Source organism: Thalia democratica, chromosome 4 (genome assembly GCF_965202585.1).
Source record: "Thalia democratica chromosome 4, ktThaDemo2.hap1.1, whole genome shotgun sequence".
Classification (NCBI taxonomy): Eukaryota; Metazoa; Chordata; class Thaliacea; order Salpida; family Salpidae; genus Thalia; species Thalia democratica.
In genome coordinates, this window is record NC_139168.1 from 53,050,764 (window position 1) to 53,122,852 (window position 72,089).

The 72,089-nt window shown below is 26.7% G+C and overlaps 1 protein-coding gene across 5 annotated transcripts; it reads right to left on the reverse strand.

Annotated features, from left to right (window-relative positions):
- Positions 1 to 7,167: 7,167 nt before the first annotated feature.
- Positions 7,168 to 41,392, reverse strand: LOC145833742 (uncharacterized). 5 transcript variants are annotated; one of them, XM_082940906.1, is made up of 12 exons: positions 41,011 to 41,392; positions 36,883 to 36,924; positions 35,712 to 36,721; positions 35,121 to 35,250; positions 31,174 to 31,266; positions 29,076 to 29,236; positions 27,611 to 27,679; positions 25,254 to 25,405; positions 12,201 to 12,341; positions 8,448 to 8,535; positions 8,201 to 8,349; positions 7,169 to 8,020 (listed from the first exon to the last, which is right to left on the reverse strand). In XM_082940906.1, the coding sequence occupies exons 3-12, from the start codon at positions 36,678 to 36,680 to the stop codon at positions 7,894 to 7,896; spliced, it is 2,079 nt and encodes a 692-aa protein (XP_082797032.1). In that variant the 5' UTR covers positions 36,681 to 36,721; positions 36,883 to 36,924; positions 41,011 to 41,392; the 3' UTR covers positions 7,169 to 7,893. The 5 variants fall into 5 exon arrangements, with proteins under 5 accessions (XP_082797029.1, XP_082797028.1, XP_082797027.1 ...); XM_082940903.1 differs by lacking the exon at positions 36,883 to 36,924 and having other exon boundaries at positions 7,168 to 8,020; positions 35,712 to 36,706; XM_082940902.1 differs by lacking the exon at positions 36,883 to 36,924 and having other exon boundaries at positions 7,168 to 8,020; positions 31,174 to 31,263.
- Positions 41,393 to 72,089: the final 30,697 nt, after the last annotated feature.

The following is a 72,089-nucleotide window of genomic DNA, read 5'->3' on the forward strand; positions in this document are numbered from 1 at the left end:
GAAAAGCGCTCTTGCTCTATGACGTATTTATAAAATTAATTTATTCAGAAAGTTAGCACCAACTTCTTTATATAACAAAATGTACTTTTTAAACTTTATCAGAGAGTGAAATCTCCTTATTTATCATACAAAAATAAAAAGCTATCTCGCACCCCCTGGAATGCTGCCTCGCACCCCCAAGGGGTGCGAGCACCCCTGGTTGGGAACCCCTGTAATAGATACTTGAAGTAGAATTAGCTCTAGTAGTGCTCTGACAGCCGGTGAAGGGTGGCTTCAAAGTAAAGAAAAAATATGTAGGACTGTTTCTTATACATACAGTTTTTTTACCGACATGTTTAAGTGATTATTTAGTAAAACTGTTAGAGTTAGGGAATATGTTTAAAGTACAAAAGGGTTAAATAATTAAAAATAATTGAAAGTGAATATAAGTATATAAACAAGTTCACTTAAGCGTATTAGTAATAAAATGAACGTATATGAAGCAGTCCTACTGTTTTGTCAAACATTTTAAAGGCGTCTGCTTGGGAATGCCATAGTCTGCAGGTGGCGAGCGCCATAGTGGAAGAAAGAAGAGAAAGTTTAGATAGAGTCTGAGCCGAAGTAGGTGGTGAGTGGCTTTAGAAGCTGAATTAAATAATAGAGGGGAATCAGAAGGGTGTTTTGATTTCCATTGGTTTTGGAAAAGTTGAGTTTTTAGCTCTGACCAAAAATAATAAAAGTGTCAAATATGAAGGAGAAATGTATTAGTTTTTGTTCTCCTAAAAACTTATAAATTTATCTTTCATAATGTTTATTTTTATTTATTTAAAATTTAAATTTAAACACAATTTTTGTAAAGAGAGCATCGAGTTTTTGAAGACAACTTTGTTAGATTTAAAAAAACACAATGTTTTACGCCTATAGTAATCTATAAGAGATCTTCAATTGTTAAAATCTGAAAAAGTGTTTTAACACATAAATGGAAGATATTGTATATCAAAATTTAAAATAAAAGAGTAAATAAAAAAAAAGTATACTAAAATATAATCTATACAAAAAGTCGAAAATCTTATGCGTTGAGATAAATGTATGAATTTTTAAACTATATTTTGGATGCTTATTAAACTTTGAAATAATACTGAAATTAATAACTATTATTGATGTACTAATGTTTACTACAATATATAAATTGTTAAAACTAAACCTTATAAAACTAATTGAGAATCCAAAAAAAAAGCAGTATATTTGTGTCTTAAACTTTAGTTGTTTAACTATTTGAAAAAATTTCATATGTATATGTAACATAATAAACAATGAACTTCACCGCACGATCAACAACAACAGCATCCGAGACAATCCTACGACTGGTTTCGTCCTAATTAGGACTCATTAGGCAGGAATAGTCGTGAGAAACCGCTGATGTGATCAAACCAAACGGGCTTAAGTACGAAGTACTGAAGCGACCGTTTGTGGGTAAAGTCCGAAAAATGACGCAGGCAAATCTTCACAGCCCTTCACTAATCAATCTTAGAAATTGTCAGCTTAATGTGAGATTTTACTCTCTACGCTCGTTTTATCAGTTTTAGCCAGTATTTATTTCGGCCATCATCAACGAAGTTGAGATGTTTTATGCCATCGATAATAAACAATGAACTTCACCGCACGATCAACAACAACAGCATCCGAGACAATCCTACGACTGGTTTCGTCCTAATTAGGACTCATCAGGCAGGAATAGTCGCGAGAAACCGCTTTGTGATCTAACTAATAATATGTGATGTAACATATAAAAAAAAAATAATTAATCTAATTCAGATAAAAAATGTTATATAAAAAGTTTGAAAAAAATTAATACAATCCATGTACTTAATTAAGGTGTTTTTTAATGTATTTTATTTATAAACTATAAAGTTTTTAATCAGCTAGTTAAGACGTAATTATCTTGCAGTCTAAATTAGTACAATCTAATCTCAATTAGGAATGTTTCAAAATAATTTGTCGTTATTATAAATTTATTAGTTTTTGGCTAGTTTCCTATTGGAGAAGGTTCTTCTGTTCAATGTTCATGCTGAAATCATATTTACACTATAAAACGAGTTTCTAGAAGTACAGTTAACACTTTACAATGAAAAATATTCTAATACTATTTACCAACGATAATTTGAGTTTTCAAAAAAAGGTTTTTGAAGTGTGGACAGATAGCAAACAACTTGTGTTTCTTGTTCAAGTTGTATCTCTTGTTAGCTTCGGTTATCTCTATTTTTTTCAAGAACACAAGTCTTGCAGATATTCTGTAGGTTTTAACTTCCCCGATGTGGTTGAGGATACTCTATCTGATGTGGTAATTCATTTTGTTATTTTTCAAATACCAAATGTATTTTAATAACTCAGTTTCGTTTTCTTTATAAGTTTTAATTAAAGATATCATTGTCCTGGGTATGAAATTAAACTGTTCTGGTGTATGACTCGATAACCGAAAGGTATTTTGTACACCAGGTCCTTGGACCAAATCTTTTGATCGTATTTTTTGTCGTTCAATAAACAATATCATTATAACTATGTCATTTATTTTCAAAAGTGCCTCCGGCTTGTCCATTACAACCCTTTGTTTCTTATTTAGATGATACAGTGGCTTTTTAAATTACAGTAATCAATTTTTAAAAAATTAAAAGAAAATTAAGTTATTGAGTGAAATCAGTTTACAATCTACTATAAAAAAGATTACTGAGTCTAAAAAATATCAAAATAATGCACAAAGGAAGATAAATTAATATCCTAATTAATGTTTACCAAACAAAATCAAATATCGAACATTTTAGAAGATTAACAATTGAACTGAAAGAAAACAAGCAGAAGCTGAAAGCATAAATTTGAATATTAGGTACCTGATTAAACAAAACAGAATATTTAAAAACATTGGACAGCCTTTTTGGATAAAAAACAAAAAGATTTCTGCGTCTAGTAAGTCAATTTTCGTAAACTCTAACATTAAGCTTTTTAAAACAAAAAAATAAACAGACAATTACTAAAGTAAAAAAAAAGTCTAGTTTTCATTTTAGTAGTTGTGATACTGAAGCCTCAAGTATAGCTTTATATAATAATTTTAACTCTAATAACCACTTATTTTTAAGTTTTATATACAAATGTAAGATCTATTTTAATTAAGACACATTTTGTTGAAATTATATATTTAAAAAAAGTTTAGGTTTTTTTTTTACTAAAACTTGGTTAAATCCCAATATTATTGATCCAAACTTTTGTCCTTTAGGCCAGGGTATAATATTATCCGTAATGATAGAGTGGGCAAGGTGGGCCATCGCTGTTATTTTTAAAAAATCTTTAAAACTTATTTGAGTTAAAACTTATGTTAATTTGATGGTTTTGAGCATGTATTTCATTCTTAATGAACTGAAAATATTGTTTTTATATCTATACATCACTCCAAACTTTTCTAAATCTTTAATAGATGTTTCAAACATGATTAACTTTATCAGACTTTTTATTCAAAAAAAAAATCCTTTTTTATTTTTCATGACTTCAATGTGCCAAATATAGACTAGGATATTCGAAACACAACCTACAATGAGGTTACAAAAGTTTTATTATTTTTATTAGATAATCTTTTTACAACTTATTGATTCACCTACACTTTAAGACGATAACATTCTTGATTTTTGCTTTTTAATTATATGGGTTTAGATAGAGTTGATTTTCATTCGTTTGATCCACCTTTAACTGATACTAATGACCACAACGATATAAACTTATCTTCAGCTAAAGTGTTTTAAGATCATGGAATTTTCATTGATAAAAAATTAAAATGGAACCACCATATTAGTTATCTTTACCGAATTGCATTAACTAAATCCTTTTAATTTTTAAAGAGTTTTAAGTCTACGGGTATAAACACCCTTAAAATGTTGTATACAGACGTCCTAAGTTGAGATACAACACACCAATCTGGTCTCTTTTTATGTTTATCTATAAATTCGAAATCATACTATTTTTTCTATAAACCGTATATACTTTTTGTTGAACTTTTTATATTATGTTTTTTTCTCATCGTTATAAGCCTTTCAGTTTAAGTGGCCTAGGTTTTGATAACTGGGTCCGTCGTATTAACAATAAACTTGCAATAATAATAAATAAGTATCGATATTGGCACAATTGTATGCAATTTTCTATACATAACTTTAAACTTGACTAATAATGAATGTAAACCGTACCTAACTAAAAAAAGGATGTTAAATGCATAAATAGTAAATCAAACCACCAAAAAATTATCAAAAGAAACCTATGAAGGATGATTTAAAGAAGAAAAAATATATTTTCCAATAATGAAAAAATGTTTAAGGCTATATAGCTTCATATGACAACTAACATTTCAAAACGCTTAAAGTAGTTTTAACTTCAAGCATACGCTAATATACACATAAAATAAAAACAACCAAACCAAAAAGAAAACAAACAGACTATGAAAATTTATATACATTAATCCATCCTTCTTTCATTCCGTGAAAACTAATAAAGGCAACGAACTTTTTGAAATTAGTAATAAATAACGCAAACAAAACGAAACACTAAGCAAAATATTTAACAAAATAATTGTAAACTGTCATTTGTATTAACAAAATCAAAGTCATAGTACAAAAAAATAATAAAACTTTAAACAAAACCAAAAAAACAGAAGAACAAAACGAATTCGCTAATATTTCATCCTATTACTACATTCAAAAAAATACATTCCTGTTGAATAATAAATGTTTAATGAAAAGTGTGATTTAGAGATCCCCGATCTCATCTAAAAAAGAAACAAAGCATTAGATTGGATCAACCGGAGACATTCTTAAAAGTAGATGTTATAATCATTTTAATAGCACTAATTAAAATTTATAAAGAAAACGAAACTCAGTTATCAAAAGACATTTGGTATTTGCAAAATAACAAAATAAATTACCACATCAGATGGAGTATTCTCAACCACATCGGGGAAGTTAAAACCTACAGAATATCTGCAAGACATGCGTTCTTGAAAAAATAGAGATAACTGAAGCTAACAAGAGGTACAACTTGAACAAGAAACACAAGTTGTTTGCTATCTGTCCACACTTCAAAAACCTTTTTTTGAAAACTCAAATTATCGTTGGTAAATAGTATTAGAATATTTTTCATTGTAAAGTGTTAACTGTACTTCTAGAAACTCGTTTTATAGTGTAAATATGATTTCAGCATGAACATTGAACAGAAGAACCTTCTCCAATAGGAAACTAGCCAAAAACTAATAAATTTATAATAACGACAAATTATTTTGAAACATTCCTAATTGAGATTAGATTGTACTAATTTAGACTGCAAGATAATTACGTCCTAACTTGTAAAAGCCGATTAAAAACTTTGTAGTTTCTAATTTTTAATACATAAACAAACACCTTAATTAAGTACAAGAACTTTATAACTTTTTTTATAACTTTTCAAACAACAGTCTTTCATGTAAGTTCGTTATAATATTATTTTATACAAGTTTAATAATTACAATACATATAACTGTTCAAAAATATAGGTTTAATCGTTTGTTAACAAAAGATCCTAATGAAGTAACTTCACTGGAACATAAATAAAAACAAATTATACAGTAATCTTCCTTTATTGTACCAATATATGTTTCTGTGTGTTAACTAATCAACACACTTCAACTGGGTTCTGTAAAAAAATAATTACTGTAATGAGAGAATAGAAGCGTAGAATAAAGTAGGTGTATAGATGTTTTCATTAAAATAAAATATTTTCTATAGATAATAGTTAATAATAGGTAAAATAATTAATATTAAATCCGAATGTTATAAAACTATATAATATTAGTGATTATTAAGTCTAAAATAAGTAAAGTAAGCTAAATTACACAACAAAACAACAAATCATAATATAAACAAACAAATCACGTTAATAGGAAAGATATTTAATTCAAAATTTACTGTTGTTAACTAACGAAAAAAAATACATTCGCTACAACTAATAATTACGTCACAATGTAAATGAGGTTATTTAAACTATTTAATTTGTATTGTAAAGAACATTAATTTTGTTTTTATGTAATCTATTTTGAACAAAAATAAAACATTAACCATTAGTTAGTGAATCAACAACAAAATCCAACAAAACTTAACAACGGTGAAGGCAATAAAAGTCACAGAAACTCGATGTAACATGTTATTATATATTGAATATTTGCAATGATTGAATCAAAGTTATATACAATTAGGAAGCAGATTTAGTTCAAATGTAAAAATCAAAAGTGAAAAAATTAAACTTTAAGAAAACAAAACACAAAAAAAAAAATTGTTATTGAGTTTACAATGTACTGACCGATAATTAATTTACAGCGACATACATGAAATCACAATGACTTAAATTAAATACATATTGTATTTAATATTTATTAAAATAAATTAAATATATATTGTACTTAATAATTATTAAAATAATAAACAGCCGACTGCTACTTTACCAATTAATTATTTTAATAATTTGTTTTTATTTTTACAATACATATACATATAAAAAATTTTAAATTGCTAACCTAAGTACATCTTACAACTGAAGTTCGAAACAGAATTATACTGCTTTATTTTGTTTATTTTTGGATTCTTGTTTAAGCTTTTATTTTTTATATTTTTAGTTCTGATTAAAATTAACTTCAACCTATTTGTTCAATTAATTTTTTTTAGATTTGTTTAACAACTGAGATCTGTAATAGATTACTATAAGATAGAAAAACATCGTATTGTTTTTGCTAATGCTCAAAATAAAAGTTAGTTTATCTCCTTATATCTACATAAGTTAAAAACTTTTTATTTTTCATATTAAAGTAAATTACAATAAGGTAAACTTATTGTTACTAACTGATAATTTAATTAGCAACAAGAATTATTGACACAAAACTTATAACTTGTAAAACAAGCAAAAATAAATTTATTATTCAAAAATTATTAAAGCAGTAAATATTTTTAGCAAAATATAAACATTTTAAACTTAGAGCATTACCTTATTTTATGAAAAACATGTAGTAAATAAAAAAACCAGTAAAATTTTTTTTAAACAGTTTTTATATTTTAAAATTAATTAAATTACATAGTCTAGCTAAATTTGCCTTAAATATAACTATTACAAGTACTTTTAACTTCCAAAAAGTTTTCTTAGTCTTAACTGCTAAGTATAAAAAATAAAGCTTAGAATTACACAAGTTAGTCAAAACATAAAAAACTAAGTTATAAAAGAAAACAAAAAAACATTTTTTAAATTTGAGTTATAAATTAAACATTAAATTTTCACGATTCATTTACAACGTATTTAAATGTTTTACAAATACAATAAAAGATAAACTATATACTAGCCTAATAAAAAAGTACGAAACTGATGAAATGTTACAACAAACAAGGACTTAAAGTACATCTTCACCATAAGTAACACAAACGGATAATAACGTATTTACAAAAATAACTTTAGCAGCAAAACAATAAAAAATAAGTCTAGACCTGCTAGACTAAAATATCAATATACTTTAAGCTTAGATTTTTGTTAAATATTTCTGTACTATTATCTAAATAGAATACAAATAAAGTATAAACAGGAATGCACAGCTACTAAAAAAAAATTTATAACATTTAATTTTAAAACTATTTTCTGTTTATAGCAACTGTGCGCTACTTTTATTTTTTATGCACATAAAGTTTTTTATACTTTTTTTTTCTGTATTTAAATTTAAGTTCTTGTTTTTTTTTGTGAAAGGCAACATGAATTTTTCTTTGTCATAAACTTAGATCCTCGCTTTTCAGCCTAATAAAGCTTCCACTTTATATTTCTGTAAATAGCTTTGTTTCTTTGATAGTAAAAGTTTGAAAAAACTTTATGTTTTGTTTAAACTTGTTGTGATTTTTTTTCTATACCGCTCTTTTTTATTGTCAAGTGGTATACAACTCTTCTTCCATTGTCCCAAGAATATAATTTCTGGTCAGATGGATTATAGTCTATCATAGTATTGTATCTGTTAACAAAAATATTAAATATATGTTTTTTTGTTAATTTCTCATTAATTAACATAACGAAATTTAAACTGTATGCTTATCAAATATGAGTTTTCATATACCTGAATAAAAAGAAACTAATTTTGTAATGCAATAATAGTTATTTATTTTGTAATTTGGTGTATCATTTTAAAACTTACTTGTATAAGTTTTTAAAATTTAAGTATATGTCAACTGGTTCATCAAGAATTAAGTTGTATGCAAATTCGATGCTTGAATTAAGTTGGCTATAGGATGTAATAGTGTACAATATTCCACAAAGTATAAAAGAGTTTGCTACATCCGATTTCTGGTAGTTGTTAACTAATATTAATTTAGTAATTAATATTTTTTATATCATTGTTGTTTTATTAATTTGATGTCATTAATTACTTAAAAAAAACTTGCCTTTTTGTTTGTACGTATTATTTCGACTGTATCAAGATTTTCTGCGTTCAAACGAGCCACTATAATATCACCTTTTTGATCTGTAGAGCTACAATAAAAGATCAGTATATTAGTTTTTGTTACTAATAAACATACACTTTTCTTAATCATGCAAGTTTTTTTAGTATATATGTACTTGTAACATTAGTATTACGGATGCTTAAGAAAAATAATTTCGTTGCGATTAGAGAAGTATAGCAAAAATTTTTTTTTCTGGTTATAAAATTGAACTAAGTAGTGATCTACAAGACCTTGGTTTATAACCGAAATTCGTAACCAGTTGATCACTACGTAAAATACAAAATTAAAAAAAACATTTTTTAATAACTGTAAAACAAAACTTTAGTGTTGTATTTGAAAATAATATTTTGTGTCTCACTTTTACTTTTCATATTTCTTAAAAGCTTGTGTAGCAAATATTAAGATAGAATAGTAAACTTTAAAACTTAGGGTAAAAAATAACTTTATAGAATTAAAAATACTGCATAAAAATTTTTCTATACATGAGAAAAAGTTTTTTTTATTGTTTAATTTTGTTGACATGAAACATAAACTACTTTACTTTAACCTCTTTAAATTTGTAAATTTGATGAGTATCACAAAAATAACTAGGCAAAAAATAAATAAAACATTTTAACCTTAAGATTTTTTTAAAGTTACCGAATAGTATTACAAGTTAATAGTGGCTAAACCAATATTAACTTTTAAATTTGGCATACATGCATAACTAATATTATAGGTGTTTCTATTAAAAATTTTTTAGAAAAGACTATTTTTTAAGGAACTTTACCAACTAGTTTTAAGATTATTATGTCTTAATTCACCAAGCAAAAAAAAACAGTTTATGTAATGTTAGATAATTTTAATTCATATTTGCTAAAACTATAAATATATTTTATCTCAAACTAGAACTAATAAGAAAATGCAGACATTTAGCCAACTTATGCCTAAAATCTATCCTGTTTATCATTTTATGTTCTTTTAATCATAATGCTGTTTCCTATACAAAAAAAATTATTTAAAATTAGATATTTTTAGTTTTTATATGGATATATCTCTAAAATTATATTTTTAATAAATTTTAAATGTTATTTTTTAATAATCAACATTAAATTTAGTAAAAACAATCAAAACTATGAATAAATTATGATCATGATTACATTTTTATAATAGTCATTGTAAAATTTTACTTTGATTATCAACTTTATTAGTAGAAATATTTGTGTTATTTGTAGTGTTTATTATGCAAAAAAAATCCATTATTTTTAACAGTGCGTTTTTTCATAAACTGTATATGTAAAATTTTCTTTGCTTTATTTATAAAACCATACTGAAACCAAGTTTTTTATTTGTCTCGCACCAAATTATAACAATAAAGTTATTGCTACATTTCATATTTAATTTAGTTTTTACTGTTCTGTAAAAACTATTTTCGAACACTTTTTCTATATATTAGTTTATAAAAAACTTTTATTCTATAGTAGCATACTACATTTTACCTGCAAGCTGAGTATATTTTCCATTTTAACTGTATGTATTACAAAATTGACTGAGCTGAATATTAATGAACCAGTAAATACTTATCTTACTTCCTTAACTTTTAGGTACATCATAATAAAAGGTTAGGAACGGGAAACCTACAACCCATGGGCTACACCTAGCCTTTAAGAATAAACCTACGGCGTGAGAAGTAGTTTTTATTTAGAAAATAAACTTGTGCAAAGAATTTTTATACAATTTTTCGTTAAAAGAAATGAAAAAAAAAGATTTATTTTATTTACGCGGTCTGTCAAAATTTATTTCTTTATATGTCTAGTCCGCAAAAGGCTTTTCTGGTAAACATGATCCGTCGACTAAAATGTTTTCTACAGTCTATTATAGGTTATAAATAAAAATAGAAAATCTAAGAATTTTAGTTCAACATTTAAACTTTTCAAATTTTTAAATTAACTGAATCCGGACCCAGCCGGATCTCAATTAGAAAAAAAGATGCGGCCCGATTTCAATCAGAAAATAATCAGGATCATTGTCCGGCCGGACCCGGAACTTGTGAATTCGATAGATCAATAGAATTAAGCGATAAAAATAACATATTAACAGTTATAACAGTGATAACATAAACAAATAATATTAACAATATTTAATTGATTCATTTTGTTAACATTAAAAGACAACATAAGTACTATTCAGTACCTTTTTGTTTTATAATCTCTTTTTATTGTCTTTAGAAACGTTTAAAAAATAAAACAACTAAATTTTTATAGATAAATTCTTATTGCAAAATCTCTAAAGAATAGAAATATTTAAAACCAAATTGTAGTAATCTATTTACTTTTAAAAATTAATTCAAACTATACAAATGAACTAAAATCACTATAAAGATAGTTATTATAATTAAAACTTGATTTACAATGTATACTCAAACAAATTAAAATAGAATTTTAAAATATATTCAAATTTTACCATTGCCTTATTTTGTTTATAAATATTTTTTGTTTATTAAAACTGTAAATATATTTTCTTTGAAAAAATAGTTATATTACTTAATAAAAAAGTTGAAATGTAAACCATGGAAAAAATAGTAATTAAAGTAGATTATATATAAAAAACAAAGTATAAACTAGTTTACGTTAAAAGAGTTAAATAATACTAAACAAAAAAATGAAACGTAACTAGAATAAATATAAGATTAATTTTAAGGTATCTTTAACAAAAAAGTGCAAAAATCTAAATAGCTTAGAAAAATAATGTCATAAACAAAACTAAGATGTCATAAGTTAAAGCATGACAATGAGATTAAATATTAAAATTCCAGCTAAATAAGCTTTTGTTTTTTTTTTGTCATTTAAATTGCTGTGTTTTGTATTAAAACTGTATTTTAAAGAATGGTAACTTAAACTTCTGTAACTTAAGTTCAGAGTTTAAGTAGTCGTAGGTAAGTATCAATTTAAAAATATTTTTATATCATATAAAATTTATGCAAATTTATTAACATATATTAATAACTAAAAAAAACAATTAATCTTCGATTTGTTCATTATATTTTCTACGCTCTAAGCGTGTCATCAGAACAATAATGAAGTTAACAGCAAAAACTTTTTAACAATTATAAAAATACACATTATGACGTGTGAAATAAATTTGAATAGTTTTAGGTAGCTTATCTTAGAAACAACTTCTGTAAAATTTTATGTATGTTTTATTTCATCTTGTTCGTTCTTATTTCAGGTTTAGTTTTGGTGCTAGTTTTGTTTTTGTTTAATGTTTTTTGTTCTTAAAAAAAAAAACATTTTTCTTGTGAAGACAGGGTTGCTGTCTTTTCTTTTGTATCGCATGATTCTTTTTTAGTTTTTACAACTTCGTTCTTTTCTAAGGTACATAAAATACATGTTTTGTTGTTTTTCGGTTTTCATTTAGTTCAGGAGAATAGTTCCTATTTTTAATTAGTCTTTGTTTGTGTCTTTTAAATATACATATAGATGTTTTGTAAATATTATCCATATCTATAGAGTTGTCTTAGCAAGATTTTTGAAGCTGTTATTTTATAGCTTGAATTACAGCACTATAATTAAGTGTTCTTAACGGCTTAAAATTATTCGAGAAAATTACTTCTGCAAACCCGATGATAGAACACTTAAAACTGGAAGTGATTAGTGACTATCTCAAAATTTTTTTTTTTTTTAACTATTTAATATATAAAGGAGAACAACTTACCTATAAGCGACCCACAGACCAAACTCATCCACTGCTAGATCAACATCCGAGTATCCCCCCCATTGATACGCAAACATTCCATGAAAACCAGCGTTTTTTAATGGTTTTTCTGCTTTTATTTGTCTGCTTTCTATATCAAACCTGTTTAAGTGCTTTTTTTTGCAAGAGAAAAAATGTTTATTGCTAAAATATTTTAAAAATTTTTTAAACTCTAATTGCTGAACACTTTTGTTAATAATAGTATGAATAAAACTTAAATAACATACGGTAATTTCAAACTTAATTATACATTTCAAAAAATCGAGATTTATTCAAAAAAACTATCAACATTTGTTTAGATGTATACTGTAGCTAAATATAAATTACAACTGAAAAAGTAACATTTATTTTATATTAGAACTTAATAAAACAAATTTTGTTGGTCATTTTTATTTTCTTTTGAAATTTATTATTCAGTTTTGTTTACTATTGTTTTTAAATGTTTGAATAAAATAATTTTTGGTTTAGTTTTTTAATTTACAACGGTTTTGTATAATTTAAATTACGTCTTACTGGTATTTCTAAAAACTGAACTTAGTATACATCTTTGGAATGTATGCTAACAAAATCTGTGTTATCAAGTTTTACTTTGAGGAGTTTTTTACTTAGTTTACAGTTGTTATTTATAACTACTGTTTTTTCCAGTAAACTAAAATAAATGGTGATAGTTTTTATTTAAATTTTGAGTTTTTCCTTTGTATATTGGTATATCTATAGTTTTATTATAAAGTTTTGTTCATTAGTGCTCGACAAATAAAATTGAAGCTAAATATTTAATTAATTATAAATAAACAACAGTTTTTAACACTTATTTCATATATTAGATACAGTAACCTCTCGCATCTTTACGCACTCGTGACGTTATGCACTCTCGTTTAGTTACGCATTTTAGAATTCTAAAAAATTCAAAAAATGAAAATTTTAATTTCAATTCCTCAAAATTCCTATAGCATGAAATTTCATCCCTACTCAAAATATCCATTAATATAATTTAATACAATGCAAGACAAGTTTATCCTTATGTGGGCAAAGGTCAAATTAGAAAAAGTTGAGTAGTATAAACAATTTTTATACATTTTTCTTATATTTCATATATTTTGGTTAAAAGAAGAAATTCATTATAGCTCCAAATGCATATTTTTGTAAAAGGCTATAGAAACAAATTTTATTATAGACAGCACACCATTTCATAATTGTAAACAAATGCTTAATTATAAATTGAATTTGCTAAGTAGAATAGAATATAAATGTTAAGTACCAAATAAGTCACATATAAATAAAGATAAAATCTACTTATTATTCAAATTAGTAAAATTTTTCTACAAGTATTATTATTTTATCTAAACTTAAATTCTCTTTTTTTTAATAGATGTAGAGTTTTATCTTTTGTTTTCATATTTATAAATAAAGTAAACAAATTGTTAAAAGTGGGAAAGTACTCAGTCTGCTTTTAATTAGAAGCAATATCAAAAAAAACAGCCATTATAATAAGCATACTTGGTACCTCTCGTATCTTTACGATCTCTTGTGTCTTTACGCAATTTTTCTGAGGACACAATAAGCGTAAATAAGCGAGAGGTTACTGTACTTCTACCTCATAAAATAATCAGAAATACCTAATTTTATTTGAAATTTTTTACAGAATTTTAGAGTTTAAAAATGTTATAATTATTGTGACGTAGTAATGATGCTAAAGGTTTTTGTACAGTAAGTTGATTTTAAATTTATATTTATTTTGTTAAATGAAAACTTATGATTCCTATATAATTCTTAGAAAGTGTTTTAAAGAAAAATTAGAATTCATAAGTCTTAATTTAACAAAGTAAATACATACAACAGAACTAGGAAACTATACTTGGGATTTAAAAGACAACAATACAAGTTTTAAGATAAAATAGGAATAACTAAGCAGAAAAAATCAAAATTCAATACTAAATTTTTTTGCAGACTTTATAATTTCAGAAATATCAAAATAGTTAAAGCAGGTAAGACTAAATCTCTAAACAAGAAAAGCGAAAGGCAAAATATGTGCATACAATATACTTTATCTAACCTCTTTTTTTAGAAAAACTAAACGCAACTAAATTAAAATCCTAGTAAAGTTAAGCTGCGCACACAAACAGAGTTTAAAACATTTATCTAATATAACTTTTCTCTTCGGTATTTTACAAATCCTTTTATAATAATTACAAAAACTTCTTAAAGTAATGACAAAACCAAAAGCAGTATACATTCAAACTTGTACAAAAATTTTAGCATCATTACTACGTCACGGTTTTTATCACATATGTAAAATCTAAAATTCTGTAAAAAGTTTCAAATAAAATTAGTTTTTTATGGTTATTATATGAGAAAGGATTATCTCATTTATGAAAAATTGTAAAAAAAAACTGTGGTTTATGGTATAATCAATTAAATATATGTGTATTGTATTTAAATATTGAAAGATTCAAGCTAGTAGTTTATTAATAAAGATCTTAGCGATGCAAGTTTGCTTAAACATATAAGAAAAAAAATTCTTAGTACTTTTTCTTTATTGAAACAATATACATTTTTGTGTGTTAAATAGTAATTATTTTTTACAGAACTCTGTGGAGGTGTCTTAACTCGTTTAAAATTTTGCAAGTTATTTTTATTATGTGCATATGAATATGTATAGAAAATTTAAATTACAGTCTGTTATTAAAATTACTTACATTTTGAAATTACTATTTTATTAAAACTAAATTTTAGTTTTATTCATGAACAGTATATATTAAGTAAGTATGTACTATTCTGCAGAGTTGAAAATGTTTTAACAATAAAATAATCTCTTTCTAAATATTTTTCTATGAGCTGAGACAGGCTTTTTGATGGTTTCAAAGCAAAACTTTTTTATTTAACGTTTAAATGTCAGATCAAATTGACTAAAAAGTTAGATCATAAAACTATTAGAATCTTAATCTCTTTAAAAGTAAAACTATTTTTTAAACTATTTATAAAGTCTTTAAAAGCAAACTTTACAAGCGTGCTGTAGACAGTATGTACCAGTGGCGTAGCGTGGTATTTTGGTCAGGGGTGCGCAAATTTTTTTCTCAAAAAATCCTCTAAATTAAAACTTTTGTAATTAGCTATAAAAAAACTTTTTATAAGTAATATAATTGAAATAAATTTATTAAGTAAAATAATTTCGTTAACTGTTTTAAAAAATATTTATATATTACAAAATTAAACAATTAAATAAAAGTATATACTTCATTAGAATTACTTATACTTGCAAAAATGTAAACTTACTAAATAAAAATTGTTTTTATTACTAATAGTAAACTTAATATCTTTAAAAATTAATATATTCAATAATACAAAAGTATCTGTTTTATTTACGAAAAAAATATCAATCTCTTTAGTTTACAATACAACAGTGATAACAACACCTCATTGCACATAATTTAAATAAAGTTACACAGAAGTTAAAATAGACCAACTTTATAACTGTTATTACAGTTTATTACAACTTTGTAAAATAGTTAAAAGTATAATTTTTAAATTTAATTCATTTGATTGTATTTGTTTAAAATAAAAATCACAAACAAAGTTTATTTCTCATTAGGCCGACACGATAATCTTGTATGTTTACAAAAATAATGTTCAGAAAACTAGCAGTAGTCTTAACAATGCAGCATAAAAAAAAAACTTGTAAAATTGTTTAATTTTTCTTTAAGCGTGACGTATTTTTGTAAACTTTTTGTAGAAAAATAATCTGACATAAGGTTATACTACAGCGGTGCGCTATATTAATTGCGTACTTTTTGAGTCTAAATTCTTATGAAGTTAATGAACTTATAAAATTTTTTCTTATGGAGTTTTTCATCAACATTGGTGTGCATTTGCAATTACGCACCAAATCAGTATATTGAGTAATAACATGTACTTTCCTAACTTGTCACTAATTGGTATTCAAAATTTCGTTTAACTTTTTGAATACTAGATAAACATAGTTGAAAAAAGGCAAATTAAGCAGAAAAAATAAACTATAAAGGATAAAGATATTACATTCTTTTTTTTTTACATTTTTCTTTTTTGGGTGGCACACATGCGCCAGTGTCCCTTCTCACGCTACGCCCTTGGTATGTACCAAATATTTAAAATTAGGAGATAATTCTGTATTATTGTAATTTTTTTTTGGAACAACTTAATAGTTTCTTAATTTAATAAAGAAAAATGAAAAAATATAGTTTAAAGTACAAATACTATTAAATTAAGTATCAGAAGTAGTCTAAACTTAATATGAACTACTTGATTTGTTATATAGTTTAAAGTTCAAATATATTCAGAAACATCAACTATTACAAAAAGACTATTAAAGATAGAGTTTTACAAAAAATCTATCGGTTTTTTTATGAGTTTCTTTTGTTAACATATTAACCTGACAAGTATATAGTATAAAATAGTACTAAAATGATAAAATAAAATCATAAAGTTCTAGAAAAGGGGTTAACAAGGTACAACCCGTGGGCCGAATCCGTCCACCATTTCTACAAAATTTAAGTTTAAATCAGTTCGCAAAAAGAAAAAGCTGCGGCCTGTGAGCATGTAAATTTTGCCTGCTATACAAAAGTTTTGAAACTTACTTTAGATAGCCTGAAGTCAGAAATAAAGAGTAGAAAAGGTTTATATCAACATTTTAAGAAAAGTTTAAAACTTATAAAAGATCCAATGTTTATTTTAACAGTTTGTATTTAACAGTTTGTTATTTAAACAGTTTGTTTAAACTAACAAAACAATGTTTCACTCCTATACTTACATATAGGAGACCCCTAGTTGTTGTAAACAAATCTAAAATTTTTTTGAACAAAATAAATGGAAGTAAAACAAAATTAAAAACTAATGGTTTAACAACAAAAATAAAACTTAAAGATACTAAACTTGAGTAAAAATTTAATGCTTATCTTACGGTTTTAAGAATTTTGTTGGTAATATAGACCAGAAAAAAAAATTATAATGTTATATACTTTAAAATAGTAAAACATGACTCACATTGAAGTTAGTTGCCAAAAAACAGAAATAGAATAATAAACCCAACATTTGCAATTGATAATGTTATAAACAGACTGTTGAAATTTAAAGATCAAAATTCTAACTTAGATTTATGACGTAACTATATTGTTGTTTAAATTAGTGTACAATTTTAATTAATATATTTTAGCTACAAATTAAAAAATTTTTTTGTTAAATTACTTTATTGAATAAAGTTTATGTAATCAAAAGTTTTAATTTGGCATTGTGTTTAAATGAAATAAAAAAAATTCTAGGGGCGATCAAAAACTTTTTACAATTACAAATAATTTAACTTACTAATTAACGGGTGCTAGTTTAAGTTTTAAAGCAGAGCTTTTGGTAATGTGAATAGTTTGCAAATAGTTAGTACTTCTTATTTAATTTGACTTTTTTATTAGCATTGGCTATCTTATTCTATTTGAATAAGGAGATAGTTAAAAAATTAAATAAATTAATTAAAATGGCTGAGAAAGTGAATTGCTCAACATTAAAGAAAATGATAGAAAAATTAACTGAAGTCAAAAAAAAAATCAACTAATGCCTTTTTTAATGAAATGCAGGAAATTAAGGGAAACTTGGCAAATCAGGCAGAGGTAATAGACTCCATGAAAAAGTCACTTATTTTTCTAAACAATCAGTTTGAAGATGTGAAAAAAGAGAATGAAAATATCAAGGAGGTAAAATTTGTTAAGTTAGACAATGAGAGATTAAATGTTCAATTGAAAGAAATGAAGAAGGAGGTCAGTAATTCAAGCCTACAACTTGACTACATTGAAAGAAATTTAAAAAGTAGGAATGTCAAAATCAGTGGAGTGCCTTTTATGAAGAATGAAAATGTAGTTGATGTTGCAATGAAGGTCATGAAAAAAATTGACCCTCTGTTGTGTGAGGAAGATATTGAGTCAGCAAGACAACTAGTTAAAAAAGATAATAAAAATGAAGTAATCAAAAGTTCTAATTTAATTAGATTCAAAAATATTAATAAAAGAAATTACATATATAGTAATAAAAAGAATCTTGCTAAAGCTAAAATTAGTTCACTAGATGATAGTATTACAAACGTGTACATAAATGAAAATCTTACTCCCAAAAATAAACAATTATTCTATATGGCAAACTGTTATAGAAAAACTAACAACTGGAAGTTTCTTTGGACTACAAATGGAACAGTTTATCAAGAAAAAAAGAGGGATCAGATACAGTTACGGTAAGAAATATTTCAGACTTAGATAACCTAGATTCTTATTTGAGAACTTTGTTATCTTGTTTAGAAACATTTTAGTACTTTAATGTCTGTTAATAAAAGTGTATATATTTGTTTAGTGTGTAAAAACGTGTGAAAAATAACTGTATATATTGTGAAATATGTGGCCAATGGTCACATTTTAAATGTTGTAAAATTTCTAGTTCCCAATTTGTTTTTTTTAAGTAAATCTAATGAACCTTTTTTTTTTGTTATAATTGTTTAGTACAGAAAAAAACCTTTTAGTTTAATAAGTATTAAAGAACTAAAAAACATTAACCTAAGTAATATTTGTAGCTAAAATTGCAAAATTTGTAATAATAACAATTGTTTTTGTAAAAATATTTTTCCATTTAGTCCAGTTAATGAACTTTTTATGATAAATAATAGCATTTCAAATAAAACATATAATATCCAGACTGGACCTTTTGTTACGGGGACTCAGTATTCCTGTTCAGATGATTTTGAAAAAATATTAGATAAAGATTTTAAAGGCAGTTTAAGTTTTTTACACATAAATATAAGAAGTTTGAATAGAAATAAATCTAAGCTAGAGGAATTAATGTACTCATATAAAATCATACCTGATATAATAGGAATTAGTGAAACTAAAATTAATAAAAATACCAACACAAATTTTTTGTTATTAACTGGTAACAATTTTCATTGTGTAAATTGTATGTCAAACTCAGGAGGCGTTGGTGTGTATGTCAAAAAATCAATAACGTATTCAATCAGAAAAGACTTAAATTTTATATGTGCTAGTTATGAATCTATATATTTAAAAATATCAGTAGGAGTTAATACTAAAAACAATAAAAATATTTTAGTAGGCATTATATACCGTCACCCTAATGCTTTGATTCCTGAATTCAGTAAAAAATTCTCAGATTTTTTCTTAGAAAATATAAATAATTATAAAGATATTTGTATATTTGGAGATATTAATATTAACTATTTAAATAATAAAGCTACATCAGTGAAAAATTATTTAAATCATATAAATGGATTTGGTCTTACAAATATCATCAAAGTCCCAACTAGAATTAATAATTCTGGGGGTACATTGATAGATCATTTTTATTGCTCAAACACAGAAAAAGTTATTCAGTGCCAAGTGCTTATGTCAGATATATCAGACTACTTTCCCCTTTTTATAAAACTTAAAAATTGCAACCTAATGAAAAATTATTTCAAAAACAAAAACCAATACTTTCAAGACTTCTCAAAAATCAATACCAAAAAACCTTTAGCAGATGCTTCACTTATTTTTAGCATACATGTAACTAACAATTTAATTCAATCTGAAAGTTCTATTAATACAAAATTTAATAACCTAATAAGAAAAATTAAAGATTTAACCAAAAATGTTCCAAATAAAAAATTATCTAAAGCTAAACTAAAATTGAAATCAAAACCTTGGATAACTAAAGCAATATTGAAATTCATAAAACAAAAAAATAAATTATACAAAAGTATCTGCAAAGATAATTTTAATAATCCAATTAAAGTTCAAGAATATAAAAAATACAGAAACAAACTTACAAAAATTAGAACTATATCAAAAAAGGTATACTATGAAAACATGCTTAAAATCTCTGAAAAAAAAAAAAAACATCTAAAATTTGGAGAATAATATATAGTATAACCAATAGGAAAAAACAAGAAAACCAATTTCCACACAAGCTAGATATAAATGAAAATTCTTATACCAAACCAGTTGAAATAGTTGATAAATTAAATACTCATTTTACAAATGTTGGCTTACAGACCTGTACAAAAAAAAGGATACTCTGAACTAAGCTAATAAAATAAAAAATGTTAGTAACAGTTTCTTTTGGTTAGATGTAACAGAAACTGATGTATTTAATTCTATCAAGAGTTTAGATCCAAACAAAGCCAGTGGTGAAGATTGTATATCTGTAAAGATCCTTAAGAAAGTAAACAATCTTATATCCCCATTACTAAGCAAAATAATTGACCAAGCATTTTATGAAGGTGTTTATCCAAGTAGCCTAAAACTTTTAAAAGTAATACCAATTTTTAAATCAGGATTAAAAACTTAACCAGGAAATTATAGACCCATTTCACTTCTATCTGATTTAAATAAAATAATTGAAAAAGTAATCTATGGTCGCCTGTACAGTTTTTTTTGTTCTAAAAATAAATTTTTAAACAATTCTCAGTTTGGCTTTTGACAGAATCATTCCACCACTTTAGCTTTGTCTGAATTTGTTGAAGGGGTTATGTCCAATTTTGATAAAGGAAACGCAATTTTTGCAGTCTTTTTGGATTTAAGTAAAACGTTTGATAGTGTAGATAGAAATATTTTACTAAGGAAATTGGAATGTTATGGTGTGAGAGGAAATATGCATCTACTAATCAGCTCATATCTAGATAGAAGGATTCAATTTGTTAGCTTTGGAGGATATGAGTCAACCTGTGAAAAATGTGAAGTTGGGGTTCCACAAAGGTCAGTATTAGGACCGTTGTTATTCTTAATACATATAAATGACCTACAGAACAACACTGGTCTTAAGATCATCAACTTTGCAGAAGACACAATGTTATACAAAACATATACAAAAGACACATATCTAAATGACATTAAAAATATTAACATAGAAATTAAAAAGGTATCAGATTGGCTTATGGAAAACAAACTTAAATTAAATCTTAATAAAACCAGAAGCATGATTTTATATCAATCAAAAAATATTTTTTGGAAAAATAAAGATCCTAATGTAAAAATAGGTAAAACAGTTATATCAAACACAAATAGCTATATAAATTTGGGAATAATTATAGACAGAAATTTAAAATGCTCAGAACACATAGAAACTATAAAAACAAAATTACAAAAAACATTGGATATATTATATAAAACCAGACTCTTCTTAAATGAAATAGCATTATATTTGATCTTTAATTCTTTGCTTATGAGCAATGTTAGATATGGCTTGGGCTGGGGAAAAGCAAATAAAAAATTTATAAATGATATTAATGTTCTCATAAACAGAGCACTTAGATGCATACATTATAAGAAATATGATGACAGTGTAAGAGAATTAAAAACTCAGAAAAAAATATTAGTTGTTGAGAGTCTGTATCTATATGAATTAGGTCTGTTTAAGTTTAACAACAATTTGTTACCAGATAACTTTAAAAATTACTATAAAAGTGTAAAAAATATACATAATTATCATACCAGGTCTTCAGAAACAAATTTTTCCTACCCAGATTCAACAGCAAAATAGGTCATAAATCACTATCCTTCCAAGGTAGTAAGTTATGGACTAAGTTACCATTAAGTTTAAAAAGTATAAGTCATTTTGGAAAGTTCCAGCATGAACTTAAAAGTTATCTTTTAAATAGTAATTCTCAACGTCATAAGTGATCATTCCTACTCACCTATTTACTTTGTTTAAGGAGTTAATAGTACTTGTCATTTAATATCCAAATTTTTATTGATTTTTTTCTACTTTAGTTTTTTTTTTTTTGTCCAAAAGTTGATTTGTTTGGTCACATTAACATTGGTTTAGTCTGGAATTTAGCATTTTCTATCTAATTATTTCTAAGATGTAGTTTAAGATTACTATTTAATAATTCATTTAATATCCAAATCTTTGTTTGTTTTTGTATATTTTTGTTGGAAAGTAGATTTGTTTGGTTGCATTAACATTGGTTTATTCAAGATTTTAGCATTTTTTGTCCAGTTATTTTTAAGATTATTCTTTAAGATTACTTTTTTGAATTAAGTTCAGAATACTTACAAACTTTTTTTTTTCTGCTTACAAATTTTTTTTGTATATATTTTATTATTATTATATTTTCTTATTGCATGAAAAAGTAAAAAGAATAGTTATGGATGTTTATATTTGAGCAGAAAATAAAGTATTTAAAAAGCAAGCTGAGATAACTGTTTCAAGCAAATTTATGTTAAAAATATCTTTTTTTGAGCAAAGCAAAATTCTTCTTTTTTATGTTTACAAATGTTGTTTTCTTTCTATTATTTCAGTTAAGACTTAGACAAGTTTTCAAAAGAGAAAAGAGTTTTTTTTTTTTGATTTAATGGAAAGTAATTTGTTGTTGTTAATATCATTTTTGTTAAAATTAGTATTGTTTTTTGTTTACGTAATACGTATTTTCATATTTTCATTTATAAAAGTTAAGTTCAGTTATTGTAAAAATCACTTCTTTAAAATTCTAAAAAAAGTTTACAATAGTTTATTTAACTATTCAAGTGTGAAATATTTTTATTTCAACTAAAATTATCAATAAAAAGAAAACATTTTAGCACAAAATACTTAATTAAAATGATATGTTTATTCTATACTTTTTATTTAGTTTAAGCATTTTTTTTTTCTTTGGATACAGCTTTATTTTACTTTGTTTGAATATTGCAGCTTTACTTTTTTTTTCAATGTTATAGCTTTATTTTACTGTTACTTATTTTTTGATAATTTAAATAAGTTGTGATAGAGTCGAAATTCTTAAACACACATAAAAAAAAGGAAAATACTTAATACATTTTTTCTCTTTTTTAAATCATAAAAAAGGATAATTTATTTGCAAAGTTCTGGATGAATTTCAAAATTAAAACTTTAGATAAAAACTTAACCTTTAAACGTAAAGTTAGGTTTATATTTATGTGTATATTATGTTAATTATATGTGTGTGTAAAAGTTCTTTAATTTTTTTGGAAAACTCTATTTTTATTTTTAATATTTTTTTCAAGAAAAATATATAATGTTGTAAAGTTTAATAGTGTCATTTTTCATAGAGCTTTTCGTTTTAGAGTTTAAATTTTTCTTTTTTTTCATTTTTAGCTCTTTATATTTTTGATTAAGTTTTGATATGCAACTCGATGACCGAGAGGTCTTTTTGCTATCCAGGTTATTGAACCAAAACATTTTTGAGCAAAAATTTTTGTTTTTTTTTCGCTTTTTGTTCAATAAACAATATCTATCTCTATTTTTCTAAAATACAGGTTTTTCAGATGCTACATATGCTTTTAATTTCCCCGATGTAGTGGAGGATGCTCTATTTTATATCGTATGTGATTTTGTTGTGTTTAAAATGCTAAATGTTTTTGCTAGTTCGGTCCCGTTATCTTTATAATTTTTGTAACTGTTATTGTGAATGTACCATCTATTTTTAAAAGTGTTTCCGGTTGAGCCAATACAATATTTTATTTCCTTTGGAGATGTTACCGTAGCTTTGTAAATTACATTATTATTTAACAGTTGTTATCCAGGGGGCATGCGGTTTTGGATCGGCAGTTGCAGGATTGGGTATTTTTCGGTTTTTTTGGTTTTATTTAAAGTTTTCTTTTTATTTTTTTGTATTATTACCTTAATATTGCTCATTCAGCAGAAAAAAACGTCACCACTAACCACTAATAACCCATCCTGCAACTGCCGATCAAAAAACTTATGCCCCCTGGATAACAATTCTTAATTAAAAAATGTTATTTACAAAGCTACGATATTATCTCCAAAGGAAATAAAGTATTATACTGGCTCAGCCGGTCACACTTTTAAAAATAGATGGTACAGTCAAAATAAAAGTTTCAAAAATTATAAAGATAACGGGACCGAACTAGCAATATACATTTGGCATTTGAAACATAACAAAATCACTTACGACATAAAATGGAGCATCCTCCACCACATCGGGGAAATTGAAAGCATATATAGCATCTGAAAAACCTGTATTTTAGAAAAAATAGAGATAGCCAATGCTAACAAAAAAATCAAATTAAATAAGAAGTACAAACTATTTGCAAACTATTCACATTACCAAAAGCTCTGCTTTAAAACTTAAACTAGCACCCGTTAATTAGTAAATTAAATTATTTGTAATTGTAAAAAGTTTTTGATCGCCCCTAGATTTTTTTTCTTTTTTCATTAAAACACAATGCCAAAATAAAACTTTTGATTACATAAACTTTATTCAATAAGGTAATTTAACAAAAAAAAATTTTAATTTGTAGCTAAAATATATTAATTAAAATTGTACACTAATTTAAACAACAATATAGTTACGTCATAAATCTAAGTTAGAAATTTTGATATTTAAATTTCAACAGTCTGTTTATAACATTATCAATTGCAAATGTTGGGTTTATTATTCTATTTCTGTTTTTTGGCAACTAACTTCAATGTGAGTCATGTTTTACTATTTAAACGTATATAACATTATAATTTTTTTTCTGGTCTATATTACCAACAAAATTCTTAAAATCGTAACATAAGCATTAAGTTTTTACTCAAGTTTAGTATCTTTAAATTTTATTTTTGTTGTTAAATCATTAGTTTTTAATTTTGTTTTACTTCCATTTATTTTGTTCAAAAAAATTTTCAGATTTGTTTACAACAACTGAGGATCTCCTATATGTAAGTATAGGAATGAAACATTGTTTTGTTTGTAATAAACTGTTAAAATAAATATTGGATAAAAATCTCCTTAAAGACATTTAAGTCGAGAACTTTAAACTGTTTATTTTAAAACAAGTTATAATATTACTACTTATATAAGATAAAATAAATAAAAAAGGAAACAAATAGTAAGACATTTGTCGAAATAAGGTGGATAACTAAATAGCTTTCGTAAATAAAATGAAATTTAAATGCCCGCCAAGGACTAAGTTTTTCAAATTTAACCCACCGATTAATAACGTTGCCCAACCCTTTTCTAGAGCTCAAGATAAACACTTTGTCAACAAAACTTACTTAATTATTCGCCTACTATTTCTTCTTTGGTAGTACAAAGAACCATTATAAATAACTGCACCAGTACTTTCCATCTGTTTATGCTTCGGTAGCTGTATGCGCGCCTCCGGTCTGTGTATCCTAAAATCTTCCTCGCTTGCATATTGAAAAAGCTGTATAAGAATGTCTTTAAAAGTATTATTTAGCTTATATAACTATTTTCTTACCTAAAATCTTAGTAGTTTACTATTTTCTCAATATTGTTCCAATGAAGTCATTTGAAAATCTTATACAAAATACCGGAACCAGCTTGCATATAGTTGTACTATTTTTAGTTTATAGGTAAAAAACAACTAAACTTCATTTACTTTTATTATTTTTAGTGTAAACTTTATGCTCAGAAAACTTCAGGTTTAAAACTTTTAAAAGTAACTAGATAAATTGTGAGTTTAAACGTTAAAGTTTAATATAAACTATTAAAGTAAAAGCTACGACAAAATATTACTTAATTTACTAAAAAAATGAGTTGGACAAAGTTTTACTTTTAAGCTATTTTAATGTTTTATATATTCACAAAGTAGACCATAATGTTGTTAAATGAAGTACCATGGAAATTTTCAAGATAAATATCTTTAAGCTAAATTGTATTATCAATACTACCAAACAGCTTATTTTAGTACTCTATACACATTTATCGATATATTTATATAGCAGTTAAATTTTTTAACAAATATCCATTAGGGTTTACTAACAATATCAAGATTAGTATTGTTTGCTTAAAAACTTCATTTTGTAAATGTGAAATTTGATAATTCTGCTTAATGCTAATTTTAAGGGGCATGTTTTGACTTGTTTCCTGTTATCTATGCAACTTCTAAAAAATTTAAAAAAGAAGCTCAGAATATTTACTAAATTCGTTGTTTATTGATTTGATTTTGCTAATTTGCTCAAATTTTTGAATAATTAATGTTAAATTTATATCATTAAAAAACTAGAAAGTTTTATCTATTGCTGGTGCATTACTTAAAATCAGCTTAGATAGATTTAACGATAAAAATTATCGTGAAGTCATAATAAATTGATATTTTAAAAGTTCCTCTTGTAAAAGAAAAAATTTACTAAGCTGCTTAAACTTTCCATTAGAAAATGCTATTCAATGTAATGATGATTATGCATTGCTTTTGAACTTTTAAGAACAATTCTACTTTATAAGTGTTTAATTAATTAATAAAGTTTAATTACATTTAGTTGATTGTATAATATAATTTGTGTAAAGCAAACCATATTATCTTAGTCTATAACCAATTGAAAAATGATTTGAATGTTACAAGGTCGACATTAATACAACAATATTTCAATTTTTAATTCTTAAAGCTCACTAAAAACTGATCATGACAATTCAACAACTTAAATACGACGTTAATAAAGTAAACTTTTAATATTTTCTTAAAAGTTTTATTTGACCTAATACATTTTTTGTATATGTGTAAACCAATGGGATCTTGAAATTTTCAACTAAATATGTTTTCAAAATCATCATTAAACGCTACACCATTAGGCTACACATGTAATGATCATTTTAAAACATTTATACTTTATTACTTAAATCAAATAATTTTTATGTATGTGTCGACCACTGGATTTTGACCTTAAAAAATTTATTTAAATGGTTTTCAAAATCATTACTAGGATCCTTACTTCAACAGGACTCACATTAAACTATAATTTTTTAAGTTCACTTTTATAAACAAAGTAATTTTTAACAGGAAAATTTAAATGTAAAGGAAGTTAAAATTCTTTTTTTTTAATTACCACTATGTTTAGTGATATCTATGAATTTAATTACTGAAACTTTATTTATGGCATTTTACTATAGTTTTAGTTATTTTAGTAAAAGACTAATTTTTTATAAGGTGAAAGTGAGCAATATATTGTTTATAAAATAGTCGTTTGAGAAAATAAAAAACAATGTATAAATGAATATTGACAGTCTTATAATATTAGCTTTGAAAATACGTACTTTTATTTACACTATAATAAATAAGTGTGCTAACATAATAAAAAGTTATATCATTTTATAAAATGTAAAATAAAAAGCTACTGCAGAAAATATTCTATTATTAAAATAAAAACTGTGCAACCCCTTTGAAAAAAGTCTAGATACGCCCCTGCTATGTTTATAGTTCTTAAAAACCAATTTTTTAGGTGAGAAGTATACCGAAATCGAAGGTCTTTAATAGTTTTCAATTTTTAATTTCAAGAACTATTTTATAAACTAGTACATTTTCTTTAAACTGTTCACTTTTTAATAATTTTCACAAGGTTAAAGTTTACAATTCGGTATATTTTATCTAAATTAGTACCAAGTTAAAACAAACCACTGTCAAAACAAAGTCTTTTTGATTTTTCAGGTTTATCTTTTTTTTACTGAACGAGCTTGAGCAGGCCTGCAAAACACGTATAAATTAAAAAAAAAAAAAATTTCCGTTTATATTTGATTACTGTCAAAATATATTGCACAAAACTGTTTGTTTTCGGTTCGTTTAGTTATAGAAGTAAATTTTTTTTGAAAAATAGTTGTTTTATTTATATCAAACACCAGTGACGACGCGTGGCATTCTGGTAGGGGTCATTCACTTAAATTATCCTTTTTTTATCATTAAAAGTATTTTAATTTTATTAATGATTACTTTACACTGATTATTTATTGCGCTAATTACGTTTTTATTTTTAACTTATTGTGTTTTTAGTAAAAAAACTATTCATAATTCTATGTTCTGTTCTACTGTAAGTTTCTGATGAAAAGTAGATAGACATGTACTAAACTATCACAGAAAAACTTGGGAGAGTGTTTTATATTTGTTATGAATTTAAATAAAAGCTAATAATGTTTGAAGTTTAAAAAAATCCTTTTAAATTGATTTTTTTGTGCTAGCTTAAAAACTATTTAAGTTCTAAAGTTACATTTGAAAGTTTACAACAATATTTGTAACTACTATACAAAAAATTACTACAAACTTTATAATAATCATTCTTTCTTAATATTATTATTGTTTATTGACAAATAAAAGCGCTCAAAATGTTTGGTCCTAAGTCCTGGTGCACAAAAAAACCTTTCGGTTATCGAGTCGCACACCACTTGGATACCTTTTAACGTCTTTTTCAGGACATATAATTATTAATCATAATTACAACTAATCCATAATAATTCAACTAACTATTTTAATTTTTTCAATTATCATATGACGCTTTTAGTTGTGCTAGTTATCGTTTTAAGAACACCATAATTAAATTTTGTAAAGTTAGTGTCACTATAACGACCGTAATTACAAATATAGTGTTTTAAATTTTTTCAAAAAAAGTTAAAGTTTAGAATTTTTCATTAATAGTTTTATATCTAAAAATCAGTATTTAATGTTTTAAATTTTTTAATAGCAGTTGGAACATAAATAATATATAGAAATGTTTAATTTCAGCTTAGTGCTGCAGTGAAGTTTCAAGGCGCAATCTAAGCTTATGCTTACAGAAATTTTGCTTTGATAGTTTTTTTTTTAACTATCTGAGCTGTACAGTAAATTTGCAAATATTTTGAGCAAAATGACCATAATCTAAATTAAGTTTCATAAGAAGATTACTTCAAAACTAAACTAAAGCGTTTTTGAAAGATTTTTATAATTTTTCAGGTGGGCAACTGTGCAAATGCCGCATCCACTTTTCGGTCCTGTCATGTCATATACTAATTTTATATTAATGTTTAGATAATAGAAGTCTACAAGGTTAATATATTTTTTTAGATCATAACTTTGTATATTAATAATACCCTATAAACTTTTAATTTGCTACCTGGCGTCCTGGAATTGGTACAGACCATATTTTATCGTTTAATGATGTTGACTGGTTTTTAAACTTATAAGTGTCTTTCATCCACACACCACACTTTTTATTTGGTCTTTCCATTGGGCTAACAAGAAAAGGATTCCCAATTTGAGTTAATTTTCCACATTCTGACATTTAGAAAAACGTTTATTAAAACATCCGTAATATATAATGTTAGTGCTGATTGATTTCAAAAAATATATATAATCGATTTCTTTTACGTTCAACAACTAAAGATTTATCAAAAAGTTTGATTTTATTTTGAATAACTTGATCTAAAACTTTCAATAAACTAATTTAAAGTTTCAAACTCAATATTAAAGAGAAAATATACATTTAGTCCTAGTACAAACAATAAAGTAAGAAATTAGCATATCTAGAGTAACTAACTGGTCAAACTTTCTGATACTTGAAAATGTTGTAAGATATAGTAAAAAGAATTAAACTGAAAAGAAGAACAATTTCTTTAAATTATTATCTATAACTTTTTTAGATAAAGCGTTAATTGGAACAGTTTTTATACTCAAATACTTTATTGACTAACGGCATTTCGCTGCTCATAAATCATGAACAGCTCCACGAAATCACCAAAAGTTTAAAGCACAATTCAAAATCATGCAAACTTATGCTTCAATGTGTAAAATATATTTACTATAACATATATTTGAAAGCAAAAATAAGGTTTAAATTAAAGGTTTTAGGAAGAGGTGCACGACTATTCAAATTCGGACAATTTAAATTCTTAAAAAAAAAATTAAAGGGCCAAAACTCAGAAAGTTGTCTACATTTTAAAAATATTTAAAAAACGTATGTAGGTCCTACTAGTTTCAAAAAGCCATTTTTACTTTTATGCAATATTTTAAATAATTTTTTTAGATATCTTTGAAATTTTTTTCAAAGTATACTAATTTTAGTAATTTTTAAATATCCCAAAAAATTGTTTATAAGTTTGCAAAAAAAAAGTTGCTTCTAGTTAGTAATACTACATTTTTTTCAAATGTATAATATTTTTTCAGATATAGTCTCTTCAAATATTTTTTAGGAATTTGAAATGAAGGAATTTGAATTGTCCGAGTTTAAATTGTCATGTAACTTTTATGAATAACAAAAATATATTAATGATAAGAATTTACTATAGGTATAAGTTATTGTAATGTTAGTATACGTAATTATTTAAATATGTTAATAAATAAGTTTATAAATATTTCTAAAAGATGCATAAGATTTTGAATTTGCAGATTAGTAAAAACAATAGAATCTTTTACTCTAATAGTAAACTATAAGAGATCTTCAGTTGGTAAATAATTTTATAAAAAGCTTTTGAACAATTAAATGGAACGTATTGTAAATAAAAATAAGTATGCAAAAATGAAGAATATACAAAAAAAAAACTGAAGACAAAGAACGAATATTTTGTATTCATTTTTTTATAATATCTTTTACTACAATTTTTATTAGTAAATGCTAAATGTTTTATAAAATAATATAAAGCAGAGCAGTTTCAAAATTATACTTAACTTTTATTGTAATCTTTATAAAACTAAAAAATTGCTCATATAATTGCATACTAGTGGATATATTCATTACGTTATTGTTAATGTAAATACTTTCACAATACTTTTGTAGTTTTTTAATTTAGTTTTCAATACTTACATTGTAATGACTTCTGGCTTAAGCAAGTTCATATCTCTTAGTTTTACTGCTGTTCAACGAGAACCTTAAACTTTTTCATTTAAACTTAGTTTTTACTATTTTTTGTTTTCAAATATTTCCTTGCTGTAAATATATCTAACACAAAAACATATAAATTTGCATTTTAAAATTTGTAATTTAGTCTTTTTCAGACTCCGTAGAGCTAATAATATTTTATGAGCAGCGAAACATTGTTAGTCAATAAAGTACTGTTAACGAAAACAATAGTTTTTCTTACTTTTTTTTACAATTAAAAAAGTTTAGTTTGTATAGATTAAGGAAGTAAAAATTGATTAAATAAGTTAAACTACTGTTGTACTATTATTGGTTTTGATACAACGGGTGTTTAGAAAAAATACAATCAAGTACTCACGTAGTTGTTTTTGTTTTTTATCATGTTCACTAGTTGTACTTGTATTTCGACTAGCTGTTCTTAGTGTACTGAGTCTTGTTGAGTTTAAACCTACTACAATAATTAGCTTTAGCTTAAAAAAGTAATAGGTGTTGAAAATTTTTTAAATTTTACTGTTTTTACTTAAAACTCCATCTGGCACAAGACTATGGTTTTAGAGGGTTTTAGATTATGGACTCTTTATTATATACATATAGTATAGTATAAAACATTTAAAAATGATATTTAATGTTTAAAAAAAATAAATTAAAATTTGAAAACATTGCCGAGAACATTTTTGGTATAAAAATAGAAAACATATTATAATTCTGGATTACTGTTTAATATAAAAAGACGAAATTATATGTTATGAAAAAAACTTACAAAACAATTTTTTAATACATATTGTCTCTTTTATGTTATATGATAACTAAGAAATAAAGATAGTTTAGCTTTTTTTTATTTTTATGATTCACATTCTATATCCAAAATTAATGGTGATCATACGATTTAGTTGAAACTAAAAACATATTGTTTCGGTATAAGCTAATTTTTATTTTAAACTCAATTTTCAAGAATTAAAATATTCATAGTTTGAACTTTTATGGCATATGTTTTGTACAAAGCTGTATAGTTATTTGTTGAAATTTCTGATCTAACTAGTTTCAAGAATCACTTTTTTAAATTCTAGCACTTTATTTAACAAAGTTAAGCTTAATTTTCAATCATATAGCAAACACTCATTATATTCCAGTATAAACTAAATAAAATTACTATGTTATTGAACCATTATAATTAAAATACGAGATTATTAGACTATATAATAGTTTCTAAAAAAGGATTTGTATTAGCGTTTTATAATACATTTTAGATTTTTTTTGTTATCATCTATGTCATTAAAGTAAAGACTTAATATTTCAAAAACAAACTAAAAAAAAGTAGTTAAAAAATACTATAGAAATTTTTTGTTTGAATCGTTTTCTAAAAGTCTTTACTTCAATACAGTGTATTTTGAGGTAATATAGAGTTTTAATATGCAGAAAATTATTAGAATTTCACATTTCTTTAAAACGAAATAAGATATTATTTGAATTTTTATACTTAAAGATACACATATAATCAATACTTTATTTTAGTTCTACTTATAACCCAGATTTTTATAAAATCATGGTATAATTTGAAAACAAACGAGCTACTTTTAAGTTCAATTTAAAGTAAGATTTAATTTAACAAAAACTAACTGCTAAAATTAGTTGTTAGAGGTACTTATTTCGATAAAATAAACTTATGTTCTACAACTACTATAAATTTTAGAAAACTTAATAACAAAACTACTTATAACTTTTTGAAACTTGCTAAAGGGGTTTATTCCTTTATTGTTGAAAGTATTTTAAAGTTTGATGTTGATAAAAATCATATAAAAGTTCAAATGCAAAACTTTTATAGCATTGATCTAGTTTATAGAACTTTAATTAACATAGAAAATTTTTTTAGTTTAATTATTTTGCATTTAAATAATAAGTGGATTAAAAAAAATATAGTTGAAAAATATGTTTTAGTGTAATTAAAATAAAGTAGTTTTTCAAAAGTTTATTTAATACAGTAATCTCTCGCTTATTTACGCACATTGTGTCCACAGAAAAATGCGTAAAGATACGAGAGATCGTAAAGATACGAGAGGTACCAAACATACTAGCTATAACGGCTGTTTTTTGATATTGCTTCTAGTTAAAAGCAGACTGGGGACTTTTCCACAATTAACAATTTGTTTACTTTATTTATAAATATAAAAACAAAACATAAACTATACATACATTAAAAAAATATTTAAATTTATATAATATAGTAAAATTTGTAAGAAATTTCTATTAATTTAAAAAACAAGTAGATTTTATTTTTATTTATATGCGACTTATTTGATAATTAACATATATGTTCTTTTCTACTTAGGAAATTCAATTTATAACTAAGCATTTGTTTACAATTAAGAAATGGTGTGGTGTCTATTGTAATTTGTTTCTAAAGCCTTTTACAAAAGTATGCATTTGGTGCTGTAGTGGATTTCTTCTTTTGAACAAAAGTATATAAAATATAATAAAATGTTTAATAATAACAAAAAGTTATTTATGTTACTACGCTTGCTGTGCAAAGCAAGTGTTACAGAAGAACAACTAAAAAAAAAACGTCAAATGAAAATTAGTGATATGTTTATTAAAAAAAACAATTGAGATTTGTGTTAATTGTAAGCTCTATATTTATTAAGTATCACTGATACTTTTTGCTAGGAAGTTTCATTAGGTTTGTTTTTAGATGTTTATTCATATATAGGGCAAGAGTGCTGTATTATTTATTTGTGTTTTAAACTCTCATTATTTCATTATACTTTTATTATTCAACACAGTCATATTTCTTTCAGAATCTTAATTTTATCTCTTATTGTTAACAAAATTTATGATATAATGAGGTATAACTAAATGTTTATCAAATAGTCAAGAAACATAAGTTTACAAAGTCTTAAGATATATAGAGGTGAGTTAGCATTTAAAAACATCTTTTAAATTAAAAATATACTATAAACCTAATTTGTGCAACATTGAAAAAAATTAAAATTGTATTTTTTGAAATTTTTAGAATAGTAAAATGCGTAACCAAACGAAAGTGCGTAACGTCACGAGTGCGTAAAGATGCGAGAGGTTACTGTAAGTATTTTGTGTTCAAGACCATGTTTTGTTTGAAGAAAAATAAAATGCATTCTATTAAAATATTTTTTTTTAATTTTTTTATAACAAAGGGCTTTATTATTGTTATATAATGCAGTTATGTTGCAGTAGCTCTAACTAAAACGTTTAATTATTTTAAATATTTCCAATCAGTATAAATATACTTACTACAACAGAATTTTTTAAGCTTGAATAAGTTGTAGATTGTTTTTGTTTATAAAGCTAGAATACTTTTTTATAGAAACATTTTGCTAAATTATGATATAAATAAGAAATACAGTTACTGAAGTCTTTAGAACATACTGGGTAGCTTTATAGTATACATTTACAAATACATTGCTTCCAAATACAAGGGTTTTCAAATGTTCTATGTTTATTGCTTTTTTTTATAGTTCTTATATGCTTATTAACAAATAGTTACTTTTTTTCAGAAGTTAAATATGATTTTTAATGTACAAAATATATTAGTTTTTGTTTGCTTATTAAGAACTTTTTCATTATTATGTTTAACAAAAGTTAACTAAATTTAATAACTTATAAAACAAGGAACAATCCTTGATTCTGTTGATGATATTATTAATGTTTAAAGAAAATTTCAAAATTTTATTAGAAAGTTCAATGAAGATATTTTTCTATTAAATTACATTTATAATATAAAACGATTAAAAATGTGTTTTGGTGAGTTTTTTTTTTCAAAAGTAGTTTATCATTGTATCTGTACCAGGTGCGATTAAATTTAGCAAAAATTTAAAAGCAGTGAAGCGTAAAGTCACGTGTTTATAAAGCAGAGGAAACTAGCGGAGCGTTTAAAACTGAGAACCTTAAGACAACGACTTAGCCAAAAGGAGAAGAGTGTAAGGGAAGTGAGACAATAAACTCTCAGTTTTAAAGTTCAGTTAATTTTATGGCTTGCTGATACACTAAAAATTAGCCGAACTAAAAATAAAAATGCTTGCTGCTCAAAAAAATATTAAATAAAATTAGGATTATAGATTTAAATAAAGATTTTAACTTTCTAAAAACTTTGTTCAATTTTATTTTACAAAATCTTAAAACTTTTGTAGCGGCTATGTTTGAGTTTAAATATTTCTTACTTTTATTCACACTGAAAAAATTAATGATTAAACAAACTTATTACAATCAGTATTAAACTTAGTTTATTAGTAAAATAATATAGATCTTGAAGTAAAGTAATCAAGTTTAACTTGCTTTTCGGATTTCTAGTAAACATTTCTCCTGCTTGAGTTTGCTGACTCTTCAATTCATTAAAACTTGCTTTTAATCTTATTATTTCTTGAGTAATTTTACTTAAAGTGATTGTTGAGTTTTTCAATCTTTGCTAAATTTTTAATATTAATGTTTGAAAAGCTTTAACTTAGTTTAGCAAAGTTTAATTAATTATTACAAAGCTCTAAAACGAACATTAAGTTAGTTTTTAGGGACTTAATACTTTTTTTAAATATACTCTATATTTGTAACATATATATTTTTCGATCAGTTTAACTTGTTAAAAAAGATTAATTTCCAAATATGTTTGTATCAAGTTTAGGTAGTAATTTATAGTGGCTTTCGGCTTTTTAACAAAGTTATAAAATTTTTCTTGAACTAAGTACATTATTTACAGACGCTAAAGTTATAAAGATAGAGTAACCTAAACCTAAGTAAATTTATTTTTAACCAGGCCTTAATAAAAAAATTTTTGTGAGTAAAAAAGTTAATATCAGTTTTATGTGGTATTTACAAAGTAAAAACAAATAGAAGAAAAAATAATATACTATATTGAATTAAAGTTAAACTAACCGTACATTTAACTTTCTGGGCTCGCTGTTTTTTAGCATCATCCTGGTATTGTTTTATTCTAGATCTACTGCTGGCCGTGCAGAGTCGGCATTTCCGAAGCATAATTAGCTTGTTCATCATTTTGTTTTTTACTGTTCTTAGCTTACGAACACTTATCTTACTTTCCTCTAACTGCATTTCTAAATGTGTAACAGTAGCGTTATTTTTTTTGTTTTCTGATTTAATAGTAAGCACCTCTTTCTGGGATTCTCTTAGAGCTTTACTTAAGTTTTTATTAAACTCAACAAGCAAGCGGTTTTCTTTTTCTGTGCCTTCTATTTGTTTATCCATCATTATCAACCGTTTTTTTAAAGCCTCTGTTAAAGTGTTTAAAGTTTCAAAAGCTTGTTTCCTATTTTTTGAAATAACATCTTGTTCTGGTTTTTCTAAAACAGTGTAAGCATCGTCAGCTTGTATGGGTTGTTTTTTATTTACTGAAATATCCAATTTTTTACTCAACATATCAACTGAAAGATGAAAAGCTTGCAAATGTTTTTCAATTGAAGTAATCCGATTGTTTTGTAACTTTGTTTGAAAACTTTGTTCATGAAGAAGTGTCTTAAGGTTTGAAATTGTTTCAAAATGAGGATCAGATGTACAATGAAGTTCCTTTTTAACGTTAATTAGGTACTGCTGGCAGGCTTGACTCCTCCTGTATCCATGATCACTTAAAGTCCTTTCTTTTTCTTCAACGAAGTGGTCGTTAGGCTGCGTTACTTCTCCAAGCTGCGAAGAATAAGCATGGAGAAGCGTTGGTCTGGGTACGTGGGCGGGTGAGCTTTTCTGTTGACCAAAACGAACATCATTTTCTGGAGAGCTTCGACGAGATTGTGAGATCGTTCTTATCCTTTTTTGACTTTTTTTTAAATAATTTTTTTCTTCTTCAGTAAAATCTTTAGCATCTGGAGAACTCGGTGTTACAGAAACCATATATAAGTTTCTTTCAGGCAAAACGTCTAAAGTTGTGAGAGCTAAGAAATTTGGCAGTTAAAAGCAACTTTTAAAGTGTTAGTATATTTTAGTTGAAAACATGTTTTATAAAGTATAGATACTACTTATTTTAAAGTAACTATGTACGTTTTAATTTTGAAGATTTTTTATTAAAGTTTAGTGCTAGTTTTAATAAACTTACCACGGTTCCTTGTGCTACTTTAATAATACAGTTCTACGAAGTCTGAAAAAACATAAAAACTTCAAAGAAAAAGGAAACTAAAAGAAAGGTTTTGAATATTTTGTGTGCATTATAAAATATAAATAAATTTATATATAATACAAATCATAAAATATTAAAATAATTAGTATATAAAACGGTAAGAGGTTTGCTAAATTATTAAAGGTTATTAATTTCTAAGCACTAATGCATACAAAAACCAAAACTATATACTGGAATAAACTTTCCTTAGTTACAATTAATAATACAATAATTATTTAAAAATTTAATAAAAAGTTTATACTTATACATTAGCTATTAAATTATAGAAAATTTACAATATAAAAAATTGTATATATTTAAAATTTTATTATATTGAAACGATAAACTAACAGTAATATATTATATTTTTAAAGTTGACTCTTAATTCACCGTTACATTGTAAAACAATTTTGACGACTTATAAACAAGTCTAAAACATAATTTCAACCTTGTTTAGAAAAATTTGGCAAACCATTATTAAATTATATATAGCATACTTAAGCAGGTATGGTTATAAACAGAAATTAAGTTTAATAAAAGGTTATAACGCTAACTCGAGGAATTTTATCAAGTTCCTAATTAAAAAAAATATTATTAGAACTGTTATAAAAAAGCGAATCTACATCAAAAGAAATAATACTGTACTGAATTATCTAAAAACTCATAAACTTTTCTTTTTATATTATGCATTTTTTTATTTAATAATATTTCTTAAACACTTAATAGTTGGTTGACTTGATGAACTGAAATTTTTAGTTTCAGTTCCGTATAGTATTACCGTATACTTTTTTTTTCAGTTATAGTTTTCTGTTTTTTTACCATTCCGTTTAATTTTTTATTACAAATTACTAACTTTCTAGTATATTTTAGGATTATATTATAATTAAAATAAAAATAGGTTTTTTCTCTGTCATTATCGCATACGAAAATTAACAGGTTTTTTTTGGCATGATAAAACAAACATAAAATACACGATTTCAATATATTAACATTAAAATACTCATAGTAATATATGTGTACTTAAAGTGATTCTAAACATCTTAAGTAAAAACAAAAAGAGTAACGAATAGGACTTGATAGATAATTTTTTTAAAGGATGCACCACTGTTCAAATTCGGACAACTCAAATTCCGACAATTCAAGTCTTAAAAAAGCTTTAAAGAGCCTTTAGCCAGAAAGAAAAGTATACTTTAAATAAATAAAAAACGCCTATCTAGTTCTAATCGACACCTAAAGACACTTTTTTTTTATAGGAAAACTTTAAATATTGTTTGAGGTATGGTCAAAATATGATTTAAAAATAGTAATTTTTAGTATTTTTTGAAATATTTTTAACATTTATTGAAACTATATTTTACCATCACAATCTAATTAAGTAGGTCTAGATAGGTTTTGTCTTTTGAAATTTGTATTACTTTTTGAGTCCTTTAATTTTTTTGAAGAATTTCAACTGTCGAAACTTGAACTGTTCGAATTTGAATTACTATGTAAACATTTTAAGGCTTTTATACTTTTAAACAAATATAATTAAAAAATGTTCAATTTAAAGGTATAACAAAAACATATTATAATACCAATTTAAGTTACTTACAATTTAATTTTTATCATATCTATATTTTTTATGAGTAACAACAGCAGTTTTTCGCCACTAAGTCTGCTAAGAATCCGGTAATAAGTTGTTTTAGAAACTGATACTAATGGTAATACGGTACAGTCTAGTGCAGCGTTTCCCAACCTTTTTTGCAAATGGCTCCCTTTAGAGAAAGTAAAAGACCGATGGCCACCTTCAACAAGATTATTGATAAACTACCATAAAAAACACTTAAGACCTTTTTTTGCTCTTCATCTGCAATTCGAGAATATCTAGTGTAAGTCTCAAATTATGACCTCATGACCCCCTGTGGCTCCTTTACTGCTCATGGCCCCCCTCTTACTTTGGGCCCACTTTGGAAAACCCTGATCTAGATTTATAAAAAACTACATATAAAAACACAAAAAACCTTTTCTTTTCTTTTTATCGTCAACCCGAATATCTGAAATAAATTTCAAATTATGAACTCGTGGCTCCCAAATTTACAGCTTATGGTGACTTAATTTCATAAAATTTTCCCATAACATCTGGTGTAAATTTTAAAACATCATTAAAGTTAGAATAAAACGGCTTATGGCCTTTTCCATCTAGACTAGGTTTAATTTTTTTTTTCAAATTGCCTCCTTTGAAAAAATTAAAAAGGGTTTTGCCCCCTCCAACAAGACTACAATTTAAAACACCTAAGACCTTTATTTTTTTGCTCTTCATCTGCAAGTTCAGAATATCTAGTGTAAGTTTCAAAATTTTAAAATCTCCCCCCCCTTTCGCCCCTATACTAATTATTGCTTCCCAAATTATTTTAATCGCCCACTTTGGGAAACCCTGGTCTAGTACCTATTGTGTTATGGGTAAAATATTTCAGCTTTACTGTAGACTATACTTACTAATTCATAATAAGACACCAGTTTTAGTATGAGTTGCTTTGCACATGTTGTTTTACTAAAAGATAAATAGCGGTCTGGAGACATCTTGCCTACTTTGCGAACCCATAAACAAATAATTCAAAAGTCATTAAAACTTTTAATTATGTAGTAAGATAGGACTAGTCTATTGTGTATGCCTTAGTTTTGTTAAAATGAAACTTATGATCAATTAAGGCTTATAATTTTTCATTGTGTTATGTTATAATAAATTTTTAAAGTTAAGCGAACAAAGGTAACTTTTATAAATAAAAAACTCAATGATAAATGTATGTTTACCTAAATTTTTTTATTTATTTATTGTGATATGCTTAATAAGATAAGTATATGCTTATATTTTGTAGCTATGTTTTCGTTTTTGTATACATATTAGAATTTATTATTTATATATAATAATTGTTTATATATAACTTCAACATTAATATGTTCTTTAAAGCACTATAAAATACACACTTAAATAAAATTATACATAACCTCTCCAAGTATATTCTTCCACTTTAAATATTTTTTAAACTCCGTAAAACAGTAACATTAAACAAGCACAGGTAAAATTTGTAAATTAAAAAAACATAAGAGCTATAACAAAATATTGTTATTATACTTTAGTGGGTTTCTGTTTTGGTGTTGTATAACTAAACATCTTTAATTAGTGACAACTTATTTAAACATTTTTATTTTATATAAAAGAGAATATACTGGTCTAATATATAATACTTTAAACTATTTAAAACAGTTTACTCTAAAAGATAATATTTTAGGATTTAATAATTGATAACCTTTTAAACTATTATATGAAATGAAAAAATGGTAAAGTAGACGCCTAAAGTTTTTATCAATACTGTTAGTAGAGTATTGTTCTGAATGAAAAATTCGAAACAAGTTTGAAAAAAACTATAACAATTGTTTAATTACTACGATAAGATTAGTTTTGGTAAAAAAAATATGTACTAATTTTTATTGCTCTTTACCACAAATTTATCATTCTCTAAGGTATAAAATAACAACAGGATTGGCCGGTTAAGGTCGTTTCGAGGGAAAAATGAAGTTTAGTTACCTATTTGACAACTAAACATACGAACCTATGCATATAAAATCTTACACTTAAGCTATATTTTCAAAACTGTATTAATTTAGTTCCAAGTTAATAATAAATAATAAAATTAACAACTACAATACATGAAAACTGATTTGGTACAATAATTAAAAGTATAAAGTCAAAAAATAGTTTTTGCTGTTACATTTTTAAAGTTTTATTTAAGACCAACTTTAATCTTTTTTTTAAGTGTTAATGTTTAAATAAATTATTTAAATGGCTTAAACTTTACTAATGGTAGTTGCCTGAAGTAAGTTTATTCGTTTTGGTTTTGAAAAAAAAAAACTTAATTGTTTTAAAGATATTTGTTTAGCTTATTTTTTTTAGAATTAATAAACTTTTAAAAACCGCTAAATCCAATACACATTGTTGAGGCTTAAATTTTAATTGCTACTACTGAAATTACTCTTTATAGTGCATCTAAGTTTTAATGAAAATACTGTTTATAGCAATTTTTAACCCACTAGTTGTAGTAGTTTTGTTTGTTACACTTTCTTCTTTAAACTCTGCATTTTTTGGAATTGACATTTCCTTAGTCATTAGAATCGTACAGTTATTTTTATCTTCTATTTGAGATTTGGATACCTTTTTTTTAACTTTTAGTGATGTTGGTTTAGAAATACCATTACTACCAAGATGTTCTTGATTAGAGTTATCATTGCTGTTTGCTTTTTGATCATCAGCTACAGAACTAGTACTCGTTACTGAAACTATGAATATCACTACTAGGTAAGATTTTATAACTAACAAAGCCATGGAAATTTTATAGATTAGTAACTTTTTAGCCACATGTAGTATTAGCTTTTTAGTACTTTATTCCAAAAAACTTTATTTATATATACTATTGAATCTAAATTTTTAATGAAATTAAACTCAGTCATTACCAATAACGAAATTATAATGGAAATATGTATTCACACATCAAAATGTAGTAATATCAACAAGTAGTCATTTAAAACAATTCAGTCTAAAAAGAAGAACTCCAAAAATATCTTGTAATATTTTAAATAGTAGTATGAAAATTTTAATTTTATTATTATATAATTATTAATATATTTAGTCAAATAAACTTTGATAATAGATTAAAATCAACAAACTATGATATATTAAAGTAAGTTGAAATAAAATATACTTGTCATTATTATATTCATACATTAAATGATTTTGTTTTGTTTAAGTAGCTTAATAAAGTTAGCCAAAAAAGGCACTTAAAAAAAGTTAGAAGTATGAAGAAAAATACTTCTTTTGAAAACATTAAACTAAACTATTGAGTTTTTATTTAAAGAATTAAGACCGTGATTTCAAATTTTATTGCAAAAGTTTTACAAATTAGAATTTTAAAAGTATATATAAAAATTAAATACATCCATCAATCATAAAAATTGTGTTTAACTTGGAAACAGAATGAAGTGTATATTTAGCTCATCATTATATCTTGCCTTAATGAAAGATTAATTTCTCTTAAATAAAAAAATTCCTTTAGTTTGTAGTCTGTCAACTTAACTACCTTACTTCTCATGTTCACTCTGCGCATTGAAATGTAAATTAAACAAAAGCATTCTTAAGAAAGCGTACTTAAGGTTTTTACTTCTCGTCTAAAATATAAGATAATATAGTTTTTTACGCTTAAACTGTAATTCAAAATTATATTCTAACTTTGTTAATAAATGTTGTTCTTGTTTATAATAGGAATAGTATATGTTTTTCTTCACCCAAAGCTTAAAAAGTACAACAACGTGCGTTTAAAATATCTCTAAGATATAAGTTTATTATAATACTACATAATAAGGTGACACACATAATTGGGCAAAAATAGTTCAAACATTTGCGCAGCCACAAACGCTTGACAGTTAACAACTAAAAGTTTTTATAACAAACTCTTGTAGTAAAACTTTGTTAATTGCATTTAGCAAAATTATTTGCTTCAAAACGCCCAAAACAAAGTGAAAATATACTTAGTTGAACTGCGTTTTAAACACTCTGCAAAATACTTGCGGTCCCTTGTACAAACAAAATACTTCGCAATTGTTACCCTTGCAACTTTGTAAACCTTGTCGTTTCAACTTAGACTTTTAACTAAAAGATTGTGTTCAAGTTTTTTCTTTTTATAAACATAAAAGAACTATTTCAAAAAATTTGTAAACAAAACTACGAAAAAAAAAAACTTTTTAGCAGTATCACAATAGTTTCTTGTAATATATGTTTAACCAAAAAAAAGTTTACCTAAATTAAATTGATATGTATTATAAAAATTACGGTTTTAGCTAGCTGTTTTTTCGTATTTATTCAAAAAAAATTATAAATGTTTGATTAGTATTCACAAAATTTAGCAAGGTTATATCGACTTTTTTTATTTTTCTCTTCTCTTTTTTAAGCTGACCGAAATTGATTTACAAATTAATGACATTTAATGATTTTGTTTTAATAGCTTAGTTTGTCGCATCTATACGTAATCAAAAGTTTTCAAATTAAATCCGTGATACAAGTTTTATTAAACAAAAGAGCTTTAAACCTAGTTATTAATAATTTAATTAGAGAAATATCTAAAAAACTTACTTTTTTATTTGTAAGGAATTTTAACTAGTATTTGTCTAAAAGAAGTGACTTTCTAAGTTTTTTTGAGTTACAATTTTACAAAAAATTAAAGCTACTAAAAACGTTTATAAATATAATTATTGTAAATTTTGTATATTTTCGATTAATAATTAAAAACTCAAGCTACTGTTTTCTATGATACTTATCATTTTCTATATAAAAACTGCATAAAAAAACTAACTGAATGAGGTTAAAAAGCACAAATCTCGTTATAAAAGTACTTATATTTTTGAAGTATTAACTTTGAAATGTATTTTTTTACTTTAGTTTATAAAGTTCTACATGATTATATTGAAGAAACAACCGCTAGTGTCCATCAGTAAGCGTGTTGAACATGTTGTGAATAAGCAAAGGTTTATTATAAATTAGGGTATTTGCTACGGAATCAAATAAATTAGCACAACAACCAAGCAAAACTTTTAAATGATTAATCAAATTGCTAATTTCATCATAACTTATGATATAAAACTATACTTCACAGCAGATTTTTAAAGCTTGTTAAAAGGCTTGTTTTTTTACACTCTAAAAGTTTATAAAAAGTGAGGCTCTTTGAAAATAAAAAGTTATGAAAATACGTTAAGGGACATAATGAGGGATTTAACCTGAGTTTGGAGCTGACGTACCTGTGGAACACATAATTTCGGATCGTTGCAAAATCTTATTTTATACAATAGCAATAGTAATAGATTTATTTGAGTAACATTTATTTACTAATGCAATGATAAGGTTCTTTAAACGAAATTTCGTTTGCTAAATAACTTTTGAAGCTGTATCTGTTCTTCTTCTATAAAGTAGAGATTTCTTATAGTTTTTCTATTAAGCAGAACTATGAAAATTTAATTTTTAGTGGTCAATATGTAAAGTAAAGAACATTAAAAAAAGTTATTAAAGGTAAGAGAAAAAAATTAAAATACAAATAAATGTTTCTGAAAAAAATATGTTAATTAAACTGCTTCATCTAAACCTGTTAAGCTGTTGTATTGAAACAGCACAAGTTTATGACGCTCAAAATATTTGGTTCTAGGACCTGGTGCACAAAGAACCTTTCGGTTACCGAGTCGCACACCACGGATACCTTTTAACATCTTGTCCAGGACATTTTTTTAAAGAAATATTTTTAAGGAGAGCTATTGATTTGTGGAAGGCTAAACTCATAAAACTCTTACTTAAAAGAACGATTTTAGTGAAATATATTATTTTAAAAGCGCCTACCGTGAAATTTGTTTTAATGTTACTCAAAGTTTTTTAACACAAAAGTATAAATTAATGGAAAAATAGGAATAAAAAACAACAACATGAGTAACAAAAAATTATAAAAAGAAATGAAAAAATTTATGTATAAAAATAAAACTATTAAAATTTAAATATTACTTATGAGAAACTTAATTCATGATATAGCATTTTTCATAACAATATAACAACATTTATTTGTCAATTTCTTTTGTTCGTATTTTTGTAGTTTCTTATTGTCGTGGCAGGTATCTTATCGTTTGGAACGGCACCTACGTCTAATTTTGAGATCAGTTACTGTCCCATGAGCAGACATCTACTTAACAGTTTAACAACTGTGTTTACACCGTCCTCTTTTTCAGTCTTCTTAGTAGCTAGATTACGGGCGTCTGCCAAAGCGCCAAACTATTAAGATTTAAAGGACTAACTTTTAATTAGATTATTTTTGATAATTATTATAAATCTTAATATAGACATTTTTTATGGATATTAAACACTAATTTCTCTTTAAATTTAATAAAAGATCAAAGAAAACATCTGCTAAAGAATTGACTTTCGTATGCCGTGAGACAAACTCTAGTTAACCTAAAGGTTTGATTATACTAATTCGATCACCAGACCACAAGTGGAGTCTGCTGGTAGTCTACCGTAGGCTTGTTGTCTGATGATCGAAATAGTATGATAAAACCTTTATTTAAATTTTATAAATTCAAAAAGATTACATATAAGTTTATGTGTTTAACTTGCATATAAAATACTCCATTGAGTTTCTGAAGTTCTATAACTTTAAATAGGCCATTACTAAACTAGTTTTCAAATGTTTTTTCAAAAATTTTTTAAAAGTTTTTGTTGAGTATCTATAGTAAACCAATCAATAGTTGTTAGTAGCTAAATTATTTTTTTATTATAGAACTTTTGTTATATTTTTAGTTTTTAAATTACCAATATAACTTCTTAACTTATATAGATGTAAATTGTAAGGAAACAAGTTATTGAGATTTATGAACAGACTCTAAATATAAAACAATGTTTCGCCTTGCAAAACTCTTCATTTATAGTTTAAATTTTAAATATGTAAGTTAAACAAGTAAGTATAAAATATTATAATAAAAAACAAAACAGCATGCTTAGAATAACGCTTAAGTATTTAACTTTTTGAGTAAAAAAAAAACAGTTAAGACTGTTTTGATTAATAACTCACATGCTAAAATGCATAAGTATAATTTAAAGTTGCACATAAATAGTTACTCATATTTCATAAAATTTGGAAGGAAAAGTTGTAAACTAGGTTTTAGCGTAATGATGCAATTATTTATTATTGTTAAATTAAAAACTATTGCTTATTTTCTATGTGTTGTTAAAGATTCATAAGTACAATTACTTTTCTACTTGGTAAGCACTTTGAACATACCCTAAAAGTCGATACCTAACAAGAATAGCGTTTTTAAGAAATCTTGGTCTTATATTTTTTCAATATGGCTAACATGGATTATATTATAAGTAACAAACCTTATTAAGAGATCTTAAATCGTATAAAACATAATATAAACACTTAAGTTAAACATTATTCTAATTAGATTTATTGAGGTCTGTTTAATTATTGTTTATATGCAACTTTATATTATTTCTTACGAATTACAGTGACTCATTTTTAAAATAGTTTCAATTTATCTAAAATATAATTATTAAACTAAATACCATTTGTATTACTAAAGCTAAAATGCGTTTACACTATTTATACCTTGGATTTTTATTTAAGTTTCTATAACCAAACAATTAATTTCTTTTTAAATTTTAGTTTTTATTAGTTTTAATAAAGTTTAATTTCGTATTATAAATTATTTTATCGTAATTACTAATAAAATAAGAATAACTATATTTTTGTATATTTTTAATTTATGTTAGATCCATTAACTTATAAGTAAAATTAATATTACACACTAATATTTCAATATCTTAACTAAATTTTTATTTGTTTTAAGTTAAAAGTTTTTAACCAATTTTTTAGTACGTTGCTTTGCTTTTTAGTTCTAATATTTAACACTTGTTTTCTCAACTTACATTACTCAGATTTAAATTATAAATGAAGAGCCCTACAGGACAAATCATTGTTTTATATTAATAATTTTTTCGCAAAATTCCAATAGAATAATTGAAATTAAGTTTTAATTCCCGAATAAAAACAAATTGTTTTAAGCAGTATGTGTAGTTGTATTAAGTTTAACTAAGTCTTTTGGTAGTCTAAACAGATATATTTTGCTAAACAATAGTAATACTACAAGACAGCAAGAAAAACGTACATATTATTAAAACCATATCTAAGTAAATTAATACTATTTTGTAATTTTTGGGGTACAAGTTAACCTATAAAAACATTGATGTTAAGCTGTAACAACGTTCAGACCTTAAAACTTTTATTGTTTTAATTTTATTTTAAATAAATGTCGAACAATATTTAGTTTTGTCGATGTTTATTGCTATAATCAGAATTGAAACAAAACACATATCTACAAGACAAAGTAACTTTAAGTATGAACTTTCACTTACAGTATTTTCTAAACATGCTATATAATCATAATAAAATAATTACAAGTCTAAATACTGTAAAACTGCTTAAACTAAGTATTTATAAAACTAAATAATAATATAACTTACAGTACTTGTCACAAATTTCGTCTTTTAAGTTTTCTAATGTCCTGTGCACATATTAAAAGTTTTCAAGGACTATTTATATATAACAAATGGTTGATTGCCAAGATTTTAATTATTCTTAATGCATAACATAGTAAAACATGATTGAAAAACAGTCTTCTTATAAACCACAGAAAGTTTGTTGACAATTTTTTCGTTTATTTTTTCTTTAGTCAACTAACTGTATTAAAAAATCTTGTATATATAACTTTGTAAATACTTTACATCATCAAGAAAACAAGTGTAAACAGGTAGTAGATTTTGATAAGGGTAATCTAATTGCATCAATTTTTCAAAATATTTTTCTTAGTATTTATAGTACAGTCTAAAAGATAAATAATAAAAGTTTTGAAGTAAAATAAAATTGAGGTTCATTCTTAACAGTGTAAAACTAAGTTTAATCTAGAAAAATGGGTAAAATGTATTTACAATGATGGAAAACACATTAATAAGCGAAATAACTATCTTCTATCAGTTGACACTGATTGTGAAAGAGTTTTGTAAAACCTTTGATTACCTTTCTTGTGGGTTATATTATTTAAGAAAAGGTTAAGTAATCCTGAACAAAAACCAGACAAGAGTAAATTTTAAATACTCAAGTTTAGAGAACTCCTTAAACCTGTATAGTGTATAATACATCGATTATTGTAGCAAATTCAAGTCTATGATCTAAAAGCCGCAGTTAGAGATGCGTAGACAGTCTGTCATTGATTTAGTGTCATTCCAGTAGCTCCTGTGACAATGATAAATCTCAGCTGTATCAACCTTGCTGTTCCGTTGAGCTTTTTCTTATTTTAAAGAGTATAATTTTGCTGCCTGGACTACATCTAGAGTCTAAATTTTATGCTCTGATTTCGTGCACGGAGAGTTCTCTACAATTTGGCAGGATTTTTGCGAAGATACAGTACAAAATTCAACAGTTACCAATCTTGTTTGGCAAAAAGAAAGGCGCTAGTGGTCGTTTCTTTGGTAAAAGGACCTCTTAATTTGAAACCACTGCTTGCTTAAAGTATAGCAACCCTCAGTCTGTAATATGTTGTTCAGCAAAAAACTATCTTTCTCGGCTGTACTAGCACAAAGTAAACCGAAAGTAAATAAATTTGCAAACAAGTACGCAATAAAAAGCTAAACTTCAACTGGGAGGATGCGTCAAGGAGCATTCATACCATGTTTGAAAACACTAACTATAAAAGAAAAAAAAAACTGCTGTCATAAACATATCACTTCATCGTCTTTAGGTTGATATTGCAGCTCTTTAGAAATTATGTCTTCAAGAACGAGGTTTAACTAGTGAAAAGAAGTATACCTCCTTTTGATATGGTAAGCCTGTTTATTAAGGTAGGGAACACGATGTAGGATTTTCTATCAACAGCACACTTTTGTAAACTGTAAAAAGTGAGTTTGGTGGTAACAGACGTTTTACCAGTCTTCGTTTGCACACTAAGAATTGATCAGAGTCTTACAAGAGTATATCCCTATACGCTATTTTTTGATTATTTCTTATGAGAAATTAAATATTATAATGATCTAATTACCCAAACACGATCAGGTTGTTATTTTTGGTGATAAGTCCCGGATCGGATTATTACTCTTAGAATCTCTGTTTAGGATATTTTGTACTTTGCAAAACTAAATCAACGGGTTAATGAAGTTTGTCACAAGCAAAATTTTTGTGTGACAAGTTCATTTTTAAAAGCAAACCACAGCATATAGTACCTATGAGACAATTCCGCTCTAAATACAGGCACCAGTTAGACCTTACTTTAGTAAAATGTCATCATATAAAGGATTTTATTTTCAAAAGGACTTATCAAATTTTAGATTGTAAGAGCAATACTTTGTTGATCTGCTCGAAAACTCACCTTAAAAACTTTATGAACAAACTAAAATGTTTTGTTTGCAAGGTTTGGTTAGATATTATAGCAATGCTTGAAAAATATAAGACCAATAAGTTGTCAACTCTGATTTAAACGGTCTCTTCACCTTAATCTTATCTAATTTAAAGTCTTAGTCGAAAAAAATTGAATACCTTGAACATTTTTTAAGAAAAAAAAATTTCACAAAGGCTTGTTTAAGGAATGCAATAATGTGTTGCTTCACTTATAAAGGTGAAACTTTGTAACAGTTTAGCACTGTTTTTCTCATTCAAAAGCGGTGTTCTCTTTTATTTCTCTTTTCTCAAACTATTCAAATCACTTAAATTCAGAAAACGCGATTATTTTGGGGAGTTAACTTTTTAGCTTCGTAGTTGAACACATTGTTCGCTTAAAAGTGTTGTGTTTGCCTCTTACTTTTTGTACGATGGCGACTGTTTTTTATATGAACTTTTGAATTAAAGTAGTTTGTTTGTACAGTTTGTTATTGTGTTTATCGTATGTTCTATTCATCGTAATACAGATTTGTTTCTAAGATTCGATTTCTTTATATACAATTAGTTTAAGCATTCTAACAATCTAACTACTTAAATAGGCTAAGCTTAAACAATAGTCTAAGTTAATTCGCACTTCATTAAGTCGACTTAGCTAAATAACTTAGCTAAGTCATTTCTAAACAATTAAATAACCGTCACTGATATTGTTATCGCGCGTGGAGTCAGATAGTAGCCAGTTTCGAGTATATAAGTAACAATACTACAAACATTGGTCGATTATTAAAACTTATTTTGACTATCAATATAACTCTAGTAGAACAAGTCTTAAAAGACTATGTGAGGCAAGAAAATACGTTTCTGAGTTTTGGCAGAAGCTAGCGCTAATATCTAAGCTGCTGCAAACAGAGGCAACGCTAATTCCGTTTTTCAAGTAATCAAAAAATACCTTCAATTAAAAATTTTTTTAAAGTTACATGTCCAATATTAAACAAGGTAGTCTTACACAATAAAAATGAATAGTTCGGTAGATAAGTTCGACAGTTTTCTGTTCTATAGTCTGGATAAAATACTTTTACTGGTGATGCATATTGATAGTCTTCAAAAACGATGGGAAACGATGTGAAAGTATTACTGAAAAACTCAGTAAAGTTCTTACTAAAATGGCTCTTAAGAAAGCACCAGACAGGTAAGGTATACTAGCCGACTTGTTCTGTCTCTGAAAAATTTTTACCCCTTCCGTATGAAATTTAAGTCAAAATTTGGAAGAAAGGTATAATACCACAAGACATGTCTGTTGCTAAGATCTTAATTTTCTATATAAACAAGGGTTCTAGATAATTTTCTCGGCATTTTTGCTTATTATGCTGCACTTGTAGCTCACACTACCAAAGCATATCAAAAAGTGCTCTACATTGTAAAAGAAGGAAAAACTTATTTGGTTTGAATAGAAACTTAATTTTCAAAATAAACTTAGGCAAAGTAAAAAACTAAACAGGTTGTTATACAATTAAAAAAACTTATTAGATATTAGGAGTTAGGATATACTTCAAATGCGTGTATAACAGCATTTATTTATGGTTGCCCGTTATTTAATATAACTGGCTGAGCTGTTCCAGTTAGTTTAACTTTGCGGCTTTTTTTTATAACAATGTTAGAGTAAGACTACGGGTTAGCGTTAGGGTACATATTTAGGTGAGGATTTAAAATTGTTAAAGAAAGAAATAAAAATTAACAAACTAACTCTACCGTTACGATAGAAAACTGCAATCATATGAAGCAGTCCTACAAATACTGCCTATACTTTGAATACTTTTACATTCACGCTGTTTCATTGAGTTTGAAAAATATTTTAAAAGTTGCTGAAATATCTAATTAAAACATAGCCGAACAAAATTGAACTAAGTTTTATCAATGTGCTTCAGGACTTACTTACGCTAATCGGAGTGAAGTCAATCACATTATAATGATAGAAGTTTGCATCCACAAACACCATTGAATATCTGTTTGTGGGCTTAATTGGATTTTTCCCGAAAAATAAATATTAATCAACATGTCGCGTGAGAACTTGTAATTACGTTTGTCAACGAAACTGTAAATTTTTCTTGTTTGCATTTAACTTTTTGTACTTTTTGTAACAATTCACGTAGTGTCCACTTTAATTCACTATTCTTTAACGCTTATATTTCACTAGAGCACAACTTAAAGTTTAGAAATAAGACTAGAACTCAACATAAAGGGCGTGCCTAGACTTTTCAGTGAGATAGCATTATGTTTTTCTAATAATGGATAATTTTCTATATGAACTTTTAATAAAAGACTTCAGAAAATTAAGTAACTAAGTCTATGATTTTCTCAGGTACATAAAAATATTTAAACTTTAAACAATTTGAAAATACCAGTATAAAATAATGCAAAGTCTTAATAAACACTTCAGTTTTTTAGTTTTTTAGTAAAATAAATAAAATAAAGACCTAAGACAATGTAAAAATTTTGTCTTACATTGTGAAGCTAACATGTATAAACAAAAACTATTGTACATTAGCTACTAAAAACGAAGTAACCCTTAAAATTAGTAATTTACTCGCCTTGATTATAAAAAAGCATGTTAGATAATATGCAATTAAATTATTAAGAAAAAACAATTCCAGTTAATTTAATTAAGCTAATTACGTCTTCTAAAATAAAAGTTTAGAAGACGTAAACAGTTATACTACAACTTGATCAAAAAAAGTAAAACTACGGTTTTTCTCATAATGTAAAAAACAAAATCAATATGCAAATTAGTCAATGGTCTTCTTTTTAAAAAAGGAAACCCTTGGAAATAGAAAATGATTCAAAATTAATTTATAAAACACTTTTGATTTGATAATTTTGAATAAAAAAAATTTCAAAAAGTGTTCCCGAAGTTATGAAAAAATTTATAGTATATACTTTGTTTCTACAATAGTTTCTTTCAAAATAAATTTCTGTAGTTAATTTCGTAAGTTACTTTAAAAACTACAGTATCATGTTTTGCCAAAAAAATAACTAAATTTGATTCGTTAGCAAAAATTTAAGAGATAGACATGAACAATTTTAGATAGCAAACTACTTTAAAATTAAGCCATATTCAACCGGTTTTTTTATGCGTTTAATCCAGTTTTTTCAGGGGTTGCACAGGAAATGGGAAACCAGTCAAAACACGCCTCTCACACAAACCAACCTAAGCCACTTTCTTCAAACATTTATCATTTGATCTACCAACAAAAAATAAAGCGTCTAAATCTAAAACAACAACATCAACCACAATGACAACCCCATAGGTGAAAATTGTACACAGAAACCAATTGCCGTTTTGTTTGCTTGAATGACTTCAAATGTTAAGTATTTGCACATGAGTATAACGTTTTTTGTACCTGTGAATTCATTATGCTGCTATACGAATGCAAAACGTTAATCTTATAAAGTTTTCAGTATAATCAAAACAATATTTTTCACCTATATCTTCTGTTGTAGTGCTTCAATTACATCTTAAAGATTTTATAACAATATAAAAACACCAATGAGGAAGGGATGAGACATATTTATTTTACCACTATTTACACTACCCTCACCAAGTGTAAACTTTTAGCCAGTATTTATTATGGCCATCATCAACAAAGTGGAGATGTTATATGCCATCGATAATAAACAATGAACTTTACCGCAAGATCAACAACAGCATCTCGGACAAGGATTGTCTCGGATGCTGTTGTTGTTGATCTTGCAGTAAAGTTCATTGTTTATCAAGTGTAAACTTGTTAGCTTGTTCATGTTCAGAGGATGGGGAAGACGATTTAATCCAAAAATCTTTAGGTTACAGCGAGTTGACATCGGCAGACGCAACCGTAGTCGACTAACACTACGTTTTTAAGACGTCTGAAAGCACGACATACAGTAGGTCTAATGGTCTAAGCAGTGAATTTTTGTAAAAGTTTCACTAAGGATGGATAAAAATAGTGATTTTTTTTCAACCAAAAATTAATGAAAAGAACATTTTAAGAAACCCAAGAAAATCGAAGATATTACAATTAGAATGAGTTTCATCTTATTATATCGGTTATTGTCGTTTATATTAATATTAATCGTTTTATTTCATTGCTGTATTTGTCTTTGTTTTCAGTATATTCATAAGATAAAGTCTTTGTCACTGATCATGCCAACATCATGTTAAAATTTCATAAACCGTTTTTAGATTGACGACCGCAAGATTATCGGTTGCTACTGGATGACGAGTTTCAATAATAAGAAAACCTGGGTCTCAGTCTGCCGAAGGCTTGTTGTCTGATAGTTGAAGTTTTATAATCAAAACTTGTTATAACTTTAGATTTTTTCAAGGCATGATCCAGATCATACGTAAATCCAGACTTAGGATCTGTTTGATTTTTGCCGTTTTTTTATTTTTTGATCAGTTTTATGAAAAGATAATATAATTTATCTTATAATTTACACATCTTATTGCATAATAATAGTCACTTACTTAATTAAAAAAAAAGTTTTATTTAAAGTAAATATTCAACTATGTAAATGAACAGAAAAAAATTTTGCTACCCTACTTATAAAGCCTAGACACGCCTTTGGTAAGCTTACTCAAACTTTCACAATACTAGAATAGTTCTCGTTCTGAAATGTTTCATTTTTTAGTCATTAGGTATAACGAAAGTCCTAAAGTTAAAGACCAGCACTGCCCGTCAAAAACAAAATAACTATGTCTGTTAATCAAAAAACTTATTCGACCAACGTCGTTTCGCTTACTATAAAATAGAAACATACTTACTGAGTCTTAATATCAAGTATGAGTATTAATGTAGAGTCATACATAAAATAAATATAGAATGAAACAAACAACTGTTAGTTGAAAATTTATTTTTCGTATTAAATTATGGTGCAGAAAATATTCTATCTACACATCGGGAATCACTGGTTTAAAGTATATGAAACATAAACTGTAAAGGTTCTAATTCATAAGTCATCAGCTACCAAGTCTTCAAAGTACTTTAAGTCCTAAAATTATACAAATATTTATTTATGAAAGTACAAAAAAAATATATTGTTTATGATCAAATTAAGGTTGTAACTTTTATATAACTAGTTTGAAATAAGTTAAAAAAATTCTATAATTTAATTAAATTTTTTTTGTAACTAGCATTAATTTAAAAAAAACACAATTGAACACTTACCAAAAGAAAACTTGTTGCAAGAAGAGCAATCTTCAATTCTACATTTAGTCTTGGGGGTACTATTATTTAAATTTAAAATATATTACTATTTTTTAGCAGTCTATATAAGTACACAACATTTTTTACTTTTATATCAAAATGTTTTACATATGTTCTAGTACAATTGACTTTTTTAATTTTTATAATTTTAAAAAGCTAAAAAAATGAATTTTATACAAATATACGTCATGTGCTATTTTTATATAATCTTTTGATTAGTATAGTTTTCTTTTTGAAGTTTCTTTGACTTTAGAACACTATACAAGCTGTATTTTGGTTTTTTAATGAATGAGTTAGAGCTAAATAGCAAATACATAAATAATTCTATGAAGAAAAACTTTATTATTTCTAATTTGTATTGTAACCATAAATACATCTTATTTTTTCATTTATTTAATATAAACCTTACCAATAATACTATAAAAATAAAAGTTACTAACATCGCAAGGAAAACTTCAAAAAATTACTATGTTTTTCATTTGTTATTATTTTAGAAGCAAATTTCGTGATTGTTCCAACTAAACCCTGCTCATTCTGTACTATATGAAATATATTTTTGCTCTGAGATAAGAGTTTAACGCTGAGGGTTATATTTTCACTGACGTTAAAAACTTTGTATGACATATTTGGATGTTTTCTGTGATTATAAATGAAAAATTATATTAACATGGTACTATGTTTTTTAGTTTATCTGTAACTTTATAGGTGATACTACGTTAGAATTTAAAAATTTAGTTTATATTCATAAATATTAGTTCATACGGGAAACTTTAAACTTCATTACTACATGTTTTTTGTACTGAAATTTCTTTAAATAAAACTTTAACTTTTTTAAGTTTAATTAGTTAATATTTTGAAGTCATTTCTGGTAGTTGAATAGGTATATCTTACTTGAATTGTTAATATGGATTACAACTAAGTGTAAACAAAAAATTAAAACCATAGTACATGTTTAAGGCTAAAAAGTTGTAATTGAAAAAGAGATTGAACTTAAGTTGTTTTTGTTAGTACTTGAATTTAAAGTTTTAAATAAGTTTTTCTAAACTTTAAGTAACTAAAACACGATGTTTAGAAAATGCAAAATTTTCTTACACTTCTTTTACAGTAGCAATGTGGCAACCAACAGGTGCTTCACAATGTACCTGATCTTGCCCACAACAATCCTTCAGAAAATAACAAAAATTCTGAAAAGATAAACAGCTACAAATTGGTCGATCTCTAACAATTTGCATTACCTCCTACAATGATAAAACCATTATGAAATAAACTATTTGTAAATAGTTTGTAAAATTTCTAAATAATTGTTTATTACAACCAAAAATAATCTAAAACTCTTTTATCCTTTTAAATTTAAGCAATCAGTTCATATGTACATCTTATACTGAAATTAGTTAAATCTATATTTTTCATATTCATTGTAGCAAAATAGTGTATGAAAAAGTTATTTTAAAGTTTTAGTTGCTTAGATAGTTTTAGTGTTTGTTTTAAACTTTACAGAAATAGGATTTTGCAGAAATAAAAATGAATTAAACTTTTTTACTAATCTTTTTTGCATATAAACTTAAAAAACTTTTGCATACTTTTATTTAACGTTTTAGAGAAAACATTTAAGTTTTTTTAAATTTTTTACTTAACTAAACAGTTTTAGTCTATTGTACTAAAAAAAATATATATAATTTTTAGAATGATCAAAATGTCATGCTCAATACCTTATAAGGAATTATTTTATTTACTAAAGCTCTGGGTTTATTACAAAAATTTTGTTGAAAAATAATAAAATGACGAGACCCAAAAGTTTAACAGTTTATCTTCAAAAATTGTATTTATAAAAAAATTGTCATTAAATACTTTGTTGTAAAAAAGTATAATAAATATGTTATAATCTTAAAATAGTTGTGATAGTACAAATAATATTGCAAGTTTAAAGAACTTCAGTTTATATCAGGCTTCAACAGAAACTAGTAATCTACCGGACCCAGGATTAGTCTATCAGTAGAAAAAAGCAACCGGTCTCAGTCTACCGAAGCTTGTGGTCTGATGATCGAGTTGGTATGATCAACCATTTTGTAAAACTTGAGGTAGTCTCATGGCTTAAGAAAGTCTAGGCTTCTGCTCTGCAGACTTTCGCCGATGTTTTTGTTGATTGTATTTAATACGAGCGTACCAGATGTCTTGCCTAGTGGACGATGTATTAAACGTTGCACGGTAAAAGAAAATGTTGACGTCACTGATAAATATCAGAAAATGGGTGCTTCATGTGAAAATAACATTAACTGTTTGTAGATTGAAGACAGTAATTTTTTGGTTGAAACTGACTGATAATTCCTAATAAGGACGAAACCGGTCTCAGTCTACCGCAGCTTTTGGTCTGGTGATCGAATTGGTATGATTAATCTTTTTGTTAAAATATAGCTTGTCTCTCGGTATACGAAAGTCCAGCCTTCTGCTCTGCAGACTTTGGCCAATATTTTTGTTAAAACAAAGTACTGAGAAAGGGAAAAAACAACAAATAAACACTAATTATTCTTACAATATGAAAATTCTTCTTAATAGTTAGAAGCAGAATCTTGAATGGGATGTGATTCGTGCACAAGCTGACGGCTAACTAAGCAGATGAATAAACACTGTTTGGTTTTTTATAAAGTGGTTTGGGATAATTAGTCCTTTAGCGGATTTGGCGGTCATCAAAAAATAACTAAATGCATATTTTTAATGAATGAATGATTTGAAGGTTTTGCCTTTTTTTTTAAGAAGTTTGACAGCTTAGAATAATTTGAACAAATAATAAAATTGGTTAGAAAAACTTGTGGAAAAAAGCTGTTTTAACTCTTAAAAACAACAGACTCAGAGATCTTTCGTTTATTTATAAATTTTCAACTCTTTTTCAAATAGAATCAAGATTGAGACAGCTTTTTCTATAGTTTTCCAATTTTATTGCATGATTTTTATTTCAACGTGTGCTTTAACCAACAAGTGTTCTTAAGTAACCAAGTAAATATCTATATAGGGTTATGCAGCGATCAAAATCCACCTGCGTTCAAAAACCACCCAGTCAAATTCGAGAATCGCTTACCGATCGAGGGTAAGGGTTAGGTTTAACAGTGATAGTGAAAAATAAACAAAAAATATATGTAAAAAGGCAAAAATATACAAAACAAATTATTAAATTAAAAAAAAACTGTGTGGATTTTGAACGCGGGTAGATTTTGATAGTATACCATACAGCGTACTTTTAATCTTAACTATTGTTATAGTTTTTTTAGTTCACTTACAAATTTACTATACTCACTAATTCGCTTAAACTTATCTATACTTCTCAAGATTATTTGGTGTTCGAATATTGAAATTCAGAGATATGTAAAGCAGTGTTTGTTTCATATGAAATATATATAAGACTGTTTGCTCAACAAATGGAAACAAAAGCAACTATACTTAATTTTCGCACTTAGGCTCATCGGTAATTGGTTTAAAAATATATAAGTATTTTGCAAACTCAACAAAAAAAAATATGAATTTATTTCTAAAGGTGTTTAAATATTTACAGGATAACTCGATGCTAAACAGACAAAGTTTTTAATCAATAAGTCAACACCATAAAATGTCAAAAAATGAGTGTTAAAAAGCTATTGATTGGTATCTAAAAAATTATAAACTTTTTTTTGATACGTTTAAAATTGCGCATGAATTCTTTTATTTAAGAAACAGTTTTTTTTTTCAATGCATAAACAACGACAGTAACTTATTTTATGCACTGTACAGTATAAAATTTTGTTAATATCCGCTAAAGACTCAGCTCTTTTTCTTTGCTTCCAGTTTGTAGATATATTTTTTATTTTTGCTAGTAAAAAAAGTCAAAAAAAAAACTATTTCTAAAAGAAGCAAAAAAAAAATATTTATGCTTATATTTATTAAATGTTAAATATATTTTGTTAGGATAGTTAAGTATAAAATGTCTGTTACACTAAATAAAATTTTGTAATTTAAATTATTCAACCCTTTTTTTAGGTTTTAGTCTGCTATTTACGGTGTTTGTAAACTGTATTATACAAATAATGTACAGAAACAGAATAATACAAAACAAATATACAAACTGACAGTTATTAATGCTTTTAGTTTATACACACAAAAATGGTCAAAATATTATAACAAGATACAAGTAAATGACAAGAAACGTTTTTTTTTTGATAAAATATACACAAAAACACCACTCTAAAGTCAAAGTAAAACCTTATAAGCACAAAAAATGGTTAAGGAATAAAAAATTAACTAATTTTATTTAAATAAATATTTGTTTAATAAATAAACTCAAATTCAAATCAAAACGTCTAAAAACTAGGTACACCAGTGAACTAAAAAGGTTGACTGCTTTGCTAAATTTATCATGTTAATGCAAATTTTGTTGTTTATGTACTAATTAGGTTTTTTTTAATACGCTTTAAACATGTTTTTGTGTCTATTTAAACTAAAAAAATTACAATTGTCAATTTATATATTGAAACCGCTAAGTTAATCATTATATAAACTTTTTTGTCATTATGTACAAATAAGTGCAATTAAATGTTGCAATGTTAAATGCATTATCAGAATAATATTAAGAAATTCTCAGCTCTGATTTTCTGCCTTTTCTACCTTGGACCCATGTGCTTTTAAGTGTTGGTCTAGGATCCAAAACAGTATGTAGTCTAAAAAGGCTGCATAAAGCAAAAAAAAGCGCTGACGAATTTCGGTTAAAGGCTAACGATCGTATTTAAGCTGGTTCTGACAGAGGCGACGCCACATTAGTTTATAAAGGAATAAGAAAAGCACTTGGACCAAAAATTTTCAACATCATCTTTAAAATTTAAAACTAGAAAAATCTTACACAGTAGGAAAGAACAGTTATGTGGACGTGTTTTACATTTTTATCTTCGTTATTTTACACAAATTATTGTTAAACGAAGCACTTAACAACATGTAGAGTCTGTCAACGACGGGTGAAATTGATAGCGAGCAAACTATTGAATGTATTAGTATAACTGCTACAGAGATTTCTCCTTGGAAAGCACCAGACCTAGACAGCATACCAGCCGACTTGCTCTGTAATTTCGAGTCCTTCTATTCCCCTTATACATGACATTTTAGATAAATGTTAGAGGAAAAGTATAGAGTCACAAGACATGTTAGGTGGTCACTGCTAATATCATTATTTTGTATAAAAACAAAGTTCTATATCGGATTGCAGCAACTGCAATAAAATTTTGATATAGACTATAGTTCCTAGTAAAGCTTTCGAACATGTTTTTCTTCCTCGACTTCTTAGATGGCCGAAGAGTATATCCTAAGTCGCAATATAGATTTATGTCGAAACGTTTTACCACTGACATATTTTTTTCTAGACGGTAATTAAAAGATAAGATAATAAAAACAAAACATGATTTTGTATACCGTTTTGATTGACCTTACTAAAGCTTTCAATTTAGTAAATAAGGAAGGATGTTAACGTTATTATCAAAGATATGAAAGCCTCCAGTTTTTAAATTGTGAAGTCTGTTCACACAAACACAAAGAAAGTTTTCCGGTATAATTTGTGTGTTTCTGATCGTTTGAAATGAAAGTTGGGGTAAAGCAAGGCTGCGTACTTGCTCCAACTATTTTTAGATTTTTTTTTTCAAAAGCTGAAAAATCGCGCTTTTGGATATTCAATTATTGGAATTAAGATACATAAAAAAACTGATGGCCTTCTACTTAGCCTTGCATGTCTAAGAGCAAAGCGAAAAATGAATAGTTCCACACTACGTTATTTCTCTTGCAGATGGTGCTGCACTCGAAACTCACTCTACCCAAAATTTTCAGACTTTACTAACTCAGTTTTTGTAAGCATGTTCGGAATTCGACCTTACAATTAATTGAAACGTTTCAATTGCGATTAGAATTAAAAAACTTAAGTCTTAAGCATGGGAAAAGAAGTTAACATTTTATCAAAGTTCTTAAGTTATATTGAAAAAATAACAATCAATAATACTTATAATTTTTTTAACTTATAAATTATATCAACGGCAAGAATGCCGAAAATGTGAAAAACTTCATACACTTTTGCTCAAATTTTGTCTAAAACGCATCATTGGACACAGAAATCAATAATCGAGTTGTCAAACCATCAGGCACGTTTGCTCGTTTGACTGCAATTTGGAAAAACCAAATGTCAATCATTCTTACAAAGGCTACCATTTGTGTGCCTGTCTATGCAGTTTTCTGCTATACAGTGGCGAAACGTGAACGTTGTCAAGCGTGCAAGAGTCTCGCACGAAATCAAGAATCAACACCTTCCATCCACGATGTCTCCGTTGTATTCTAAAAACTGGTAGCAACAAAAAGTTACCAATGAAGAAGTGTTTAGACATACTGGTTTCATGACCATGTACTTTACCCTCAGCCATCGCAGAAGCTTCGCTGACTTTGTCATGTTCTAAGGATGGGCACAGAGCGAATAATAAAGTCTCTGTATAGCGAGTTGGTCGATGGAAAATGAAACCTCGGTCGTCCAACACTACGCGACCTAAAGAGCTTGAATGTTAGCACTGATGAGTGGAAGGGGCTTGCTAATGATAGCTACAAATGGTGATCTTGATATTCAAAAGACTGAAAGAAAAGGAAAAACACCTTATAAAACTAAAGGATTTGAAAAATTTAGAATCAAAATTAATTTTTTTGATTGACTATTTTGTAATTTTGTGCTTTGTTTTCAAATTTGTATGACTTTGTTCGTAATTGATTTAACTGTTATATATTTTGTACATAATTAGTTTTTATTAAGCAAAATACGCATAGCCTATAATATACTAGGTGACAGAACGGTCTTTTTAAATACCATGTTCTAAACTATTTTTTTAGTATTTCGTTTTGATATGTTTAGTAAGTTTTTTATCATAAATAATAAATATAGTTTCAACTTGGGATTTTGCGTTTTTAAAAGATGAATTTGGCTAAAAACTGCGTACTCAGCAGGAAGATTACTGCAGTTCTGAATATTTTAATTTATTTTTCATAGCGCAGAAATATAATTTATAAATAGTTTAAACATAGTAAAAAAAAGTTATTTGTATATCTTTAGACCAAAATAGTAATTAAACAATGAGTATCAAAACAACAACAAAAAGTAAGTCTGAAAACTGAAAAATTAAAAATAAATTGACTGAAAAACCTAAGAATTTTCAATCTACTGAAAAATATCTTAACAATTGTTTTAAAAAGTTCTGTATGACGGAGTTTTGAGTCTCTACATGCTATGATACAAATGTAAAAACTTTGTTGTATTTTACACAGACGAACTGAAAATATTAAGTTTATGATACTGACTGAACAAAAAACTATAAAATTAAAACATATTAGTCCTTAATTATGCCCAATTCCATAAAATTATTGCTACTGTTAAGTCAGGTTTTGTCCATTAACACATATACAACGACATTAGCTGCTTTTTTTGACAGTTTACCGGAATATTAATATCGGCTATAGACTTTGCTCATTCTATATCAACTAAAAAATATTTTTAATTCTATTTTTTCCGCTTTAAAATAAAAAAGTTTTTGAATAAAAAATAAACAAGATCTTTTACTAAAAACAAATAAATTTCAACAAATTTTCATCGGTGTGATGCAATTATTACAAAATAAACAAAATTATAAGCTTATGTAGCCTTACAGTTGCATCAGAAATTATTTAATCAAGCAATAGACAAAACAAAAAAAATAATAAAAGTTCTAAATAAACATATTCAAATATAACATAAGAGCATTAATTAACTAAACAAGGATAATGAATAAACAATATCTTTCTGCTTACATAATTTTGGTTTGTTTAAATAAATGTATATTGCTTCAGTTTTGACCAGGTCAAAAATATTGTTACAGATTCTTAATATTTTTAAATTCGTTTTATTATAATTTTTCCACAAATGAGATCTTTAATTTAAATTTCTGATATTAAGATCTTTTCATTGCATTTGAAGTTGCTATACTAATTGTCTTTGGCTGATTCTTAATATGTTCTCTCATACACTTTGGAATGTGCTCTTTAATTCTAGTTTCAAGGTGCCTAGAGGTTTGACCAATATATCTGTTTAAACAACAGCGTTTAAACGTGTAAATCACGCAATTTTTATGTTTATTAGATATAAGGGTTTACCTTTAGGGCTCAAGATAGAACTTGATGTAAAAATAACTCTTGGTTTAGCAGCCCGTTATACTTTTTTCGTTAACTTCTTTATGTTTTTTTTAAATCTAAGTCGATTTTTCACCTGCATAAGGCAGTTAAAAGAACTGACATTTCTCAGGACCATAAGGTTTTATGCAATTTAATCTATTAATTTCAGTTTTAAAAACTCTATCAATCAACGGATTAGGATATCCGTTATTTATTAGCATTTCTTTTTTAATATTTAGCTCAATCTCAAAAACTTCTGGAAAACATAATTTCTAAGCTCTGTAAAATAAGGTTTTATTTAAACCAACTTTTCCCTTTTAATAACGTTAGAAATTTAGATAATAATCCGTGAACGTAGGTTTTCTGAATACCGACGTGATATCCTTATTATCTTTTCTTTTGATCAAAACATCCAAAAACGATATTTAATTATTTACTTTAAATTATTTAGTAAACTGGATAGCACTATGTAGGGAATTTAATTTCTCCAATAATAAAGAGCTAACGTTTTCATTGTCACTAATAATGAAACAATCGTCGGTAAATAATAATAACGATGTATTAAAAAAGATTTAGTAATTTTAACTAAATCTTCAGTTGATTAATAAGGTCTCATTAGCTTTTGTTCGATTTCTACTTAAAGAATATTTATGAATCAACTAAAAATATTGTTTAAGTTATCTAACGTGAGACATTTTTTGTAATAAAATTTAAAAATTTGAAGTGGTAACGTTCTCTCTTTGTTTAATAGAGTAGAACTAACTTTTACTTTAATCATTAAAGTTAAAATTACACAATAAAGCTTTAAACTTTATTGGTTTTCTTTATAATAATATAGACATGAAATAAGGTTGTTAATTTTTTGTCTTTTGTGCAAAAAAAAAAACTTTATTTAGACTTATAAATGCCTACTAAACCTTTTTTTTTAACTTGTTAAATAAATTCATTAAGTTATAACTTTTTAAACATAACAACTTGCTTAGAATAGAAAAATAATTATAAAGTTTAAGCGTGTAGTTTTATATTATAGCAACTAGCACCATTTTATTTTGATTTAAAAAACTAGAAATTTTCCAAGTAATATAAGAGTAATTTTTTGTATTTAAAAACGTTTTAGCTAAACCAGAAAAGTTGAGTTATAACCTTGATATGTGTGTGATAATATTTAGACTCCTTTTTAGTTTTTCGTATTTTACTTTTCTTTGAAATGTTCTTTTGAAACTAATGAAACTTTTGAAATAAATTAAACTATAGTTGTAAGTAGTCATGAATACATTTTAAAATTTTACTAAGTATGTTAATTAACTTTAGTTAATTGTTACAAATACATTAAAATAAAAAATATTTAAAGTTTTCCATAGCAGTAGAAAAGCACAAATAAAGTGTTTTTTAATTAAATTCAAATAACATTTTAAATAATTCAGCTCATGTTTGGTCTTTTTATAAATACTCTAAACTGTTTCACATAGATAAAATGGAAAATTTAAAAGTAGACATATAAAAGTTTAAGTAAAAATATTTTAAGTTTAACACAAATAATAGAAACTTTTTATTCTGTATATTATTATAAAGGTTTTCCATAAAGTTTAAAGCTTTATAGCATTTGATTAAAGAAGGAAACCCATGAATTTATTTGGCGTTTTATCGGTTTGGTAGGTCTATTTATTGGGTGGGTGTCACTTTTGCACGAGGGGACACTTTTGGACGAGGATACTTTTGTACGGCGTTACTTTTGCAAGAGGGGACACTTTTGCACGCAGGTTCACTTTTCCACGAGTGGACAATTTTGCACGGCGAATCTTTTGCACGACTTCCTTATAGCACGAGGGCTCACTTTTGCACGAAGACACTTTTGCACAGGTTGAAAAATCTTTTTTTTTTATCACTATTAACCCTAACCCTTACCTTCGGTCGGTAAATTTTTATTTTTTTTAATGTTTTTTTATATGGTTTTTATTACTTTCCTGTTTATTTTTTTGATTAATAATTATTTTAGGTAAATAACTTTTTTTTTCTATCACTGTTACCCCTAACACTTACCCTCGATGGTAACTATTTTTTCTTTTTTTATAAGTTTAATTTTTTTTTTTTTGTTTTTCTTTTAGTCTTTTTGTAGTTTTTTGTAGCTTTTTGGAGTTTTTTTCTTTTTTATTTTTACGATCACTGTTACCATTAACCCTTACCCTTGGTCGGTAACTTTTTTTAGTGTTTTTTTTTTTAGCTAATCTGGTTTTTTTTTCTTGTTTTCTAACATTTTTTTAATTATCTATGTAATTTTTACTCTTGTGCAAAAATGACCCTTCGTGCAAAAGTGACACGTGCAAAAGTGTCCCCTCGTGCTAAAGAGTCGCCGTGCAAAATTGTCCACTCGCAGAAAAGTGACCCTGCGTGCAAAAGAGACGCTCGTGCAAAAGTGACCTGTTCCCCTTTTTATAAGATTCCTAGTTGTAGCAGTAAAATTTTGCAAAACTTGCTTAAGTTATTCAATTTTTTTCTTGGTGACGTGCTTTTTAAAACTTTTTGTATAATTATTTTGGGGGTCGGCCTTTTTATGGGTTTCCTTTTATAAGTTCCCTTTTGCTGCAACTAGGGACATACCAGAATTTATGCACTGTATTATATTTCAGTTCACTAATTGTAATTCAGCAATTAAATGTTATTTAAAACCCTTTTAGTAATTATGATTAGCATCAACTTAACAGAGTAGTTTATTTTTAAAATTGAATATAGTTTTTAACTTACCATTTTATTTTTATCATACAAATGAATAATGAAAGCACGACTTTTAAAATCTTCAACATTTTTGTCTAAAAACTCTGAAATAATTTTTTGTTTAAATAGATATTTTTAGATTTTATTTACTAGCAAAATATATAAACCTTCAACAGCGATGTAGCAAAGTTGCCCTAAATTGTTTTTTATAACATATTTATTCCTAACTCTAAATGGAAAGGAAAAATCTGCAAAATGTGTTTTGAGTAAGTTAATCGTAACATTTAACTTTTTCTACTTTTGTAGGAAAAGTACATATCTTTTTTATTTTCAAAATGTTCTCTTATTTTTTTTAGCAAAAAATACCGTTAAAATTTTACTGTATATGTCAATTTTCGATATAGAATTTTATTTAAAAAATACTAAGCTACCACTTTCAATATTGTTTTTCTGTTCAATAAGTAATTGGTCTAAGTTGATTAAGTACTGAAGTCCTTGTGGGCAGTCAATAATTTCATTTTTATCTGGAACCCACCACATTTTTGTTGATTTTAATTCTCTTTTTTTACTGCCTGGATTTACCATCGATCTTTTTTAAAGTAATTTTTTGCTAAATCTTAAATTTTTTTTTTAATTTTTACTAAGAAATATTTTCTTCATTTAAGTTTGTAACATGTTTAAATCAATATTACTAATAACTTAATTTGCTAAGTTTTAAAAAATATTTATAGTCAATAGTAGAGTCTAAAGAAAAAGTTCTAATTGTTGGTTTAAATAATATGTATAGTTCCGATATAATCCCTATATAGATTTTAGATATGAAAGTTAGCACTTGTTATATTTACTTTATTTAAAATCTTATCAAAAATAAATTAGAGTTAAACTACGAGATAAAAACTTTCTATTTGTAAAATAACATATAATCGTTTTATAAAAAGAAATATTTGCATGAATCAAAACAATTTGTTCATAGTCAGCCTGGAGATGAAAGTGAAGTTTAGAAAACTTTATAAAACCCAGGATAAAATATGATGTTTTAAAATAAACTAATTTTAAAATATCTTCACTTCTCGTTTGTTACTTTTTCTAGTAAAGCTTATAAAATAGTCTAAGATAAATTCCATGTTTTAAATATGGAAACATAAAGTTTGAAAAGCTAGCGTCGTTTTAAAAAAATCAAAAGTCTCAGATTTATAAAAGAACAAGTTCAGAAGGTGTTATACTTCATTATTACTTTTTTCTAACAAATTGTACTTGATCACAAATGCACAATGTTTCTACAACAGTGGTAGGGAACGTGTATAGAGTTAAAATTTGTAATATTAGTTTAGACATGGAAAGCATAAAGTTTGTTATCAGATTGTGCCACTCTCGTGGTAATTGTCTCTTATTTACTTTCTTCTTTTTCCTTTAAGCGCAGTATAAACTAAAAAATTGCGCGTAATTTTGGGCTTTTAGTTTCTACTGCGTTGCAGCAAACTGAAGTCAGTGCGGCTTTTCGCTGCGCTTAAGTTTTAATGGTTTCAATCTTGTTTGTCGAGTTTATTTCGATTTTAGAACAGTTTTTGAGTTTAAACGTTTAGTTTTTGGCTTCTTTGGTTCAAGTATTGTCTTTCAAAAGAATTGATAATTCGATTTATTAGTTTATGTTGTGCAGTATTTTATCATCTTTTCGTTGTAACGCCTCTGGCTAAAAATTAAATTTAGCAAAAGAGTTTTCTCTAATTAGGGGTTTTTTATTAATTTGTTAACTTTGCCGCCTTTAGTTTTAAATGATTAGTTTTGAAAAAGCTCAAGCTGAACTTCCTGGTGCTAAATTGTGAGTATTGTCATTAATCTATTATTTTCTAGTTCTGTCTCTTAAATTGAAATTTCTAAATTAGTTAAATTGAAGTTAATTTTACTGTGGTTTGCATAAATTTGAATAAACTCTGCTGTTGATAAAATAAAATTGTAGTTAATTGTACTTTTGATTTTGCATAAATTTAAATAACTAAACTTTGGTGTTAATAGATCATTATATTGAAATTATCTGTAAATTGGTTATATAAAATTGAATAAATAAGCTTTGTTGTGGATAATTAGTTAAGAAGCAAGCTGCTTTTTGGTGCTCTTAATAATCTCTGAAATTTACAAACCAAATTTGATTAATCTAAATATCTAAAATATCTAAATATCTAAATATCTAAAATATCTAAATATCTAAAATATCTAAATTTAATTAAATAACTAGTGGGCCATACCTAACTATTATATAGTATATAGTGGGTATAGCATAATGAGTAATAGAGCCAAGCCCACCAAAAAGGATAGTATGTTCTCTAAAGAGAACATACATCATACCTTAGACAAGGTCAACAACCCCGAAACTCGCTGTAGCCAGCGAAACATTGACAGAGGAATCAATAAAAGGGGTGTTGACCCACACTCTTCGCGCCGTAGCCAACCTGGTCCATCAGACCAACCACAAGCAGCGTGCGAAAGATATGGCGACCATGACGGGACGTGAGTGAACACGCTTTAATTGAGGGTATAGAAATCAGTGCCGAGATTGACATGAACTTAGGGGAGGATCAGTCAGGAAATAACCAAAAGGGGAAAGAGCCCCAGGCAGCGATGGGCAGTTATCAACAACCTAGAGACCAGCCTAATCCAAGTGGTCTGCCAAGGCAAAGCTACCCACCCCAACAAAATTCTACACCTAGCAACTATGGGCCTCCACCAAGGGTGACAGGACCACCTAGCAATAGCTCCATTCCTCCAGCAAGAACCTCACCCTTGCCACTCCAACCTAACAACTTAAACATGGACTATTCCCTCCAAAACAACAGGAGACCCCCTATTCAAGTGCCACCTCAAGAACTGGGTGCCGAGGAGTTAGTACGGGGGACCAAAGATTTGAAGGAACAAATTCGACGGGCTAAACTTCTAGAGGAATTTCGAAAATTACAAGAAGAATTACATGAATTGAGAAGTCTAAATCCATCCACAAGGACAAATCACGACATCTCAACTCAGGTTAGACAGAATACATACATGGATCCTCAAATCCAGGTTCCCCACCAGGTTTCACACACCTCAAAGGCTCAAGACCTACCAAGGAGCCAGGTGATATCTCCGCCTCATGCAAAAAACGAGCTCCCAAACTCTCCGCAGTGAGAGGGAGAGTGATTGGGGCTACACTATCTCACACCCAAGCTGTCCAGTTTGTAAATAAAACCGCCCCTCGACAGCAACCCCCATCTCAACCGAGATCAACCAGAAATGCCTCAAACTGCACTATAAGTCATCCAGGAAATGAAGTGTCCACACCTTCAAACAAACCAAAGATGACTTTTCATATAAAGCAAACAGCCTCACGTAGTGCAGCAGAAACACCTGATGAGAACCAAAGTTCTGAGCAACCGCAGCCAGCATCAACAGGGCCAGCGTCAACGGTCAGCGCCACCAAAGCCAGCACCTCCACGACCAGCGTCAACGATCCGAGCTACCTTAGCCAGCACCACAACGGGCAGTCCCAACGGTCTGCGCAAACACAGCCAGCATCACCAGGGCCAGCGTCAACGGTCAGCGCCGCCGAAGCCAGCACCTCCACGACAAGCGCCAACGATCCGAGCTACCTTAGCCAGCACCACAACGGGCAGTCCCAACGGTCAGCGCAAACACAGCCAGCATCACCAGGGCCAGCGTCAACGGTCAGCGCCACCGAAGCCAGCACCTCCACGACAAGCGCCAACGATCCGAGCTACCTTAGCCAGCACCACAACGGGCAGTCCCAACGGTCAGCGCAAACACAGCCAGCATCACTAGGACCAGCGTCAACGGTCAGCGCCACCTTAGCCAGCACCTCCACGACAAGCGCCAACGATCCGAGCCACCTTAGCCAGCACCACAACGGGCAGTCCCAACGGTCAGCGCAACCGCAGCCAGAACCACAACAAAAATCTCTCGACACTACCAATCACAATAAAGACAAAAGTGTAGAAAAATGGACTTTTCAACTGAATAAGTTCCCTGCACCCAAACCGAAGAACCTCCCTCAGGGTCTACTATTTTTAGCGGATTCAAACACAAATGTTATCTTTTTGGTTGACAGCGGATCCGAAATTTCAGTCCTGCCGAAGGAATTGACTAACGGTATAGACAAATATTTTCCTAAACAAAGTAGAACCATCCAGGGGTTTGGTAACAAAACAACCCACCCTATTGGTAGCGCAGATGTCGAACTTCAATTGGGGAATTTAGAACCCATCAACCACTCGTTCTGGGTTATTCAAGAATCACGCCACTTTGGCATTATTGGCATGGACCTGTTAAGAAAGAACGAACTAGCGATCCTGCCATCTACCTCTCAACTATGCAAGATGGGGTCAAACGAATCAGCTAGACTGTTCGCACCTGCTGAGTTGCCCACCCCTATAGTCGCTTCAGTCAACCACATCAATCTGGGTGGTAAGAATACGACTCCGTTAAAAGTAAAATGCAAAAGACTATTAATGGACTTCCCTGAAATTACCAGGAAGCCAACCTACCACGCAAAGCCAAAACACAACTACGAGCTCGAGATAATATTGGATAATTACAAGCCTGCCATGGTCAAAGCCAGGAGACCTGGTGTGTTTTTGTACAAGCATAGAAAGATATTTGGTACTTTTTAGATGAATACTACTTAAGGGCTTATTCAAATAAGCAAAAGTTGATTTTCACTGATTATTTTGTACAACACCTAGAAGCTGCTTGCATTGTTTATATTACTGTTAAATGACTTAACTTTAAGAATTTTTAATTTTAAAATTAATGGGGTTTTTGATTTTATATTTATTTGTACAACCATTAAAAATTGGTATCTTATAGACATGTTTTTTTGTAATTATCTTAGCTAAAATAGGTATTGTGTGATATTGTATATAACAATCTAAAATTTTCTATATTGCATTGAGTTTTGGTTGTCTCCTGTTTAGCACTGGGAAAGCTTGCCAAGCAAATTGTAAAAATCATGGCTCAGTAACTTCCACTCATTTAGTTTGGTGGGGTAAGTCGAACTGCCACACCCCAGAGACCTCAGAATGAACCATTCTAATAGGAACAGACTGCCACTACGTACAGCAGAATTGTAGTGACGATGTCGATTCTTATGGAAATGCATACATGGCAGCACACCTTCGAATGCCATGGGGGGCAATGCCAACCCGTCTGCTGATGATGTCAAGCAGACCCTCAAATCCGTTGGCGTTGATGACGATGGTGAACAACGCCAGGTCGCCAGCGATTAATTCGCGGAGAAGGACGTCAGTGGAGCCAAACTTCCCGCCAGAGTTCCGGGAGAACCGCTACAAGAAGAGCGGCCGCAGCTGGAGCAACCAGAGAAGAGGAGGAGAAGGCGAGTAAGAAGAGGCCGAGCCTCAACCTCCAGTGTAAGAGTAAGGAACCATCATCATGAACGGTAAACACTGACTTTTAAACAAACTTTTGACTCATGATTGTAATTAGGAACTTGTAAATTTATATTTTAAAAAAGTCTTTTCTTTACAATTTCTTTAGAATTTCTTTTTTATTTTGTAAAAAAAGCATTTTTACCACACTTAAAAAGTGTCTTAAGCATTTACTACATTTAAATACTTATAGTTTTAATTTTACTTTAAAAATAGCTAGTAGAGTGTTTAAATCCAGATTTTGAATTAGCTCAAAAATGTTGTTATATGCAAGTACGTTTTAGCACATAAAGTTGATGATCATAAGTATCTCTTAAAATATTATTTCTGTTTATTACATGTAAATTACAAAAAGAAAGTTATAAACTTATGTTGCATGCTTATATATCTCTAAGTTGAGTGCTTTAGTGTATAATGGTTTTCACCTGGACTATATTTAAAGTTTTTTCAGTTTAACAAACGTTTAACTTCTTAAAACTAATATTTATCTAAAAAACCTAAGTTAAAATTCTAAAAATGTTTAATAAGAGGGGAAAATGTAACGCCTCTGGCTAAAAATTAAATTTAGCAAAAGAGTTTTCTCTAATTAGGGGTTTTTTATTAATTTGTTAACTTTGCCGCCTTTAGTTTTAAATGATTAGTTTTGAAAAAGCTCAAGCTGAACTTCCTGGTGCTAAATTGTGAGTATTGTCATTAATCTATTATTTTCTAGTTCTGTCTCTTAAATTGAAATTTCTAAATTAGTTAAATTGAAGTTAATTTTACTGTGGTTTGCATAAATTTGAATAAACTCTGCTGTTGATAAAATAAAATTGTAGTTAATTGTACTTTTGATTTTGCATAAATTTAAATAACTAAACTTTGGTGTTAATAGATCATTATATTGAAATTATCTGTAAATTGGTTATATAAAATTGAATAAATAAGCTTTGTTGTGGATAATTAGTTAAGAAGCAAGCTGCTTTTTGGTGCTCTTAATAATCTCTGAAATTTACAAACCAAATTTGATTAATCTAAATATCTAAAATATCTAAATATCTAAATATCTAAAATATCTAAATATCTAAAATATCTAAATTTAATTAAATAACTAGTGGGCCATACCTAACTATTATATAGTATATAGTGGGTATAGCATAATGAGTAATAGAGCCAAGCCCACCAAAAAGGATAGTATGTTCTCTAAAGAGAACATACATCATACCTTAGACAAGGTCAACAACCCCGAAACTCGCTGTAGCCAGCGAAACATTGACAGAGGAATCAATAAAAGGGGTGTTGACCCACACTCTTCGCGCCGTAGCCAACCTGGTCCATCAGACCAACCACAAGCAGCGTGCGAAAGATATCGTGTCGCAATTAATTGTAAATATAATCATTATTACAGATTCGAACTACGCTTAAATTAGTATAAGTAAGTGATTTATTTAACCTTTAGTAAACAGTAATAAGTCATATTAGTTTATTTAAGTCAACTATAATTTAAGCGTTATCTTGGGGCATCTACTATACAAGTTAGAGCGCACGTTGCGTTATAAACCAGGCCCATAATAGTGTATAAGTAGAAGCCTTGATAGCGACACGATGATTCAATG

Bases quoted from the DNA above. Each gene is read 5' to 3' on its own strand.
- LOC145833742 (XM_082940901.1), bottom strand. From the start codon at position 41,302: ATGGCTTTGTTAGTTATAAAATCTTACCTAGTAGTGATATTCATAGTT. The intron at 35,251-35,711 runs GTTAGTTTAACT...TTAAAAATTTAG, and splicing joins CCCAGAAAGTTAAATGTACG to CAAAGATTGAAAAACTCAAC. The intron at 8,021-8,200 runs GTAAGTTTTAAA...TTTTGTTAACAG, and splicing joins AATTTTAAAAACTTATACAA to ATACAATACTATGATAGACT.